This window comes from Triticum urartu, chromosome 4A, assembly GCF_056163025.1.
Source record: "Triticum urartu cultivar PI428250 chromosome 4A, HENAU_Tu73, whole genome shotgun sequence".
Lineage (NCBI taxonomy): Eukaryota > Viridiplantae > Streptophyta > Magnoliopsida > Poales > Poaceae > Triticum > Triticum urartu.
Genome location: NC_141876.1, coordinates 155,958,354 through 156,030,442, shown reverse-complemented (window position 1 = coordinate 156,030,442; position 72,089 = coordinate 155,958,354). Strand labels below are relative to the sequence as shown.

At 45.6% G+C, this 72,089-nt stretch overlaps 1 protein-coding gene across 12 annotated transcripts; it reads right to left on the bottom strand.

Moving 5' to 3' along the window:
• Positions 1-45,192: 45,192 nt before the first annotated feature.
• On the bottom strand, positions 45,193-55,691 carry LOC125529803 (uncharacterized). 12 transcript variants are annotated; one of them, XM_087518046.1, is made up of 20 exons: positions 55,547-55,691; positions 54,609-54,760; positions 54,428-54,505; positions 53,298-53,462; positions 53,150-53,190; positions 52,626-52,686; positions 52,353-52,529; positions 52,018-52,176; positions 51,765-51,917; positions 50,732-50,968; positions 50,495-50,641; positions 48,608-48,859; positions 48,385-48,513; positions 47,642-47,803; positions 47,395-47,547; positions 47,145-47,300; positions 46,897-47,052; positions 46,618-46,773; positions 46,380-46,526; positions 45,193-45,811 (listed from the first exon to the last, which is right to left on the bottom strand). In XM_087518046.1, exons 2-20 carry the CDS (start codon positions 54,746-54,748, stop codon positions 45,745-45,747), a joined length of 2,736 nt encoding a protein of 911 aa, XP_087374172.1. In that variant the 5' UTR covers positions 54,749-54,760; positions 55,547-55,691; the 3' UTR covers positions 45,193-45,744. The 12 variants fall into 12 exon arrangements, with proteins under 12 accessions (XP_087374172.1, XP_087374173.1, XP_087374178.1 ...); XM_087518047.1 differs by having other exon boundaries at positions 46,380-46,523; XM_087518052.1 differs by having other exon boundaries at positions 46,618-46,770.
• Between the last annotated feature and the right edge of the window lie 16,398 nt (positions 55,692-72,089).

Below are 72,089 nucleotides of genomic sequence, written 5' to 3'. Positions count from 1 at the left end.
ACCATGTCAGGATGTTTTGGATCTTCAAAGCCAGGCGGTTGTGCAACATACACTTCTTCTTCAATCTTGCCATTGAGAAAAGCGCTCTTCACATCATTTGATATAGAAGTATGTTATGATGATTTGCATAGGCCAGCAGTATGCGTATGGCTTCAAGTCTAGCCACAGGAGCAAATGTTTTGTCGAAGTCAATCCCTTCAACTTGAGTGTATCCTTGAGCAACGAGACGAGCTTTGTTTCTGACAACTTGACCATGCTCATCTTGCTTGTTGCGATATATCCATTTGGTGCCTGTTATATTGTGCTTTCGAGGATCAGGATGCTTAACCAGTTCCCATACATTATTCAGCTCAAACTGTTGAAGCTCTTCTTGCATAGCTTGAATCCATTCAGGTTCCATGAAGGCTTCTTCAACTTTCTTGGGTTCTGTTATTGAGACGAATGCAAAGTGCCCACAGAAATTTGCTAGCTGTGTTGCCCTTGAACGAGTGAGTGGACCTGGTGCATTGATGCTATCGATTATTCTCTCAATCTGCACTTCATTTGCAACACGAGGATGTACAGGACGAAGATTTTGCTCTTGCTGATCATTGTCATTGTTAGAGGGATTGTCTTCAGGCTGAGCATTGTCTTCAGGTTGATCAGGTGCGTAGATGATAAGTTCCTCTTCAGTTTGAGCTTCAGAAGGTATGATTTCTCCAGTTCCCATAAGTTTGATTGATTCACTGGATGGAACTTCATCTAGCACATTTGGCAGGTGCTCTCTTTGTGAGCCGTTAGTTTCATCGAACCACACATCCACTGTTTCAACCACTTTGTAATGAAAGAGATTGATGACTCTGTAGGAGTGCGAATCCTTTCCATATCCAAGCATAAAACCCTCATGTGCTTTTGGTGCAAATTTTGAAGTGTGATGTGGATCCTTGATCCAGCACTTGGCGCCAAATACTCTGAAGTAACTGACATTTGGCTTCTTGCCAGTAAGGAGCTCATAGGATGTCTTGTTCAGAAGCTTGTGAAGATAAACACGGTTGATGATATGGCATGCAGTGTCAATGGCTTCAGGCCAGAATTTTCTTGGAGTCTTGTATTCATCAAGCATCGTCCGAGCCATCTCAATAAGTGTTCTGTTCTTGCGTTCGACGACGCCATTCTGTTGTGGCGTGTACGGAGCTGAGAATTCGTGTGTGATGCCCAAAGTATCAAGATATGTATCTAGACCAGTGTTCTTGAATTCAGTGCCATTGTCACTTCTGATGTGCTTTATCTTGGCGCCATAGTTGTTCATTGCTCAATTGGCGAAGCGTCTGAAGACATCCTGCACTTCAGTCTTGTAAAGGATTATGTGCACCCAAGTATATCTTGAATAATCATCAACAATGACAAAGCCATAGAGACAAGCAGTAGTAGTAAGAGTTGAGTAATGAGTGGGACCGAAAAGATCCATGTGTAGCAGTTCGAAGGGTTGAGTCGTTGTCATGATTGTCTTCGAGGGATGCTTGGCCCTCGTCATCTTTCCTGCTTCACAGGCACCGCATAAGTGATCCTTCTTGAACTTGACGCCCTCGATGCCTATGACATGCTTCTTCCTTGCAAGGGTGTGGAGGTTCCTCATGCCAGCATGCCCTACCCTTCAATGTCAGAGCCAGCATTCAGAAGCTTTTGCTAGAAGACATACTGCAAGTTGTGGTCCTGCTGAGAAATCTACAACATACAGATCATCTTTTCGATACCCTTCAAACACTAGAGACTTGTCAGATTCCATTAGTACAAGGCAACGATATTTTCCAAACATCACAATCATGTTTAAATCACAAAGCATTGAGACAGACATTAAGTTGAAACCAAGGGATTCAACAAGCATGACTTTATCCATGTGTTGATCCTTTGAGATTGCAACTCTACCTAGACCCAATACCTTGATTTTACCAGTGTCAGCAAATGTGATGTGACTTTTGTCTGATGGACGTAAAGTTGAGTCCATGAGAAGGCTTCGCTTGCCAGTCATGTGATTTGTACGCCCACTATCAATAATCCATTCTGAAGCAGCTGGTGTCGTACCCTACAGTGCAGTTAGGGGTATAGGCTTCACGAAGAGAATTGTGAAGCAAAAACATTTGACGAACCAGTGGATTATTAAAGCTTAGATCGAGATTAGGACTGATAGGGCAAGTTGCAAGCGATTCAGAAACAAAGTACATAGTAAGACCATTTGGGCATTTGATCTTGCGCCCTACAAGATGTTTAAGGTCCCCAACAATAGTGTCAGACGATTTTGGTTTTCGGCTGGAGACCTTTCCCTGCAAAAGAGAGTTAAGGTTTCTTAGCCACCCACATCTTCAGGGGTGGCTTCGAAGCAATAAGTCTAAGTGCAGCATCTGAGAACTTTGGCTTTGGAGCCCTAGCAAAAAGTCTTGCAGGTGGACAATAGTATTCATAAGAATAAGCAGAATAGTTCTTGGTCTTATGAACATGGCGGTTTGATGAACCGCGCTCATATTCATAGGCCTGAGTATGGCTTCCCTGCAAAACATTTGCGTTAGTGTGACTCAGGTGAGTCCTCTGTCTGTATGAAGCCTTTGGACCGTATGAAGCCTGTGGTCTGGGGTTTGTCTTCTTCACCTGTGGTGTCATGATGACATTCATAGGAAGATTCTCCAAACACCTTTTCGGCACCCAGATCTTCTTCATAGGCGGTCCATTCCTGCAGTTAGTACCAATGTACCTGGAAAACACTTCACCATTCTGATTCTTAAACAGTTTATAGTTTGCATCAAAGGATTCATCAATAACAATGGGGTTAGCACAAGTGAAGCCAGATAGAGTGGATGGATCTGCTGAAGGTTCCTTTGTAGCAACCCATGTGGTTTTGGGGTACTGCTCAGGTTTCCAGTAAGAGCCATCAGCATTCATTTTCCTTACGAACCCAACACCCTCTTTCCTAGGGTTTCGGTTCAGGATCTGCCTTTTGAGGACATCACATAGTGTCTGATGCCCTTTGAGACTTTTGTACATCCCTGTTTCAAGCAGTGTCTTCAACCTAGCATTCTCATCAGCAATAGCAGTGGTGTCCTCAGCAGAGGGGTTAGTTTCCACATCAACAGTTGAATATATTGCAACAGTAGCAGCAGTAGAACATTCAGCAACAGTAGTAGCGTTATCACGCTCAATGCATTTAAGACATGGTGGTTCAAATCCTTCCTGAGCTGAACTGATCTGTTCGGCGCGAAGTGACTCCTTTTCCTTTTGAAGATTTTCATGAGCCGCTCTCAATTTCTCGAGTTCTTCATGAGTTGTTGAGAGCGTTTCATGATGACTTTCAAGTTCCTCATACTTAATATGAAGATTTTTTATGTCTTCAATTAAGGACTGAGATCGAGTCATTTCAGCGTCCAACAGGTCATCACTTTTGTCTAACAGTTTTTGAATATGTTCCATAGCTTTCTGTTGTTTAGTGACAAGGGAAGCAAGTTTTGCATAGCTGGGTCCAAATTCATCACCAGATTCATCATCACTGGATTCAGATAGATAGCATTCAATTACCTTAGCATCATTTGCCATAAGGCATGATGCAGAAGATGATGATTCTGGTTCTAATGTCATCGCTTTGAGTGACTCCTTAAAGTCCTCGAACTGAGGATCATGATGAGTTCGATGACCCTCATAGACCTCAGAGAGACGGTCCCAGATAAGCTTCGCATGATCGAGATGCATGACATTCCTAAACTGATTTTGAGATAGACAGGAGAAGATGACGTCCTTCATCGTGAGGTTGAGAAGAGAGTACTTGCGAATGTCATCAGCTTCCGCCATCTTGCACAGATCGGTCAGACCAATCTCACTGACGGTCCACAGCTCGCTGTTTGTTGCCATGAGGTGCTTCTTCATCATGGCCTTCCACTTGGGATACTCATGACCGTCAAAGATGGGGCATGACACAGTCTTCATACCTGTGGTCGACATAACTAAAACTCCAGGCGGTTAAACCAAAATCACACAGAACAAGGGAGTACCTTGCTCTGATACCAATTAAAAGTGTGTTATATCGACTAGAGGGGGGGTGAAAAGGCGATTTTTATTGAAGTCTTCAAAACATGGAAGTTTCGAAGACAAGTGATAGAAATGAACCTATTCCCATGCAGCGGAAGGTAGACTACACTAGACAGACAATAGTCAAGCATTCAGTGAAGTGAAACCACAATGACTAATAGTAGCTAGGCAGTAAGGATCAGGTACACAGTGAAGACAAATAGATAAAGCAAATAGGCACTGACTTTACAAGAGCCAACTGTAAATAAAGAGATGAGAAGAATAGAACCAGTGTGCGTGACGAGGACAAAGGTTTGGTAGACCAGTTCCAACTGTTGTGACAGTTGTACGTCTGGTTTGGGCGGATAGGTATTTAAACCTGAGGACACTCAGTCCCAGACACTTAGTCCTGAGCACGCAGCTCAGAACACTTAGTCCTCACCGTATTCCCCTTGAGCTAAGGTCACACAGACCTCGCCCAATCACTCTGGTAAGTCTTCAAGGTAAACTTCCAAACCTTCACAGACTTCGTTCACCGGCGAGCCACAATGACTCTTGGATGCTCAGAACGCGACGCCTAACCGGCTGGAGGATTCACAGTCCTCAAGTGTAATAAGTCTTCAGATCACACAGACAAGAAGACTTAAGTGATGCCTAACACTCTTTGGCTCTGGGTGGTTAGGGCTTTATCCTCTCAAGGAATTCTCTCTCAAAGGCTTCGAGGTGGGTTGCTCTCAAACGACAAAAGCCGTACTTTAACTCTGAGCAGCCAACCAGTTATGGTTGTAGGGGGTGGGCTATTTATAGCCACTAGGCAACCCGACCTGATTTGTCCGAAATGACCCTGTGTTACTAAGGAACTGACACGTGTTCCAACGGTCAGATTTCAAACACACACGGAAACGTTACTTGGGCTACAAGCAAAGCTGACTTGTCCAACTCTGAACAAGATTCGCTCTCATAGTCTTCACTCAAAGACATAGGATTTTGGTTAAGCATCACTTCAGTCATTCTGACTGGTTTTCTTGGACCCCACTTAACAGTACGGTGGTTCCTATGACTCAACAAATAAGAAAAAGAACTATGAAAGATCTAAGTCTTCGCGCTCCATAGTCTTCATGCGATGTCTTCTCTTGTCATAGTCTTCAAGGCGAATGTCTTCACATACCACCTTTGACTTTAATGTCTTCATACATTTTTAGGGGTCATCTCTGGTAGGAAAACCGAATCAATGAGGGACTTCTACCTGTGTTATCCTGCAATTCTCACAAACACATTAGTCCCTCAACTAGGTTTGTCGTCAATACTCCAAAACCAACTAGGGGTGGCACTAGATGCACTTACACCACCCCTAACAGGTCTACAGGTTATACACCTTTCTTCATCGTTTATGGAGCGGAAGCAGTGTTGCCTAGTGACATCCGTCATGACTCGCCCTGTGTGGCAGCTTATGTTGAAGCTAACAATGAACAAGCCAGACAAGATGCACTTGACTTGTTAGATGAGGAAAGAGACTTAGCAGCGGCTCGATCAACAATTTATCAACAGGACCTGCGCCGTTATCACAGCCGCCGGGTTAAGTCCAGGACTTTTCAAGAAGGTGACCTGGTGCTCTGGCTCATCCAGGATCTATCAGATGCACACAAGCTATCCCCACCTTGGGAAGGACCCTTTGTGGTCAGCAAGAACTTAAACAACGTGTCATATTACCTCATTGACGTTCCAGAGCACAAAGACTCACGTAAGTCGGAAGAGGAGACCCGCTGACCGTGGAACATTGCTCAACTTCGGCCATACTACACCTGAGCCACCGGCTCTCATCATGTACATACGTTGACGTTATATATATAATAAAGCAGGACCATCGGTCTCTTTTCTTTTCAGAAAGATTACACATCTTTATTATTTTTACTACTATTTTCAAATGACTATTAAGGAGCTGATCATATTTGAATCAAGTCTAACATTTTTTGGTCCGGCTTATGATCGTATTCGAATCTAGCTGCAACTATCATGGTCACTTGGGGGCTTCCTGTTCAAACATAGGTCGTATTCGAACCAAAGAGAACATAGCTATCGTAACCCTTTTGATCGGCTCAAAGCCAAACTCACTAGGGGGCTTCTTGATCATATCCGAATCACAGCTTAACCCCTTTTGGGTCCGACTTGGATCGTATTCGAATCAGGGTTGTTAAAAACCTCTCAAGTTCATTTGGGGGCTTCCTGTTCAAACATAGGTCGTATTCGAACCAAAGAGAACATAGCTGTCGGTACCCTCTTGATCGGCGCAACGCAAAAGCCACTGGGGGCTATATGGTCGTATTCGAACCTTAGCTTAACCCCTTTGGTCTGGTTTACTGATTGTATTTGAATCATAAACCCTCAACCTTTAATTACAAGGTTAATTTTGTTTAACACCTGTTATTTTCCTTATTGGTTTTTTGTTGTCTCAATTTCACAAATAATCAGCATGGTCTTTTCACCGGCTAGACTATTTGACAACAAGCCGCCAGGGCATGATAATCATTAAGTATTCAGAAGCATTGACTTCTCAAAAAAGACTGGATGATCAACTTCATCACCTGGGTCATTTAAACTGGTGGTCCGGAGATGAAAGGTAGAGGTGTGGCTATTGTTTATGAACAGTTGCTTTCTGTATTACTCAAAGGTTATTTTAGCCTTGTTTTCTTTTTACATCTGGTTCTGTTTTTTTACTATGATAAAAATATTGGCTATAAACCGGGCGTTCTGACCCGTTTGGTACTAAGCCGCCAAGCCAGTTTTTTCCTTTTTATCTACTGGAACAAAGTTGAAGTATTGCAGGGACAACCATAAATATGATGCATAAATTAACATCAGAAAGCATAGAGTAACACACAGTGTCTTATGCGTGATGGCATAGGCAGAATATGCAGTGTTTTCAAAACTAATCTATTATAAGGCTTTTACAAGCCCATGAAGATGGTCATCACTCCTCCCTCACCGGTTCACCGCCCTCTGCTGATTGGAAGCTGGGTTTTGACCAATCAAAACCGTTTACGGCAATAAATTCTGCTTCTTCGTCAATCATGCCGGCCGGATCAACTTCCGGAGCAAATGTATGTTCACGAACAAGCGGGATTAAATCTGTCACCTTGTACGAGGGAGTTGCCATCTTCTTATTTTCCACAGCAAAACCAGGCTGATACTTGTCGATATTGGTTTCATCTCCAAGAATAGTCGCCTGAGGTTGAACTCCGCGCACACAAGCCATGAAGTCATCTTGTTCAAAGGGAGATCTGTCTTCCTTCACGGGAGGATACCCTCTAGCTACGTCCGCCGGGTCTAGATCTCGCACCCAAGCCTTGGAGCGGCTCAGGGCAGTCAAAGCTCCGGCTCTGGCATAGGAGCGCTTCACTTCTTGGAACCTGGCGGGTAAGATTGACAGCTTTTTTAAGACGTCACTGAGCCAGTTGGGTCCTTGATTGGCAGGAGAGATAGCGACAAGTGCCCGTTGTGCGCCAATATACAATTTCTCCACTAAGGTATACACCGCCTTTAGTTTAATCGCATTGTCTTGGCTCAGATTCTTGCTTCGTGGGCCTGCACATATTTTGTAAACAAAGAGTCAGCTGGCGGTTTATATTCCGGATCAACAGAAAGCACACTATCAAATACAGATGGCTTACCAAAGATGGTGGCCACCATTTGAGACACCCGATCCTTTAATCGGATCAGCTCTGTTGTAACCTCTTCAAGGGCCGCCTCAGCTTTCTCGGCGCATTGTGTCAACAACGTTTTTTCCTTGGCCCAAGTTTTCTTCTTGACAGTCAAGCTGGTTTTCAAATTTTCCGTCTCAGCAAGACTCAGTTGCAGTTTGGAGTCAGCAGACTTGATTTCTGCTTCCTGATCCGCCAGCCGGGTCTTCGCATCAGTTAATTGCGAGCTCAATTTAGATAAAGCATTCTACAAAATGTACACAGATGTATCAAGGTTTCAATTAAAGTCCAAGAGTCAAGATTCAAGTCTCAAGTACTTTTGCATTACAAAACCACTTGACACTTGGGGGCTAATGTATGCCAAAACAATTTCTTATGACTCTAAAAATACTTCAAGTCCCAAATACTTTACAAAGTAACATCACTTGGCACTTGGGGGCTAATGTATGATATTCAGCAAAGTATTTGTTGGATTCGGTACAAGACAGTTATGAAATTCAAAGTACCGGTTCATTTATGGTGGATTTTAGGAAAATCTAAAGGTACAGTCTTAGCCTATATCATAAAGTCTACAGATTATTCCGGTTTTTTCATACTCTGAAGACTTGGGGGCTGGTAGAATATAAGTAAGCCGGAAGAATATACCTCATACTTTAGCTGCAACTGCTTGACCATTTCGATCTCTGAGTCGCGGCTGGAGTGCACATGGCTGAGATAGCCGGATAATATATCGTTGGCATTCAGATGGCCATAATGCGAAATATCAAAACACACCTTTTGTCTCTCCAACGCCTCTTGTTTCGCCGTGTGATGAGCCAGCACGGTGGGATTCCCTGGCTCAACGAAGCGGCTCCCAGTGATCAGAACGTCTTGAGCAGACGGTGATGGCGGGTTAGCCGAGCTGGATGGTCCAGTGACAGAAGGGTTAACGGTGGCATTATCGGCTGACAGCTCAGGAGGATTTAATTCAGCATTGGCGGCTGGGTCCTCTGGAGTTTCAGTAGGAGGGGGAGAAGCTGGCATGGCCGGTTCAGGTGCCAGGACTTGCGGGTCTTCCACTGGTTTAGCCACCTTGGCCTTCTTGGACTTAGCTTGACCACTAAAAGAAATGTTATGACACTATCAGTATAAAGATACAATTTGAGAAAACACGGAGGAAAAAGGGTTTTTTCTTACCCAGGGGCAGTCTTGAAAGCCGGAAATTGGGTCTGAGATGAGTCGCCAGAAGAGCGAGACACCTCCTGCAAAGATAAAACAAAGTAAGTAATGCAAAGGAGAAGATCCATTAACAGAAAGTCAAAGACAAAGAAATAAACCTCATTCTGGCATTTTTGAGGAGTCTGTTGAAGAACAGCAGGCGGTTCATCATCATTCCGGGTCTGACGGCGGCTCTCATGTTGCTGCTTTTTCAAAATAAAATGAGGATCCAGATAAGCCAAAGGGTGTGAAAACCTTACTTTCCGGGTTATGATTCGAAGTTTCTGTCTTGGCAAATGGGCTGAGTCGGAGGAAATAGTTACCTCTTCTTCCACGGCCTGACTGGCCCCTGTGTCGTCCTGGCAATGATCAGTGTTAATAAGATTATTAAAAAGTTGGCCAAGGGAGTCAAGGGCTACCTCCGACTCAGAAGTATCATCAAGCTTCATCATATCCTCAGCGGGACTTTTCTTCTTCTTGGACCGCCGGGTCGTTTTCTTGGTGTTGATAGCAGCGGCTCTAGCCTTCTTGGCGGCTTCGTGGTCGTACTTGGCTTTCTAGAAATCAGATCTGGCCTGCAGGTGAATAAACAAATATGAAAGATCAGGCAGGTACTTAACACGGCTGGGAAAAATACAAAGAAGGAGATCAGAGGTTCTTTACCTCTGGCGCCGGGTTAAGTTTGCAGAAGGGGTTTAACCCGACTTTACTGCAATCTTCATATTTGTCGTTTACCAGAAGGGTTGACATTGCAACAATATCTTCTTTGGGTAATTGGACGGAGCTGTGACGAAGAGAATCATTTGGGCCTCCACCATATTCACACATCAGTTTTGATCAGCGGCTTAGAGGGATAACCCGCCATGAGATCCAGCAGCGGGTCAAGTCAACTCCAGTTAAACCGTTCCCTAATAAGGCGTTAATCCTTTTGATTGATGGGATCAGCTTCTTGCGTTCGGCAGTAGTAAGCTTGTCAGGGAGCACAAATTTTGAGTCAAGACGCTCGGCGCGATAACCCGGCAGTGGCTTCTCGTTTGCTGGTGAAGTGTCTTGACAATAGAACCAAGTCTGGTTCCAGTCTTTTGGATGACTCAGCAAGACTATGAGGGGGAAGACAGCGCCCTGCCGACGCTGAATTGAGATGCCTCCAAGCTCCAAGCTAAGGCCGTTGGTGCACTCGTTCTGCTGGTTCAGATAAAAATACTCTCTAAACAGTTCCACGGTCGGCTCTTCCTGAAGGTACACCTCACAGAGCACTTGGAAGTTGCAGATATTGGATATGGAATTGGGCCCGATATCTTGAGGGTGGAGTTTGAAAAAATGGAGGACATCTCTGAAGAACTTTGAGCTGGGCGGTGAAAAACCACGGTTCATGTGGTCAGTAAAGACAATGACTTCACCATCTCTTGGATTGGGTCGTTCTTCGTCCGGTTCAGGTGCACGGTAAGACATGACATTTTTTCCTGGCAAAAATCCTATGGAGAAGAACTCATTCAAACGTTCCTCAGTTACGGTTGAGGGAACCCGGTTGTAGACAGTCGGCGTTTTGGACGGCATGGTGTTCAAAAACGTACTAAAAGGAAGGTAACATGCCGCTTCAATTCAATAAATATGAGGAAAGTAAAAGATGATACATGGGAGTAATGGCGGCTTAATTAAGGACTAATGTCATATAAGGAAAAGTAAGCCGGCACAGTAAGCCGCCATGACTACAGACATTTGAGAAATACCAGCGGCAGAATTGGTTAAGTATGGAGACAAACAGGTTTCTTAACTTCTGGATATTAATATGGATCAAATGGCCGTTCAAAATGAAAAACTTCCTAGACCTAAAAATATAGCTCAGATGAGTTCATCAGTTCTAAATGCGGCCCTTGTACCAGAAAAAGGGATCTACTAATGTCAAAAGTAGGCACCAAACAACTACCGCTTAAGCATACATCTCTTTTGGATCAAGAGGAGGAGGCAGTGGAAGGACTACGAAGAAACCGCGAAGAACTATGAAGAACATGCGGAAAACCTAGAAGCTTTGAATGCAGATCTGAGGAACAAGAGAACGAGAACTTACCGCTACGGATCCTCCAAGGAAGATCGCCGCCGTTCTCTAAACCAGGTCTGGTTGATGCAGCGGCCAAGGTCGGAGACGAGGTGCTCTGCGACGGCGGCGGGGCTCGAGCTGCAGTGGATTTGCAAGAGGAAGAAGATGAAGAAGAGAGAGGAATGAGAAAATACCAGGGCGTGCCTATTTATAAGGAAATAAGTGAACAGGCGGGCGCAAAAATCGAGGAAGAGCCGAATAATGGTTATCTAACTAGATGGATGCCTCGATTCTCGGAAGGAATTAAAGATGAAGATCCGTTGGGAGATGGCGTCATAAAAGTTTTTCGTGTTTTCCAGAGATGACGTCATGGCAGGTTCCAAAAACCTCTGCGAGGATAAGAAGATGGATTTTGTCTAAGTATTAAAGATTGACAAAGAACAAAGTTCGAAGTCAACCTGGGGCCTAATGTTGGGGATATAACTATCAATTATGACCCGTCCAGGAGGGGCCGGGTCAACCCCAATGGCGGGTCATGAATCATGACCAGTAAACACTCAAGACGATAGTTTATTAAACCTTATAGAAGGCCTAAAGGCCCGGAGGCGGCTTAAGGCCCAATATTGTAAACCGCCATATATAAGAGAAGACTTGTAAGGAAAGGCATGTAAAAGAAGTCACCGAGCCGGACACATTTTATGAGCCGGCCGGGACTCTGTAGGCCACCAGGCGTCAACCCGTGTATATAAGGGGACGACCCGGTGGCGGATTAGGGCAAGAAACAAGAGATTGATAACCAAGCCGACGAACTAGCCTCTTGGCAATCGAAACCCCAGCAATATCAACACAACTAGACGTAGGCTTTTACCTTCATCGTAAGAGGCCGAACTAGTATAAAATCTCTCGTGTCCTTTGTCCCTATTAACCCCTTTAAGCTTCCTAGTTGCGATGGCCCTACGACTAAGTCCTTTTGCTAGGACATCTGCCGTGAAAATTCCACGAGATATACTCTTGTCATGCTTGCTTGATATGTATTGTGAATGTTTAAACTTGTGCCAAAACTCCACTTCAACTTAAACAATTTAAAAACTACAACTTTTCTTACTTAGAGTCTATTCACCCCCCCTCTAGACACCTCTTCTCGATCCTTTCAACTTTCCCAGGCTGTTTAGGATTGAGGGAGTCCTGGATTAGGGGGTATCCGGACAGCCGGACTATATCCTTTGGCCGGACTGTTGGACTATGAAGATACAAGATTGAAGACTTCGTCCCGTGTCTGGATGGGACTCTCCTTGGCATGGAAGGCACGCTTGGAAATACGGATATGTAGATCTCCTTCCTTGTAACCGACTCTGTGTAACCCTAGCCCCCTCCGGTGTCTATATAAACCGAAGGGTTTAGTCCGCAGGACGAAGAATATACAATCATACCATAGGCTGGCTTCTAGGGTTTAGCCTCTCTAATCTCGTGGTAGATCAACTCTTGTACTACTCATATTATCAAGAACAATCAAGCAGGACGTAGGGTTTTACCTCCATCAAGAAGGCCCGAACCTGGGTAAACATCGTGTCCCCTGCCTCCTGTTACCATCCGCCTAGACGCACAGTTCGGGACCCCCTACCCGAGATCCGCCGGTTTTGACATCGACATTGGTGCTTTCATTGAGAGTTCCTTTGTGTTCTCATCGTTAGGCTTGATGGCTCCTTCAATCATCGATAGGGATGCAGTCTAGGGTGAGACTTTTCTCCCCGGACGGATCTTTGTATTCGGCGGCTTCGCACTGCGGGCCTCGCTTGGCCATCTGGAGCAGATCGAGAGCTATGCCCCTGGCCATCAGGTCAGATTTGGAAACTTGAACTACACAGCCGACGTCCATGGAGACTTGATCTTCGACGGATTAGAGCCCTTGCCGAGTGCGCTGCACGGTCACGATGAGCATGATTTAGCTCTACCATCGGACAGTGTTCGGGAGATCACACCGGCGACTACTCCGGCCCTCAATTCGGAGCCAACTGCGCCCTCCGGGGATGGGTGGATAGACCCCGCCACGGAGGCCGCATTCTCATCGGCAATCGAGCCGAGTATCAACCTTACCCTTCACAAGAGCCGTGACGCCAAACTGCCGGATTCTTCCCCGGCCACAGACTCCGAACTACCTGCGCACGTGCCTATCGAATCCGACTGGGCACCGATCATGGAGTTCACCTCTGCGGATATCTTTCAGCACTCGCTCTTCGGCGACATACTGAACTCATTAAGGTCTCTCTCCCTATCAGGAGAGCCCTGGCCGAACTATGTCCGGTAGGATTGGGATGCGGATGACGATGAAATTCGCCGCCCACCCACCACCCACTTAGTAGACACTCTCGACGATTTGACCGACATGCTCGACTTCGACTCCGAAGACATCGACGGTATGGACGATGATGCAGGAGACGAACAGGAACCATTGCCCACAGGGCACTGTAGGCCCACTTCATCATATGATGTATACATGGTGGACACACCCAAAGAAAATGACGACGAGGAACGGAAGGACGCAGCGAAGGGTTGTTCCCTCGAGAAGCAGTCAAAGCGGCGGCGTAAGCGCCCCTCCAAATCCCGCCTCGGCAGAAACAACAATCATATAGACCCAGCGATAGAGCAAGGTGAGCCAGCGGACGACAAACACGGCATTGAACCATCGTCCGACCACGGCAACACGGAGAATCAAACCAAACAACCCGACTCCGTCGAAGATAACAGTCCAGACGACATCACACCGGACAGGAACCCGGAGCAACAGAATAAACATCAAAGGCTTGTTGCCACTGCAAGGAGTCTGAAAAGCAGAAGCAAAGGCTCAGGGTTGCACAGGACACATTCAGAATTAGATGGAGTGAAGTACTCAACACTGCAGCAAAGTACGGTGGTAGTCGCCACACAAAGAGCTACCCGAAGCGAAAGCTGCTACCTGAATTCGATGAGGAGTCCTTAGATCCCCCTCAATCAAAAAACAAAACAGCCATCCGGTCGGATAGACGACCCCGTGGCCAACACAGAGCAGCAAACGACGCCGCACACAAGCCAGTACGCGATCCACGTGAGGGCTCGCCTCAAAAGGACGGCGCAACCAGATCCATCTACGGGCCAAGCAAGCGCGCTCCAGCACGCAATGCAACACAACAAACATCTAAACACCACGGTACACCCAAATACAGGGGTGCCGCACACCCCCTATGTTTCACCGATGAGGTGCTGGACCATGAATTTCCAGAGGGATTCAAACCCGTAAACATAGAGGCGTACGACGGAACGACAGACCCTGGGGTTTGGATTGAGGACTACATCCTCCATATCCACATGGCTCGAGGAGACGATCTCCATGCCATCAAGTACTTACCCCTCAAGCTCAAAGGGCCAGCTCGGCACTGGCTTAAAATCCTCCCCGAAAACTCCATTGGAAGCTGGGAGGAACTCGAAGACGCTTTTCGGGCAAATTTTCAAGGGACCTATGTCCGACCACCGGATGCAGACGATTTAAGTCATATAACTCAACAGCCCGGAGAGTCAGCCCGAAAGCTTTGGAACAGGTTTCTCACTAAAAAGAACCAAATAGTCGATTGTCCGGACGCCGAAGCCTTAGCAGCTTTCAAGCACATCGTTCGAGATGAATGGCTCGCCAGACACCTCGGCCAAGAAAAGCCGAGAACAATGGCAGCATTAACAAGCCTCATGACCCGCTTTTGCACGGGCGAGGACAGCTGGTTAGCCCGATGTAGCACCAGCGACCCAAGTACATCCGAAGTCAGGGACGGAAACGGGCAGCCATGATGCAGCAAAAACAAGTGCCGGAATAAAGAAGACAACCCGAAGAGCACGGCGGTAAACGCCGGATTCAGAAGCTCTCGGCCAGGTCAGCAAAAGTTTCCCTCCAAAGGCAACAGAGACGAACTGCCCAGCCTAAACAAGATTTTGGACAAAATATGTCAGATCCACAGCATCCCCGATAAACCTGCAAATCATACCCATAGAGAATGTTGGGTCTTCAAGTAGTCCGGCCCGCTCAACACCGAACACAAGGGGCAGGATACACCAAGCGAAGACGAGGATGAGCCTCGCAAGCAAAGCACTGGGGAACAGAAGAAATTCCCACCAGAAGTCAAAACAGTAAACGTGTTACACGTGACAAAGGGGAGAAACAAAGCAGCACTCCTAGAGACACATGCCCCAGGGCCTATCACCGCGGAGTTCTGCCACTGGTCGTCCCAACCGATCACCTTTGACCATTGGGATTACTCGGCAAGTATCTGGCATGCAGGATGGGTTGCCTTGGTGTTACACCCGATAATTGACGGATACCACTTCACACGAGTCCTGATGGACGACGGCAGTAGTTTAAACCTGATATATCAGGACACAGTCCGCAAAATGGGGATAGACCCAACAAAAATCTGCCATAGCAATACTACCTTTAAAGGAGTAACACCAGGCCCAGAAGCCCATTGCACGGGCTCCCTGCTACTAGAGGTTATATTCGGCTTTCTCGATAACTTCCGCAGCGAAAATTTAACCTTCCACACCGCTCCGTTCCAAAGTGGCTATCAAGCACTACTCGGACGCGAAGCTTTCGCTCGCTTTAACGCAATACCGCATTACGCTTCTCTCATGCTCAAGATGCCCGGTCCACGTGGCATCATTACAGTAAATGGAAATATTGAGCGCTACTTGCGCGCGGAAGACCGTGCGGCCGCCTTGGCAGCCGCACACTAGACGACCTCACCAACTAGAGCATCTGACATGTCGTTAAGACCACGGACACGGTTAGACGAGTCTGGTGCAGCTATATATAATTAATACAGGTTTGATGGCTATACCCCTATAACAATACAAGGGGCTCAAAGCATGTAAACAAGTGACAATTAGGCTCAACTTTACTCATCTTGAACTGTACATGGTTTATTTAGTATAACCTACCTTTTTGCACGACAACTTTTCAACTAAGTTCCTCTCTTTTATAGATGACCATCGTGCTAAACCCGTCCAGGATAAGGCACAACGGAGACACAGGTGCAGACGTGCAGCAGGGACCCGTTTCAAGGATTCTTTTTAGATTAAGACCCTGTGTAAACCTTTTTTACTTTCTCTTGTTGATACACATCCCCCGGATTCTCGGTACAATTGAGAAGGATGCTGACGTATTGGCATGTGGCCACGTCAGAATATTGCACGTACCTGGACGCCAGGGGCTTATTACAAAGGGCACTATTTAAGCCCGGTTTACATCATAAAGACCGAATACCTTAGGGAGTGTTCGGCGTCGCGAGTTTGGCCTTATATGCATCAGCTCCGAATCATGTCTTTGGTCAAATGTTGGGTTTGTCCGGCTCCTGTGTGTTGCTTCCTTACGTTCCGCTCTATCGGCTAAGGCGGCACCAGGAGAACTACTGCGATTGTGCCCTGGTTCATCGGGCCGAGCACCTCAGTAGAGAAAGCCGAAAACTGACTGTCATGATATAGCGTGAGACTGGTCAACCACTCGATGACCTAGCGGAATCTTCGGGATTCCTCCGCCTTAACGAAGGGCCGTTTCCCGGCCAGGCATGTACACGCCCCGAATTTGGATGAGCGCGGAGCCACCAGGGGCTATATAGTAGCCCCACTGTCAAACTCCTCTGGCTAAGTGAAAGTGTTAAAGCATTATAGTCCGATTGCCTAGTTCGCTGTGCTATCACCTCCTTAATGGACCAAGACGTTGGATCAAGTGTGAACATGCGTCTTCTGCGAACACCCCCGCATTATATGCATGGGGGCTGAAGCCGACGACTGCCATCTTTCAGGTTATATACATATATACATAAACAGCCGCACAGGAGGCATCATAGTACTTTCGGGCAAAAGTATAAATACAACCTTGATAAACTCAATAAAACATTGTTTTTACAATGGGAATGCATGTCACTCAAACATAATATTCTTCGAGCACTGAGCCTCTATCGAACGAGCGCCTTCAAGAACTTCTTCAAAGTAGTGCTCGGCAGCCACTAGGCCTATGGCCGAACCCTGTGCCGCAATAGTGGTGGCATCCATCTCCGCCCAGTATGTTTTGACACGGGCAAGGGCCATCCGCGAGCCTTCTATGCACGCTGACCTCTTTACAGCATCGATGTGTGGCACAGCACCAAGGAATTGTTGCACTAAGCTAAAGTAGCTATTCGGCCTTGGCCCTCTCGGCCACAGATGATCCACAACGGACCTCATGGCAAGTCCGGATAATCTATGGAGCTCGGCCCACTCAGCCATTTGCTCATTCAACGACAGCGAATGGGCTGGAGCATGAAACTGTGACCAAAATAGTTTTTCCACTTCATGATCTTTCCGATCCTTGAAGAACGCGGCCGCATCAGCAGCAGTTGCAGCCAAATCCACGTAGGCGTCTGCAGAACTCCATAGCCGGTCTAGAGGTGCATACTTCGGATCCCCGAACTTAGTCCGCAACAAGAAGGTCTTCCCAGATACAATATCCGCAGCTTGATGCAGCTCCTCCTTCGTCGCTCTAATTTTGGAGCGGGCTTCCTTGGCAGCCACCCGGGCCTTTTCCAGGTCCGTTGCCTTCGCCCGGTTTTCTTCTTCAAGAAGCTGGTAACGGTCAGGAGCATCTTTTAACTCTACAGCCATCTTGGCTATTTTTTATTTACTCTCGCAATGCGCGGCCTGTTTGGCCCTTAACTCTTTGGCCGCCTTTAAAGCGGCCACATTGCTACTCCTTACTTGCTTCTTGGCTCGGGCAAGCTCCGCCCGAAGGGTCTCCACGGTGGCAGCTCCATCTGCAGTCACAACATATTAAAGATACTGGCATTATGCTGCTCTTATTATGTGACAATCACCAGAAAAATCACTGACTGTGTGCCTCATCAAGTCGCTTGTTGACAAGCACGATGTTGGCATCTGCCGCATCCAGCTGCCGCTTTAGTTCGGCAAACCCATCAGTCCGGCTAGCCACCGGAGCTTCAACCACCTGCGCATAAAGGCGGTCTGATTATTACCTGGGACTATGATCCTCTGTTTGCCGCCGTTTTCGACGACAACCAGAGTCTCAGGGGCTACTATCTACACAGGGCACATCTAAAAATGTGCGGTACTGTCAAAAATGTACATCATTTCACGTACCTCAAAACCCGTCAGTAGACTCATAAAGGCTTCATGCAACCCGCTTTCGGCGGACGAAATCCTTTCAATCACCGTACCCATCAACGTGTGGTGCTCTTCTAAGATAGCCGCTTGCTCCAGCAGATCCCTCAGTACGTCCGACCGCACACCAGACAGTGACGGACTCTTTCGATTGCTCTCTTCGATAGCCGGATACTGAGGACTTCGGGTGGCCATAGGATTACCTTCTGGCCTTGCCGGATCAGGAGAAACCCTCCGCGACGACACCTCGGGGTCGCCCGCCTCGTGAGGCGGTGTGGCAGGGGGAGGCATTTCACTCTCCATCATCTTTGGAAGAAGATCCCCTGAAGACGAGCTCTGCTGAGAAGGTCTAAGATCCAAACTGCAAAATAAATGCCTTGGTTATTTTCCTCAGAGGTAAAGCGAGATATTTTCATTTACCCTTTTACTTACAGCTCGGTGGAGGGCTGATCCCCTTGAGGGCATAGTGCGGCCAGGGTATCCCCCAGGGCAGGACCCTCCGGCGGAGATTTCTTCCCCCGTTTGGAGACCGTTGTCTCTGGGTCCTCAGAGGCGGTTCTCTCCGTCCCTGGGGAGAGGAAGTTTCAGTTCCTCCCCCCCCCCCCGGCTAACCTACTTCGCGGAGGCGCTAGCCTCCTTGTTCCCCCCTTTATCTTATCCTGAGGGCGCTTGATAAGGCGCGACCTCTGTCATCCTGGTTAGCACGGGATTTGGTGAGGTCTCAGGGAGGGGTCCGAACACCTGATCAACTTTGCCTTCGCTATCCAATCATGGGTCAAAGAGCGGCTTTTTTGGGGCAATGTTGCGATAAATAAACAGACAGTGTGTTCAGATGCAGGGCTACTTACTTGGGTATCCGGGCGATTGCAGCTCAGACCTGCATCCTCAGTGATGTTCGGACACATTATTTGTGGTCCGAAGAACAATTTGTACATATCTTCGTGCATCATGCCGAGGAAATGTTGAATAGCTCGCGGTCCTTCCGAGTTGAATTCCCACATGCGAAGGGGCCGGCGTTTGCAAGGCTGGACTTGACGAACTAGCATGACTTGCACTACCATAACCAGACTGAAATCTCTCTCAAAGAGATCTCAGATACAGCTTTGCAGTATTGACACGTCCTTGGCTGACCCCAGCTCAGCCCCCTGCCGATCCATGACATCAGTTGTGGTGGGGGGCCTGAGCGAAAGGTGGGGGCAGCTACCCACTTGGCACTTCGGGGAGCTGTGATGTAGAACCACTCCCGCTGCCACAATCCGGACACCTCTGGGAAGTAACCCTCAGGCCATGGAGCGTCAGCAATTTTGCTTATTGAAGCACCTCTGCACGCTGCGTGCTGCCCCTCGATCATCTTCGGATTCACATTAAAGGTCTTGAGCCACAGGCCGAAGTGAGGGGTAATGCGGAGGAAGGCCTCACATACGACAATAAATGTCGAGATATGAAGAAGGGAATCCGGGGCCAGATCATGAAAATCTAGCCCGTAATAGAACATAAGACCACTAACAAAGGGATCCAGAGCGAGGCCTAGTCCTCGGAGGAAGTGGGAGATGAACACGACGCTCTCATTGGGTTCGGGAGTAGGGACGACTTGCCCTCGGGCAGGCAGCCGATGCGAAATTTCGGCGGTCAGATATCTGGCCTCTCTCAACTTCTTGATGTCCTCCTCTATGACTGAGGAACGCATCCACCGACCTTGAAGGTTGGATCCGGACATAGTTGAAGGTCCAAAGTGCCTAAACCTGAGCTTTGGGTGTTGGAACTCGAGGCGGGAGGCGGATTCGATTAAGATCGAGAGGAAAAGGCCTTGTCCCCTTTATAAAGAGGGTGAATATCAAGTGTCCTCCTCGTGGCCGTTTGGGACTTGCCTAAGATCTAGGAGTCCTACCAATAGGCACGGTTGGGTTACCCACGTCCATATTGATGAGAATCCCGTAATAAAGGGGACACGGTCTCTGCTTCGACAAGACGTGCCAAGGAAACCGCCTCGCGAAACATGCTGATATTGGTTATGAAAAATGATTCGAATAAATACCTGGCTGTGGTGTGATGTCACACTACGGGGTACGTCAGCAGATTAGATTTATGGAAATATTATTCTCTCTACGGTGGTATGTGGAACTTGTTTTGCAGAGCCGGACATGATCCTCGTGTTCAAAATCTTCTATGAAGTATTCGGAGGAGGAACCCGCCTTGCAATGCCGAAGACAATCTGCGCGCCGGACTCATCGTCATTGAAGCCTGGTTCAGGGGCTACTGAGGGAGTCCTGGATTAGGGGGTATCCGGACAGCCGGACAATATCCTATGGCCGGACTGTTGGACTATGAAGATACAAGATTGAAGACTTCGTCCCGTGTCTGGATGGGACTCTCCTTGGCGTGGAAGGCAAGCTTGGCAATACGGATATGTAGATCTCCTTCCTTGTAACCGACTCTGTGTAACCCTAGCCCCCTTCGGGGTCTAGATAAACAGGAGGGTTTAGTCCGTAGGACGAAGAACATACAATCATACCATAGGCTAGCTTCTAGGGTTTAGCCTCTCTGATCCCGTGGTAGACCAACTCTTGTACTACTCATATTATCAAGAACAATCAAGCACGAAGTAGGGTTTTACCTCCATCAAGAGGGCTCGAACCTGGGTAAACATCGTGTCCCCTGCCTCCTGTTACCATCCGCCTAGACGCACAGTTCGGGACCCCCTACCCGAGATCCGCCGGTTTTGATACCGACAAGGATCATCAACCTAGTGGATGTCGTCCGGCAATAGAGGAAGTGCATCCTATATAAGGCACCCAACAAAAAGCTAAGGGTGTCCAAACTTAACAAAAATGAAAGTGCACTAGCACTATAGAGTCTGGTATATCCAGTTGCTAGGGAAAGTACTAAGGTCTAAGAACGATATGCTACTAAATGATTGATTTTTCTACTGCTCATGGACATAGATAGGAGCAAGCTCATGGCAGGGCCATGAACCTATGCAAAGCATCAATTGTTTTCAGCTCCATGGCAACATGTCCAGTGGAAATCAAGATACTACCCACTTGCACAACTGAATCTACCATGCGTAGGCGGGAGGCTACAACTTCCTCAAAAAAACAAGTAAAGAAGAGCATCATGGTTTCCTCACCTGAATATAGTGACCCACTCGCCATCTGCCTTCCCTTCGCTGGCCGGAGCCACCGCCTCCGTCCCGGTAGCCTCCGTCGCCGGGATCACGGAGAATAGAATGGTCCATGGCTCTGCATGAACATCCGACATATCTCTGGTAGAATTACATATGAAGAAAGCATCACTCCTGACAATTTCATCAAGAAAAGGGAAGTTAGCTAACTTATAGGGGACACAAAACATCAAGATTCTAACTGAACAAAAAGAAACCAAGTCCAACTGCGCATTTTTTAGAAGAGGAGGATGACCCCCATCCAACGACGCATAGGCCTAGTGGAATTTTATTCAAGGACCAGACAAGAGCACCTTTCAGTTTACTACAATGTGTAACTTAAATAGCACGAAGCAAACAACTATAAAATGACGAGTGAACTATGTGTTGGGAAACGCAGTAATTTCAAAAAAAAATCCTACGCACGCGCAAGATCTATCATGGTGATGCATAGCAACGAGAAGGGAAGACTGTTGTCCATGTACCCTCGTAGACCGTAAGCGAAAGCGTTATGACAATGCGGTTGATGTAGTCGTACGTCTTCATGATCCGACCGATCCTAGTACCGAAAGTACGACACCTCCGCGATCTGCACACGTTTGGATCAGTGACGTCCCACGAACTATTGATCTAGCTGAGTGTCGAGGGAGAGCTTCGTCAGCACGACGGCGTGATGATGGCGATGATGAAGTTACCGGTGAAGGGCTTCGCCTAAGCACTACGACGATATGACCGAGGTGGATTATGGTGGAGGGGGGCACCGCACACGGCTAAGACAATTTTCTATTGTATGTTCCAGGGTGCCCCCTGCCCCCGTATATAAAGGAGCAAGGGGGAGGCCGGCCGGCCCTAGGGCGCGCCAAGGAGGGGAGCAATCCTCCTCCTAGTAGGAGTAGGATTCCTCCTTTCCTAGTCCTACTAGGAGGGGAAGGAAGGAGTGGGAGAGGGGAAGGAAAGGGGGGCGCCACCCCCCTCCTAGACCAATTTGGACTCAAGGGGGAGGCGGTGCGCGGCCTGCCCTGGCAGCCCCTCTCTCTCACCACTAAGGCCCATCTAGGCCCACTAGTTCCCCGGGCGGTTCGGGTAACCCTCCGACACTCCGGTTTTCTCCGAAATCACCCGGAACACTTCCGGTGTCCGAATATAGCCATCCAATATATCAATCTTTATGTCTTGACCATTTCGAGATTCCTCGTCATGTCTGTGATCCTATCCGGGACTCCGAACTATCTTCGGTACATCAAACAGATAAACTCATAATACTGATCGTCACCGAACGTTAAGCGTGCGGACCCTACGGGTTCGAGAACTATGTAGACATGACCGAGAAACGTCTCTGGTCAATAACCAATAGCGGAACCTGGATGTTCATATTGGGCCTACACATTCTACGACGATTGAGGGAGTCCTGGATTAGGGGGTGTTCGGGTAGCCGGACTATACCTTCAGCCGGACTCCGGGACTATGAAGATACAAGATTGAAGACTTCGTCCCGTGTCCGGATGGGACTTTCCTTGGCGTGGAAGGCAAGCTTGGCGATGCGGATATTCAAGATCTCCTACCATTGTAACCGACTTTGTGTAACCCTAACCCTCTCCGATGTCTATATAAACCGGAGGGTTTTAGTCCGTAGGACAACTTCATCATACAACAATCATACCATAGGCTAGCTTTTAGGGTTTAGCCTCCTTGATCTCATGGTAGATCTACTCTTGTACTACCCATATCATCAATACTAATCAAGCAGGACGTAGGGTTTTACCTCCATCAAGAGGGCCGGAACCTGGGTAAAACATCGTGTTCCTTGCCTCCTGTTACCATCCGGCCTAGACGCACAGTTTGGGACCCCCTACCCGAGATCCGCCGGTTTTGACACCAACATTGGTGCTTTCATTGAGAGTTCCTTTGTGTCGTCGCTTTTAGGACCGATGGCTCCTTCGATCATCAACAACGATGCAGTCCAGGGTGAGACTTTTCTCCCTGGACAGATCTTCGTCTTCGGCGGCTTCGCACTGCGGGCCAATTCGCTTGGCCACCTTGAGCAGATCGAAAGCTACGCCCCTGGCCATCAGGTCAGGTTTGGAAGCCTAAACTACACGGCTGACATCCGCGGGGACTTGGTCTTCGACAGATTCGAGCCACAGCCAAGCTCGCCGCACTGTCTCGATGGGCACGATATAGCTCTGCCGCCGAACAGCGCCTTGGAGGCCGCACACGCATCGGTTCCGACCATTGATTCGGAGCCTACTGCGCCGATCGAGGATCAGCGGTTGGACACTGCCTCGGGGGCTGCGATCTCAGAGGCGATCGAGCCGAACTCCAGCCCCGCACTCCGCATGGCCCGTGACTCCGAGGAGCCGGATTCCTCTCCGAACTCCGAGCCCCCCGCGCCCCTGCCGATCGAATCCGATTGGGCGCCGATAATGGAGTTCACCGCCGCGGACATCTTTCAGCACTCGCCCTTCGGCGACATCCTGAATTCTCTAAAGTCTCTCTCTTTATCAGGAGAGCCCTGGCCGGACTACGGTCAGCAAGGTTGGGATACGGACGATGAAGAAATTCAAAACCCACCCACCACCCACTTCGTAGCCACTGTCGACGACTTAACCGACATGCTTGACTTCGACTCCAAAGACATCGACGGCATGGACGACGATGCAGGAGACGAACAAGAACCAGCACCTGTAGGGCGCTGGAAGGCCACCTCGTCATATGAAATATATATGGTGGACACTCCAAAGGATGGAGATGGCGATGGAACAGTGGAGGACAATACCTCTAAGAAACAGCCCAAGCGCCGGCGTCAGCGGCGCCGCTCTAAATCCCGCCAAAGCAAAAACGGTGATTCCGGCACGGGAGATAATACTACTCTGGATAGCGCCGAAGAACACCCCCTCTAGCAAGATTCAGCACAGGAGGACAGAGAAGCCAGCCCTCACGAGAGGGCGGCGGACCAAGAGGTTGCGGACGATAATTATACGCCTCCCTCCGAAGACGAGGCAAGCCTCGACGACGACGAGTTCGTCGTGCCAGAGGATCTCGCCGAACAAGAGCGTTTTAACCGCAGGCTTATGGCCACGGCAAGCAGCCCCAAGAAAAAGCAGCAACAGCTTAGAGCTGATCAGGATTTGCTAGCTGACAGATGGACTGAAGTCCTTGCGGCCGAAGAGTATGAACTCGAATGCCCCTCCAAGAGTTACCCAAAGCGCAGGCTGCTACCCCGACTAGAGGAGGAAGCACCTACATCACCAGCGCATGACATGGCCGACCGGCCACCTCATGGCCGCGACAGAGAGGACTCTTGGCCCTCCACTCAAGCCATGCCCCGACGCCGCGTCAAGCATACTAAGGCACGGGAAAATGCGCCTGACCTGCGTGACATACTGGAGGACAAGGCAAGGCAAACAAGATCGATCTACGGATCGTGCAGGCGCCCCACGGCACGTGACAGTGATCGTCACTCCGGATGCAATAAATCCAGCCGGGCCGAACTCAACAGACAAAGTTCCTTCGAGCTGCGTCGTGATATAGCCCAATACAGAGGCGCCGCACATCCACTATGCTTCACAGATGAAGTAATGGATCATAAAATCCCTGACGGCTTCAAACCCGTAAACATCGAATCGTACGATGGCACAACAGATCCTGCGGTATGGATCGAGGATTATCTCCTTCATATCCACATGGCCCGCGGTGATGATCTACACACCATCAAATACCTCCCACTCAAACTTAAGGGACCGGCCCGGCATTGGCTTAACAGCTTGCCAGCAGACTCAATCGGTTCTTGGGAGGACCTGGAAGCCGCATTCCTTCACAACTTCCAGGGCACTTATGTGCGACCACCGGACGCCGATGACCTAAGCCACATAATTCAGCAGCTAGAGGAATCGGCCAGGCAATTCTGGACACGGTTCCTAACAAAGAAAAACCAGATAGTCGACTGTCCGGAAGCAGAGGCCTTAGCGGCCTTCAAGCATAATATCCGTGACGAGTGGCTTGCCCGGCACCTAGGACAGGAAAAGCCGAAATCTATGGCAGCCCTCACAACACTCATGACCCGCTTTTGCGCGGGAGAAGACAGCTGGCTAGCTCGCAGCAACAATTTAACCAAGAACCCTGGTAATTCGAATACCAAGGACAAAATCGACAGGGCGTTGGAACCAACAAAAGCGTCGCGTTAATAGTGACAGCAACGAGGATACGACAGTTAATGCTGGATTCCGAGGCTACAAATCCGGTCAACGGAAAAAGCCATTCAAAACAAATACTCAGGGCCCATCCAATTTGGACCGAATACTCGACCGCTTGTGCCAGATACATGGCACCCCCAAAAAGCCAGCCAATCACACCAACAGGGATTGTTGGGTGTTCAAGCAGGCAGGCAAGTTAAGAGCCGAAAACAAAGACAAGGGGCTGTATAGCGACAACAAGGAGGAGCCCAGGCCGCCGAACAACGGTAGACAGAAGGAATTTCCCCCGCAAGTGCGGACGGTGAACATGATATACGCAACCCACATCCCCAAGAGGGAGCCAAAGCGTGCGTTACGGGACATATATGCGATGGAGCCAATCGCCCCAAAGTTCAACCCATGGTCCTCCTGCCCGATCACCTTTGATCGAAGGGACCACCCCACTAGCATCCGTCACGGCGGCTTCACCGCATTGGTTCTAGACCCAATCATTGACGGATTTCATCTCACAAGAGTCCTCATGGACGGCGGCAGCAGCCTGAACCTGCTTTACCAGGATACAGTGCAAAAAATGGGCATAGATCCCTCGAGGATCAAGCCCACCAAAACGACCTTTAAAGGTGTCATACCAGGTGTAGAAGCCAACTGTATAGGCTCAGTCACACTGGAAGTGGTCTTCGGATCTCCGGATAACTTCCAAAGCGAGGAGTTAATCTTCGACATAGTCCCGTTCCGTAGTGGCTATCACGCACTGCTCGGGCGAACCGCATTCGCAAAATTCAATGCGGTACCGCACTATGCATACCTCAAGCTCAAGATGCCAGGCCCTAGAGGAGTAATCACGGTCAATGGGAACACTAAACGCTCCCTCCGAATGGAGGAGCACACGGCAGCGCTCGCAGCAGAAGTACAAAGCAGCCTCTCTAGGCAGTTCTCCAGTTCGGCCTTCAAAAAGCCGGACACTGTCAAGCGCGCCCGGAGTACCCTACAACAAGACCGCCTGGCACGTTCTGAGCTAGCGTAGCAATGCGGCCCCAACCCTAGCCCTCGCGATATAGCGAAACCAGTGCTTTGCGTACATAACTACGCTCTTGAAATACCATGGGCACAGGGGAAGGGGCACTATCACGGCACGCCCGAAATACGGCTTAAACCGTACCAGGGGCTGCCGGATTCCTTTTTTTTCTTACTCTCAGGACTCCATACTTCGGACGACCCGTTCGGCAATTCAACTGCCGCACAAACGATGCAAGATCCAGGAAAGCAGACAAGCCACGCCGCATTATGGAACTCCCAGGTGGTCTCTATTGCGAGCAGTATACCTGTTTTTAATACAATTCCGCGGCCTGCCCCTGGCCAGGACATGTTAAATAGTCCAATTTCTTTTGCTTATCGCACTATTTGTATCGTTCCGCTTTCATAGCAGCCTTTCTATAAACAATGCATAGCTTTTTGTCTATTTTTTGCATTATCCTCTTTTTATATATATGTTTATCAATAACATGTTGCATCCGTACACTGTGGTACGGCAAAAATACGCCAGGGGCTTCAGTACCCATCAATACGGCGTGAGAAGTCCGTACACTTTCACAAGTGCGGCACCCCGAACTTATAGCACTATATGCATCGGCTCCGAATCATGATTTGGGTCAATAGTTGGGTTTTCCCGGCTCCTATGTTTTGGTGCCTTACGTTCCGCTATATCGGCTAAGGTAGCACTAGGAGAACTATTGCGATTGTGCCCCAGTTGAGCTGGGCTGAGCACCTCAGTAGAGAAAGCTAAAACTGACTGTCATGATGAGGCGAGAGACCGGTCGCTGTTCGAGAGGTTTTTCGAGTCCTTAAAGACTTATGCCGCTTCGAGCGAGGAACCGGCTTTGTCCGGCCAAGGCGTGGATAGCGTCCCGAACTCGGTCTTCCGAATACTAGGGGCTTCGCCGAAATTTAAAATTATAGAGTTCTATGGCTAAGTGAGAGTGTTCAAGCATTATAGTCTGATTGCCTTCTTCGTTGTGCTGAGCGCCTCCCTCGACGGACCCAATCATGGGAAAAAGAGCGCTCAGGTTTATCCCGAACACCCCAACACTAGTGGCATGGGGGCAGAAGCCGACGACCGGCCATCTCTCAATTTTTTGATAAACGGCCGCACAGAAAGTAATATTTTAAATTCAAGCATTGCTTAGCGCATATGAACAAGTTTTCAGCGCACAGGATAACACGAGCGAGTTCATTCAAAAATTACATCCTTGGTGCATTCATCCGCCATAAGGCGGGCACCGGCCAGAACATCCTTGTAATAGTTCTCGGGCTTGCGATGCTCCTTCCCCGGCGGTGGCCCGTCCCTCACAAGCTTCTCACTGTCCAGCTTACCCCAGTGCACCTTTGCACGGGCAAGGGCCCTACGGGCACCTTCGATGCAGACGGAGCGCTTGATGACCTCGAGCCTTGGACAAGCCTCCACCAGCCACCGCACCAGTCCGAAGTAGCTCCCAGGCAGGGCCTCTCCAGGCCACAACCGAACTATGAAGCCCTTCAGGGCCTGTTCGGCCGCCTTGTGGAGCTCGACCAGCTGCTTCAGCTGGTCGCTCAAGGGCACTGGGTGTCCGGCCTCAGCGTACTGAGACCAGAACACCTTCTCCGTCGAGATGCCTTCCTCGGCTCGGTAGAATGCAGCGGCATCAGATACGCTGCGGGGAAGATCTGCGAATGCCCCTGGAGAGCTCCGGATTCGGGTAAGTAACAAGTAGTTTACTTTTATATGTCTGCTTTGCATAGAGAATGCCTTACCCGCTGCTATCTTTTTCATCGCATCCAATTCCTGGAGGGCCTTCTAGGCTTCGGCCTTGGCAGATTTAGCAGTTTTAAGGGTCGCAGCAAGCTCGGACTCTCGCGTCTTCGAGTCGAGCTCCAAACTCTCATGTTTTTTCATGAGAGCCTGAAGCTCTTGCTGCACCTCGCCGACCTGCGCCTCAAATTTCTCCTGCTCGGTGCGCTCTGTGGCCGCTCTCTTCTTGGTCTCGGACAGCGCCTGCTTGAGGGCCGCTCTCTTCTGTGGCCGCATCAGGGGCTACTGTCTATGCGGTAATATTTTTACATATTTCTACTTACCTCGAAGCCTGTTAGAAGGCTAGCACAAGCTTCACTAAGTCCGCTTTTGGCGGACCGAACCTTCTGGACCACTGTACTCATGATGGTACGGTGCTCCTCGTCGATGGAGGCGCCCTTAAGCACCTCCAGCAGATTGTCCGACGCCTCCGGTTGGATGGAGGACGCCGGCTCAATAGGCTTGCTCCTCTTGGCAGGAGTTTGCCTGCCGCGGTCCGGAACCGTTGATGATTCCGGTGCGGTGTCTGGCTTAAAGCCGGACTTGGAGCCCTGGGGGGGTCTTGTCCCCTTTACTCCTGGAATCCGGGAGGTCGCCTCGCGGCTCCTCCTGGACCACCTCCTCTTGCCCCGTAGCTTGTCGCGACGCCACTTCGGCGTCATCCGCAGCACAGGGGGAGGCAGCGGGCGGAACTGAATTCACGTCTGATGAATCCAGGGAGCCGCTCGACGACTCGTCGAGCCCGTCCTTGGCGGGCTGCATGATTATATTCGACATTAAGGAAAGCTGCGGAACAAAAGGAATATCATGAGTTACTCTGGTATTCGAACACTTACGATTTCGCCGGACGCTTGGCCCTGTCCGGCCACTCCTCTTCATCCTCATCGGCATCGGGGGCGTAGTCCGGCGGAGGGGTTTTCCTCTTCTTGGACCCTTCGGCCTCCCCTACTAGGGCGGCCTTCCTCTTCTTCCTCCCCCCGCTAGAGGGGGAGAGGTCTCTTCTTCCTCCTCCTCGTCTTCACGGGAGTAGTGCGTCTCGGACTCATCGGACGACGAGTCCGACACCACCATATGCCGAGAACTCTTTCGAGTCCCCGTGGCCTTCTTTTTCTTGGCCTTCTTCTCCGGCACCACATAAGGTGCCGGAACCAGCAGCTTCACTAGGAGAGCAGGGGCTGGGTCTTCGGGCAAGGGAGCCGGACAGTTAATCAGTCCAGACTTCACCTGCCAATCCTGTCAAAGGTGAGGGAGTTTAGATCCCGCATAGAGTCAAACTATGAAGAAAACTTAACATCCTGTAAAGATGAAAATATTTTACCTCGCCAGCAGGACGCTGCGAGCTGAATCCGCGGTCTTCGGAGGCGGATGTGGGAGCCTCGGCGCCTTTGGTTAGCCCCTTCCAGACATCTTCGTACGTCGTGTCGAAGAGCCTGCTCAGAGTTCGGTGCTGCGCCGGGTTGAACTCCCACAAATTGAAGTCCCATTCTTGACACGGAAGGATCCGGCGGACGAGCATGACCTGGACTACGTTGACAAGCTTGAGCTGCTTGTTCACCAGGGACTGGATGCATTTTTGCAGTCCGGTCACCTCTTCTTCGTCGCCCCACGACAAGCCCGTCTCCTTCCAGGACGTGAGCCGCGTAGGGGGTCCGGATCGGAATTCAGGGGCTGCGATCCACTTCGGATCGCGTGGCTCGGTGATGTAAAACCACCCTGACTGCCACCCCTTCAAGGTCTCCACAAAGGAGCCCTCGAGCCATAAGATGTTGGCTATTTTGCCCGCCATGGCACCTCCGCACTCCGCCTGGTTGCCGTGCACCACCTTTGGCTTGACGTTGAAGGTCTTGAGCCAGAGGCCGAAATGGGGGCGGATGCAGAGGAAAGCCTCACACACGACAATAAACACCAAGATATTGAGGATGAAGTTCGAGGCCAGATCGTGGAAATCTAGGCCATAGTAGAACATGAGCCCGCGGACAAATGGGTGGAGAGGAAAACCCAGTCCGCGGAGGAAGTGGGGAAGAAATACTACCCTCTCATGGGGCCTTGGGCTGGGGAGAAGCTGCCCCTCCTCAGGAAGCCGGTGCGCGATGTCTTTGGACAGGTATCCGGCCTTCCTTAGCCTTTTGACATGGCCCTTCGTGACGGAGGAGACCATCCACTTGCCTCCCGCTCCGGACATTGTTGGAGAAGGTTGAGGTAGGAAGTGCGGGCTTGGGCGCTGGAGCTCGGGTGCGCAGAAGATGGATAGGCAAAGGAGGAAGAAGGCATAGGTAAAAAGGTGGATCCTTATCCCCTTATATGAGCGGATGCGACTATGCGTCCCCACCAGCCTAGTAAAACTCGCTTGCCTCCCAAGTGCCGTGATAAATGGCGCGGTTGGGTTACCCACGTCCGTATTGATGAGAATCCCGTAAATGGGGGACACGATCTCTGCTTTGACAAGACGTGCCAAGGAAACCGCCTCGCAAAACACGCTGAGGTGGAAAAGTGAAAACGATTCGGATAAAGGCTTGGCCGTAGTGTGATGTCACGCTGCGAAATACGTCAGCAGATTAGATTTGTGTTAATATTATTCTCTCTGTGGCAATACGTGGAAACTTATTTTGCAGAGCCGGACACTACTCTTGGTGTTTACAAACTTTTATGAAGAATTTGGAGGAGGAACCCGCCTTGCAATGCCGAAGACAATCTACGCACCAGACTTGTCGTCATTGAAGCCTGGTTCAGGGGCTACTGAGGGAGTCCTGGATTAGGGGGTGTTCGGGTAGCCGGACTATACCTTCAGCCGGACTCCAGGACTATGAAGATACAAGATTGAAGACTTCGTCCCGTGTCCGGATGGGACTTTCCTTGGCGTGGAAGGCAAGCTTGGCGATGCAGATATTCAAGATCTCCTACCATTGTAACCGACTTTGTGTAACCCTAATCCTCTCCGGTGTCTATATAAACCGGAGGGTTTTAGTCCGTAGGACAACTTCATCATACAACAATCATACCATAGGCTAGCTTTTAGGGTTTAGCCTCCTTGATCTCGTGGTAGATCTACTCTTGTACTACCCATATCATCAATATTAATCAAGCAGGACGTAGGGTTTTACCTCCATCAAGAGGGCCCGAACCTGGGTAAAACATCGTGTTTCTTGCCTCCTGTTACCATCCGGCCTAGACGCACAATTAGGGACCCCCTACCCGAGATCCGTCGGTTTTGACACCGACAACGATCTTTATCGGTCAAACCGCATAACAACATACGTTGTTCCATTTTTCATCGGTATGTTACTTGCCCGAGATTCGATCGTCAGTATCTCAATACCTAGTTCAATCTCGTTACCGGTAAGTCTCTTTACTCGTTCCGTAATGCTACATCCCGTAACTAACTCATTAGTCACATTGCTTGCAAGGCTTATAGTGATGTGCATTACCGAGAGGGCCCAGAGATACCTCTCTGATACATGGAGTGACAAATGTTGGAAATATGCCCTAGAGGCAATAATAAAAGCATTATTATTATATTTCCTTGTTCATGATAATTGTCTTTATTCATGCTATAATTGTGTTATCCGGAAATCGTAATACATGTGTGAATAACAGACACCAACATGTCCCTAGTAAGCCTCTAGTTGACTAGCTCGTTGATCAACAGATAGTCATGGTTTCCTCACTATGGACATTGGATGTCATTGATAACGAGATCACATCATTAGGAGAATGATGTGATGGACAAGACCCAATCCTAAACATAGCTTAAAGATCGTATAGTTCGTTTGCTAGAGTTTTTCCAATGTCAAAGTATCTTTTCCTTAGACCATGAGATCGTGTAACTCCCGGATACCGTAGGAGTGCTTTGGGTATACCAAACGTCACAACATAACTGGGTGACTATAAAGGTATACTACGGGTATCTCCGAAAGTGTCTGTTGGGTTGACACGGATCAAGACTGGGATTTGTCACTCCGTATGACGGAGAGGTATCACTGGGCCCACTCGGTAATGCATCATCATTATGAGCTCAAAGTGACCAAGTGTCTGGTCACGGGATCATGCAGGTATGAGTAAAGTGACTTGCCGGTAACGAGATTGAACGAGGTATTGGGATACCGACGATCGAATCTCGGGCAAGTAACATACCGATTGACAAAGGGAATTGTATACGGGGTTGCTTGAATCCTCGACATCGTGGTTCATCCGATGAGATCATCGAGGAGCATGTGGGAGCCAACATGGGTATCCAGATCCCGCTGTTGGTTATTGACCGGAGAGTCGTCTCGGTCATGTCTACATGTCTCCCGAACCCGTAGGGTCTACACACTTAAGGTTCGGTGACGCTAGGGTTGTAGGGATATGTATATGCAGTAACCCGAATGTTGTTGGGAGTCCCGGATGAGATCCCGGACGTCACGAGGAGTTCCAGAATGGTCCGGAGGTAAAGAATTATATATAGGAAGTGCTATTTCGGCCATCGGGACAAGTTTCGGGGTTATCGGTATTGTACCGGGACCACCGGAAGGGTCCCGGGGGTCCACCTGCCCCCGGGGGCCACATGGGCTGTAGGGGGTGCGCCTTGGCCTACATGGGCCAAGGGCACCAGCCCCAAAAGGCCCATGCGCCTAGGGTTCACAAAAGGGAAGAGTCCCACTAGTGGAAGGCACCTCCTAGGTGCCTTGGGGGGGAGGGAAACCTCCCTTGGCCGCCGCCCCCCTAGGAGATTGGATCTCCTAGGGCCGGCGCCCCCCCCCCTTGGCCCTCCTATATATAGTGGGGGAAGGAGGGCTTTTCATCCATGCCTTTGGTTGCCTCCTTCTCCCTCTCCAACACCTCCTCCTCCTCCATAGCGCTTGGCGAAGCCCTGACGGAGTACTGCAGCTCCATCACCACCACGCCGTCGTGCTGCTGCTGGAGCCATCTTCCTCAACCTCTCCTTCCCTCTTGCTGGATCAAGAAGAAGGAGACGTTACGCTGATCGTACGTGTGTTGAACGCGGAGGTGCCGTCCGTTCGGTGCTAGGATCTCCGGTGATTTGGATCACGTCGTGTTCGACTACTTCATCCCCGTTCTTTGAACGCTTCCGCACGCGATCTACAAAGGTATGTAGATGCATCCGATCACTCGTTGCTAGATGAACTCATGGATGGATCTTGGTGAAACCGTAGGAAATTTTTTGTTTTCTGCAACGTTCCCCAACAGTGGCATCATGAGCTAGGTCTATGCGTAGTTCTCTTGCACGAGTAGAACACAATTTGTTGTGGGCGTTGATGTTGTCAACTTTCTTGCCGCTACTAGTCTTATCTTGCTTCAACGGTATTGTGGGATGAAGCAGCCCGGACCAACCTTACACGTACGCTTACGTGAGACCGGTTCCACCGACTAATATGCACAAGTTGCATAAAGGTGGCTGGCGGGTGTCTGTCTCTCCCACTTTAGTTGGAGCGGATTCGATGAAAAGGGTCCTTATGAAGGGTAAATAGAAGTTGACAAATCACGTTGTGGCTTTCACGTAGGTAAGAAAACGTTCTTGCTAGAACCCTACTTCAGCCACGTAAAACTTGCAACAACAATTAGAGGACGTCTAACTTGTTTTTGCAGCAAGTGTTTGTGATATGATATGGCCAAAGTTGTGATGAATGATGAATGATCTATATGTGATGTATGAGATGTTCATGCTATTGTAATAGGAATCACGACTTGCATGTCGATGAGTATGACAACCGGCAGGAGCCATAGGAGTTGTCTTTAATTTTTGTATGACCTGCGTGTCATTGAGAAACGCCATGTAAATTACTTTACTTTATTGCTAAACGCGTTAGCCATAGTAGTAGAAGTAATAGTTGGCGAGCAACTTCATGGAGACATGATGATGGAGATCATGATGATGGAGATCATGGTGTCATGCCGGTGACAAGATGATCATGGAGCGCCAAGATGGAGATCAAAGGAGCTATGTGATATTGGCCATATCATGTCACTATTATTATTTGATTGCATGTGATGTTTATCATGTTTTTGCATCTTGTTTACTTAGAACGACGGTAGTAAATAAGATGATCCCTCATAATAATTTCAAGAAAGTGTTCCCCCTAACTGTGCACCGTTGCGACAGTTCGTTGTTTCAATGCACCACGTGATGATCGGGTGTTTGATTCAAACGTTCACATACAACGGGTGTAAGACAGATTTACACATGCAAACACTTAGGTTGACTTGATGAGCCTAGCATGTGTATAGACATGGCCTCGGAACACAGAAGACCGAAAGGTCGAGCATGAGTCGTATAGAAGATACGATCAACATGAAGATGTTCACCGACGTTGACTAGTCCGTCTCACGTGATGATCGGACACGGCCTAGTTGACTTGGATCATGTTATACTTAGATGACTAGCAGAGGGATGTCTATCTAAGTGGGAGTTCATTGAATAATTTGATTAGATGAACTTCATTATCATGAACTTAGTCTAAAAATCTTTGCAATATGTCTTGTAGATCAAATGGCCAACGTAGTCCTCAACTTCAACGCGTTCCTAGAAAAAACCAAGCCGAAAGACGATGGCAGCAACTATACGGACTGGGTCCGGAACCTGAGGATCATCCTCATAGCTGCCAAGAAAGAATATGTCCTACAAGCACCGCTAGGTGACGCACCCGTCCCACAGAACCAAGACGTTATGAACGCTTGGCAGACACGTGTCGATGACTACTCCCTCGTTCAGTGCGGCATGCTTTACAGCCTAGAGCCGGGGCTCCAAAAGCGTTTTGAGAGACATGGAGCATATGAGATGTTCGAAGAGCTGAAAATGGTTTTCCAAGCTCATGCCCGGGTCGAGAGATATGAAGTCTCCGACAAATTCTTCAGCTGTAAGATGGAGGAAAATAGTTCTGTCAGTGAGCACATACTCACTATGTCTGGGTTACATAACCGCTTGACTCAGCTGGGAGTTAATCTCCCGGATGATGCGGTCATTGACAGAATCCTCCAGTCGCTTCCACCAAGCTACAAGAGCTTTGTGATGAACTTCAATATGCAGGGGATGGAAAAGACCATTCCTGAGGTATTTTCAATGCTGAAATCAGCAGAGGTAGAAGTCAAGAAGGAACATCAAGTGTTGATGGTGAATAAAACCACTAAGTTCAAGAAGGGCAAGGGTAAAAAGAACTTCAAGAAGGGCGGCAAAGGAGTTGCCGCGCCCGGCAAGCAAGCTGCTGGGAAGAAGCCAAAGAATGGACCCAAGCCCGAGACTGAGTGCTTTTATTGCAAGGGAAGTGGTCACTGGAAGCGGAACTGCCCCAAATACTTAGCAGACAAGAAGGCCGGCAAAACAAAAGGGGCTACGGAATAAGCGGAGACTGGCAAAGGACGAGGTGACGATGCGCGTTGGGAATGGTTCCAAGGTCAATGTGATCGCCGTCGGCACGCTACCTCTACATTTACCTTCGGGATTAGTTTTAAACCTTAATAATTGTTATTTAGTGCCAGCTTTGAGCATGAACATTGTATCGGGATCTCGTTTAATTCGAGATGGCTACTCATTTAAATCCGAGAATAATGGTTGTTCTATTTATATGAGAGATATGTTTTATGGTCATGCTCCTATGGTGAATGGTTTATTCTTAATGAATCTCGAGCGTAATGCTACACATATTCATAATGTGAGTACCAAAAGATGTAAAGTTGATAATGATAGTCCCACATACTTGTGGTACTGCCGCCTTGGTCACATAGGTGTCAAACGCATGAAGAAGCTCCATACAGATGGACTTTTAGAGTCTCTTGATTACGAATCATTTGACACGTGCGAACCATGCCTCATGGGTAAGATGACCAAGACTCCGTTCTCAGGAACAATGGAGCGAGCAACCAACTTATTGGAAATCATACATACTGATGTGTGCGGTCCAATGAGTGTTGAGGCTCGCGGTGGCTATCGTTATGTTCTCACCCTCACTGATGATTTGAGTAGATATGGGTATATCTACTTAATGAAACACAAGTCTGAAACCTTTGAAAAGTTCAAGGAATTTCAGAGTGAGGTTGAGAATCAACGTGACAGGAAAATCAAGTTTCTATGATTAGATCGTGGAGGAGAATACTTGGGTCACGAATTTGGCACACACTTAAGAAAATGTGGAATAGTTTCACAACTCACACCGCCTGGAACACCTCAGCGTAATGGTGTGTCCGAACATCGTAATCGCACTCTATTAGATATGGTGCGATCTATGATGTCTCTTACCGATTTACCGCTATCTTTTTGGGGCTATGCTTTAGAGACTGCCGCATTCACTTTAAATAGGGCTCCGTCGAAATCCGTTGAGACGACACCGTTTGAATTATGGTTTGGTAAGAAACCTAAGTTGTCGTTTCTAAAAGTTTGGGGATGCGATGCTTATGTCAAGAAACTTCAACCTGAAAAGCTCGAACCCAAGTCGGAAAAATGCGTCTTCATAGGATACCCTAAAGAAACTGTTGGGTATACCTTCTACCTCAGATCCGAAGGCAAGATCTTTGTTGCCAAGAATGGATTCTTTCTAGAGAAAGAGTTTCTCTCGAAAGAAGTAAGTGGGAGGAAAGTAGAACTTGATGAAGTGTTACCTCTTGAACCGGAAAATGGCACAACTCAAGAAAATGTTCCTGCGGTGCCTGCACCAACTAGAGAGGAAGTTATTGATGATGATCAAGATACTTCTGATCAAGCTCCTACTGAAATTCGAAGGTCCACAAGGACACATTCCGCACCAGAGTGGTACGGCAACCCTGTCTTTGAAATCATGTTGTTGGACAATGGTGAACCTTCGAACTATGAAGAAGCGATGGCGGGCCCGGATTCCGACAAATGGCTAGAAGCCATGAAATCCGAGATAGGATCCATGTATGAAAACGAAGTATGGACTTTGACTGACTTGCCCGTTGAACTGCGAGCCATAGAAAATAAATGGATCTTTAAGAAGAAGACAGACGCGGATGGTAATGTGACCATCTATAAAGCTAGGCTTGTCACTAAGGGTTATCGACAAGTTCAAGGGGTTGACTACGATGAGACTTTCTCACCGGTAGCGAAGCTAAAGTCCGTCCGAATCATGTTAGCAATTGCCGCATTCTACGATTATGAAATATGGCAAATGGACGTCAAAACGGCATTCCTTAATGGTTTCCTTAAGGAAGAATTGTATATGATGCAGCCGGAAGGTTTTGTCGATCCTAAATATGCTAACAAGGTGTGCAAGCTCCAACGCTCGATTTATGGGCTGGTGCAAGCATCTCGGAGTTGGAACATTCGCTTTGATGAGATGATCAAAGCGTTTGGGTTTACGCAGACTTATGGAGAAGCCTGCGTTTACAAGAAAGTGAGTGGGAGCTCTGTAGCATTTCTCATATTATATGTAGATGACATACTTTTGATGGGAAATGATATAGAACTCTTGGACAGCATCAAGGCCTACTTGAATAAGAGTTTTTCAATGAAGGACCTTGGTGAAGCTGCTTATATATTAGGCATCAAGATCTATAGAGATAGATCAAGACGCCTCATAGGTCTTTCACAAAGCACATACCTTGATAAGATATTGAAGAAGTTCAATATGGATCAATCTAAGAAGGGGTTCTTGCCTGTGTTACAAGGTATGAAATTGAGCTCAGCTCAATGTCCGACCACAGCAGAAGATATAGAAGAGATGAATGTCATCCCCTATGCCTCAGCCATAGGTTCTATTATGTATGCCATGCTGTGTACCAGACCTGATGTAAACCTTGCCGTAAGTTTGGTAGGAAGGTACCAAAGTAATCCCGGCAAGGAACACTGGACTGCGGTCAAGAATATCCTGAAGTACCTGAAAAGGACTAAGGAAATGTTTCTCGTTTATGGAGGTGACGAAGAGCTCGTCGTAAAGGGTTACGTCGACGCTAGCTTCGACACAGATCTGGATGACTCTAAGTCACAGACCGGATACGTGTATATTTTGAATGGTGGGGCAGTAAGCTGGTGCAGTTGCAAGCAGAGCGTCGTGACGGGATCTACATGTGAAGCGGAGTACATGGCAGCCTCGGAGGCAGCACATGAAGCAATATGGGTGAAGGAGTTCATCACCGACCTAGGAGTCATACCCAATGCGTCGGGGCCGATCAAGCTCTTCTGTGACAACACTGGAGCTATTGCACTTGCCAAGGAGCCCAGGTTTCACAAGAAGACAAGGCACATCAAGCGTCGCTTCAACTCCATTCGTAAAAATGTTCAAGATGGAGACATAGATATTTGTAAAGTACACACGGACCTGAATGTAGCAGATCCGTTGACTAAACCTCTCCCTAGAGCAAAACATGATCAACACCAGAATTCCATGGGTGTTCGATTCATCACAATGTAACTAGATTATTGACTCTAGTGCAAGTGGGAGACTGTTGGAAATATGCCCTAGAGGCAATAATAAAAGCATTATTATTATATTTCCTTGTTCATGATAATTGTCTTTATTCATGCTATAATTGTGTTATCCGGAAATCGTAATACATGTGTGAATAACAGACACCAACATGTCCCTAGTAAGCCTCTAGTTGACTAGCTCGTTGATCAACAGATAGTCATGGTTTCCTCACTATGGACATTGGATGTCATTGATAACGAGATCACATCATTAGGAGAATGATGTGATGGACAAGACCCAATCCTAAACATAGCTTAAAGATCGTATAGTTCGTTTGCTAGAGTTTTTCCAATGTCAAAGTATCTTTTCCTTAGACCATGAGATCGTGTAACTCCCGGATACCGTAGGAGTGCTTTGGGTATACCAAACGTCACAACGTAACTGGGTGACTATAAAGGTATACTACGGGTATCTCCGAAAGTGTCTGTTGGGTTGACACGGATCAAGACTGGGATTTTTCACTCCGTATGACGGAGAGGTATCACTGGGCCCACTCGGTAATGCATCATCATTATGAGCTCAAAGTGACCAAGTGTCTGGTCAAGGGATCATGCATTACGGTACGAGTAAAGTGACTTGCCGGTAACGAGATTGAACGAGGTATTGGGATACCGACGATCGAATCTCGGGCAAGTAACATACCGATTGACAAAGGGAATTGTATACGGGGTTGCTTGAATCCTCGACATCGTGGTTCATCCGATGAGATCATCGAGAAGCATGTGGGAGCCAACATGGGTATCCAGATCCCGCTGTTGGTTATTGACCGGAGAGTCGTCTCGGTCATGTCTACATGTCTCCCGAACCCGTAGGGTCTACACACTTAAGGTTCGGTGACGCTAGGGTTGTAGGGATATGTATATGCAGTAACCCGAATGTTGTTCGGAGTCCCGGATGAGATCCCGGACGTCACGAGGAGTTCCGGAATGGTCCGGAGGTAAAGAATTATATATAGGAAGTGCTATTTCGGCCATCGGGACAAGTTTCGGGGTTATCGGTATTGTACCGGGACCACTGGAAGGGTCCCGGGGGTCCACCGGGTGGGTCCACCTGCCCCCGGGGGCCACATGGGCTGTAGGGGGTGCGCCTTGGCCTACATGGGCCAAGGGCACCAGCCCCAAAAGGCCCATGCGCCTAGGGTTCACAAAAGGGAAGAGTCCCACTAGTGGAAGGCACCTCCTAGGTGCCTTGGGAGGGAGGGAAACCTCCCTTGGCCGCTGCCCCCCTAGGAGATTGGATCTCCTAGGGCCGGCGCCCCCCCCCCCTTGGCCCTCCTATATATAGTGGGGGAAGGAGGGCTTTTCATCCATGCCTTTGGTTGCCTCCTTCTCCCTCTCCAACACCTCCTCCTCCTCCATAGCGCTTGACGAAGCCCTGACGGAGTACTGCAACTCCATCACCACCACGCCGTCGTGCTGCTGCTGGAGCCATCTTCCTCAACCTCTCCTTCCCTCTTGCTGGATCAAGAAGAAGGATACGTTACGCTGATCGTACGTGTGTTGAACGCGGAGGTGCCGTCCGTTCGGTGCTAGGATCTCCGGTGATTTGGATCACGTCGTGTTCGACTACCTCATCCCCGTTCTTTGAACGCTTCCGCACGCGATCTACAAAGGTATGTAGATGCATCCGATCACTCGTTGCTAGATGAACTCATAGATGGATCTTGGTGAAACCGTAGGAAAATTTTTGTTTTCTGCAACGTTCCCCAACAACAAATTCTAACCTCGATCTATGCCAACTCAACAAACACCATCGGAGACACCTGTAGAGCATATTTATAGTCACCCAGTTACGTTGTGACGTTTGATAGCACACTAAGTGTTCCTCCAGTATTCGGGAGTTGCATAATCTCATAGTCATAGGAACATGTATAAGTTATGGAGAAAGCAATAGCAATAAACTAAACGATCATAGTGCTAAGCTAACGGATGGGTCAAGTCAATCACATCATTCTCTAATGATGTGATCCCGTTTATCAAATGAAAACTCTTTGTCCATGGCTAGGAAACTTAACCATCTTTGATTAACGAGCTAGTTAAGTAGAGGCAAACTAGTGACACTCTGTTTGTCTATGTATTCACACATGTACTAAGTTTCCGGTTAATACAATTCTAGCATGAATAATAAACATTTATCATGATATAAGGAAATATAAATAACAACTTTATTATTGCCTCTAGGGAATATTTCCTTCAGTCTCCCACTTGCACTAGAGTCAATAATCTAGATTACATTGTAATGATTCTAACACCCATGGAGTCGTGGTGCTGATCTTGTTTTGCTCGTGATAGAGGCTTAGTTAACGGGTCTGCAACATTTAGATCCGTATGTATCTTGCAAATCTCTATGTCTCCCTCCTTGACTTGATCGCGGATGGAATTGAAGCGTCTCTTGATGTGCTTGGTTTTCTTGTGAAATCTGGATTCCTTTTCCAAGGCAATTGCACCAGTATTGTCACAAAAGATTTTCATTGGACCCGATGCACTAGGTACGACACCTAGATCGGATATGAACTCCTTCATCCAGACTCCTTCATTTGCTGCTTCCGAAGTAGCTATGTACTTTGCTTCACTCGTAGATCCTGCCACGACGCTTTGCTTGGAACTGCACCAACTGACAGCTCCACCATTCAATAAAAATACGTATCCAGTTTGTGACTTAGAGTCATCCAGATCAGTGTCAAAGCTTGCATCGACGTAACCGTTTACGACGAGCTCTTTGTCACCTCCATAAACGAGAAACATGTCCTTAGTCCTTTTCAGGTATTTCAGGATGTTCTTGACCACTGTCCAGTGATCCACTCCTGGATTACTTTGGTACCTCCCTGCTAAACTAATAGCAAGGCACACATCAGGTCTGGTACACAGCATTGCATACATGATAGAACCTATGGGTGAAGCATAGGGAATGACTTTCATTTTCTCTCTATCTTCTGTAGTGGTCGGGCATTGAGTCTGACTCAACTTCACACCTTGTAACACAGGCAAGACCCTTTCTTTGCTTGATCCATTTTTAACTTCTTCAAAACTTTATCAAGGTATGTGCTTTGTGAAATTCCAATTAAGCGTCTTGATCTATCTCTATAGATCTTGATGCCCAATATATAAGCAGCTTCACCAAGGTCTTTCATTGAAAAACTCTTATTCAAGTATCCTGTTATGCTATCTAGAAATTCAATATCATTTCCAATCATCAATATGTCATCCACATATAATACTAGAAACACTATAGAGCTCCCACTCACTTTCTTGTAAATACAGGCTTCTCCAAAAGTCTGTATAAAACCATATGCTTTGATCACACTATCGAAGCGTATATTCCAACTCCGAGATGCTTGCACCAGTCCATAAATGGATCGCTGGAGCTTACACACTTTGTTAGCACCTTTTGGATCGACAAAACCTTCTGGTTGCATCATATACAACTCTTCTTTAAGATATCTATTAAGGAATGCAGTTTTGACATCCATTTGCCAAATTTCATAATCATAAAATATGGCAATTGCTAACATGATTCGGACGGACTTAAGCATCGCTACGGGTGAGAAGGTCTCATCGTAGTCAACTCCTTGAACTTGTCGAAAACCTTTCGCAACAAGTCGAGCTTTGTAGACAATAACATTACCGTCAGCGTCAGTCTTCTTCTTGAAGATCCATTTATTCTCTATGGCTTGTCGATCATTGGGCAAGTCAACGAAAGTCCACACTTTGTTATCATACATGGGTTCCATCTCAAATTTCATGGCCTCAAGCCATTTGGCGGAATCTGGGCTCATCATCGCTTCCTTATAGTTCGTAGGTTCGTCATGGTCAAGTAACGTGACCTCCAGAACTGGATTACCGTACCACTCTAGTGCGGATCTTACTCTGCTTGACCTACAGGTTCGGTAGTAACTTGATCAGAAGTTTCATGATCATCATCATTAGATTCCTCACTAATTGGTGTAGGAATCACTGGAACTGATTTCTGTGATGAACTACTTTCCAATAAGGGAGCAGGTACAATTACCTCATCAAGTTCTACTTTCCTCCCACTCACTTATTTCGAGAGAAACTCTTTCTCTAGAAAGGATCCATTCTTAGCAACGAATATCTTGCCTTCGGATCTATGATAGAAGGTGTACCCAACAGTCTCCTCTGGGTATCCTATGAAGACACATTTCTCCGACTTGGGTTCGAGCTTATCAGGTTGAAGCTTTTTCACATAAGCATCGCGGCCCCAAACTTTAAGAAACGACAACTTGGGTTTCTTGCCAAACCACAGTTCATATGGTGTCGTCTCAACGGATTTCGATGGTGCCCTATTTAACGTGAATGCATTCGTCTCTAAAGCATAACCCCAAAACGATAGCGGTGAATCAGTAAGAGACATCATAGATCGTACCATATCTAATAAAGTGTGGTACGATTATGCTGTGGTGTTTCAGGTGGCGTGAGTTGTGAAACTATTCCGCATTGTTTCAAATGAAGACCAAAATTATAACTCAAATATTCACCTCCACGAAATCGTAGAAACTTAATTTTCTTGTTACAATGATTTTCCACTTCACTCTGAAATTTTTTGAACTTTTCAAATGTTTCAGACTTATGTTTCATCAAGTAGATATACCCATATCTGCTCAAATCATCTATGAAGGTCAGAAAATAACGATACCCGCCATGAGCATCAACACTCATCGGACCGCATACATCAGTATGTATTATTTCTAATAAGTCTCTTGCTCGTTCCATTGTTCTGGAGAACGGAGTCTTAGTCATCTTGCCCATGAGGCATGGTTCGCAAGCATCAAGTGATTCCAAAATCCCATCAGCATGGAGTTTCTTCATGCGCTTTACACATATATGACCTAAACGGCAGTGCCACAAATAAGTTGCACTATCATTATTAAAACTTATATCTTTTGGCTTCAATACTATGAATATGTGTATCACTACTATCAAGATTTAGAAAAATAGACCACTCATTAAGGGTGCATGACCATAAAAGATATTACTCATATAAATAGAACAATCATTATTCTCTGATTTAAATGAATAACCGCCTCGCATCAAACAAGATCTAGATATAATGTTCTATGCATCTCCTAGATAGATCTTGTGTGATCGTAGGAAATTTTTCGAAATTGCATGCTACGTTCCCCAACAAGGGGTACCTAAGGTTACACACGGTTGGTTGAATCTAGAGATAAACATGCCGAATATTTGAATATGCCTTGAAGTGTGTGCCAAGTCTTCAAAAAATTCCGTCTTAGAGTACGCCGAAGGTCATGGCAAACATCACACATGACCCATTCTTCAGTTATAGGTGGGTCCTCGACCCGGCCCATGATGAGTGGTAGGCCGACGAGATGAGTACCCCCTAATCCGGGACAACACCAGGTTGTGTGCGATGTGGGCCAGGGGCATGAGTGCGCAAGCGAGGAGACCGTCGGATGTTCTTCCGGTCAACCAAAACGAAAAGTTTACCTTTTTGGTTATCGAGAGCAATACTTCTTTTTGGGGAGCACCTATTCGTCACGTAACTGAAAAAATGTTTCAATAATAACTTTCTTTTCTGACCATCAAATTGACATTCAACAGCTGACTCATCCTCTTCAAACCCACTCAGCCATGTTCATCTTCATCCTCATGAAGTTGACAACCGACCTAGCCCTAACCACTTGCCCTAGGATGTTGCTGCGACCTCTTTCATTTGTGGATGTTGTTTTACATTTTTATTATGTTATAGTACCTTTGACAATGGGTAGCCTTCTCTTCCCTCCTCCACAAGAAAAGATTCCATGCTTTCCTCCTCCCGTCAACGCCACCACCGGTCCGCCTCATCTTCGATGGCCTTTGGGCCATGGAGGTGCTAAGAACCTCGGCCCCCATCGGCGGGAGGGGCCCCATTCCCGTTCTTGTTAAGTTTAGCGTCTTGCCTGGGGTTGTGTGGCGGCGGCGATGTCCCTCGGTTGGAATAATGTATCCCACATTCTATCCCCATCCAGATAGTGCGTCTAGTTTCGTTGAAGGGTGTGTGGAGATGTGTCTCCGTCAGATCTCGTGAGATTCAGTCGGTGCTGGTCTTTAGTGGATTTGTTTGGATCCGGTATTTGTTCGTCTTTATTTGGGTGTTTTACAAGTCTGGTCCTTCCGATCTGCGACTTCCTTCATCAACAATGGTTGCTGCTTTAGTGCGGGTCATATAAGGCCTTAGCACGACAACTTCCCGATTGTCTACTAGAAGGTTTGTCCGGCTCCGACAAGGCCTGTAGTCGTCGCTAGTTGATCAATGGATCTGGTTGCAATTTTTATTACCTCTGTTGTTTGATGTTCCTATAGACCCAAAGCGGTTAGACCCTTCCCTAGACCCTGTGCAAGCGAGAACTATGTGCATCAGGTTGTTCTTTTCTTTTAGTGTTCCTTACACTGTCATGATTGAAGATGAATATATTTTTAGTTTCTCGGAAAAAAATAGTACCTTTGACAGTGGAACCCGATCCTTCTTTTGGATTGCATGGAAAAGAAAGAGAGAAAAGACAGTCGACCCACAAAATACCCAGGCCCACAGGCCAGAAGCGGAGCAAGCTAGAAACTAAACAGCATCGTGCATTTGTGATTTCCCTACACTCTTCACGTCCGATGCATGCCCAGGCTTCTCTCAAACATTTGCTGCCCCGACAGCAACAGATCCAACATTAGAATGTACGCCCCATGTCCCATAATATAAGAACGTTTTTGATACCAGAACGTTTTTGATACTAGACTAGTTTCAAAAACGTTCTTATATTATGGAACGGAAGGAGTAGTTGAGTACATCTAATGTGCAGTTCGGGCTTGCTACCACCACCACATGACACAAGCAGGTGGCAGCAAATGGTTTGCTTCTCATCTTACTTCTTAAAATACTACCGCCACATGAGCACCAGTCAGCTAGCTCAACCCATGAGCACCAGTCAGCCTTACACACACAAGGAACTGCATCCCTGCACTTCCATGATCCCATCAGTCGTTGGGGCAGGCACGAGTCTTGTCCTCTGAACTAAGATGGTCGCGGCGACCTCCGGCCAGGGCAGGGGCTACGGCTACCGTCATGTGTTGCCAGCTTCCTGCAAATACACGAGATTGTCATCACAGCTGTAGTGAAACAGCGACCTCATTGAAGATTGTACACGCTGATGTGTACACATAAGCCCTAGACTAATTACTCAACTCTTAACAAACGGTTCCGGTGCATTATACCATTGTCACTATGCGGAACACTCAAGAACCAACATCTATAGTATGATATGTAGATTGTAGCATTACCAATCAGAGGTCTTTTGATGTAAGGGTGCTCGGAAAAGGCAAAATAGAAAACCATTTTTCTAACATTTTGGCAGATAATGCAGGGTATAGGTTATACAAATTAAGTTGCAAATTCTCAATACGTACATAATATAGGTCCGGTAGACCATAAAAATCTGTAGGCTGAGAAAATACCAAGTTGGTGTATGCCCAAACACATAATCTGTTTGTAGCCAATACAAGTGATCAGGATGTTTCTCAAAAAGAAACAAGATAGATGAGATCTACCAACCAAAACATCAACCTGCTGCGAGTTGCAACCTACATACTGCAATATCATAACTACGTTATACCACTCACATTAAGCAGTACTCAAGGGGCATAACTTACTCATTGCAACCATTATCAAGGTCATTTCTATCAGCAGGCGTATATGACCCCCTCTTCTTATTGTCACCATGTTCCTTTAACTGTCTTGGTGATTTTCCCCGGTACTCTTCCTTTCTCTGTCCGGAAGCTGAGAAGTCACCTTGTCTTCTTGACACGATGGAGTATGAATAACATTAGTACTGGAATAGCGTAGCAAGATTACACTCACATTGAGCAGCGGTGAAGGAACATGGCTTACTCTCTCAAACCATTATCAGCATCGGAGCGGTGGCTTCTATCATCAGGAGTACACGATCCCCTTTTCTTATCATCACCATGTTCTTTTGATTGTCTTGATGATTTTGCCCTGTAGTCCTCCATTCTCTTTCGGGAAGCTGAGTAATCATTTCGCCTTCTTAGGAAGGTGAGGTATAGAAAACATTAGTTCGGGTATTACCATAGATTACACCTGTCACATGCTAAAAGAAGTAAGATTACACTAATCAGATTTCAGCAGCAGTGAAGCAACAGAACTTACTCTTTGGAACCATTATCAGCATCGCGGGGGTCATCTCTATCATCAGGAGTATATGATCCCCTCTTCTTATGCTCATCATGTTCCTTTGATTGTCTTGGTAAACTTGCCTGGCGCTCTTCCTTTTTCTTTCCAGCAGCTGAGTAGTCCTTTCGCCTTCTTGGGACAGTAGGGTATAAAAATTATTAGTTCTGGATAGCATAACAAGTTTACACCCGCCACATTTAGCAGCATGAAGGAATAGAGCTTACTCTTTGGAACCATTATCAGCATCGCAGAGGTCATTTCTATCATCACGAGTATAGCATCCCCTCTTCGTATGCTCGTCATGTTCCTTTGATTGTCTTGGTAAACTTGCCTGGCGCTCTTCCTTTCTCTTTCCAGCAGCTGAGTAGTCCTTTCGCCTTCTTGGGACAGTATAGAGTATAAAAACTAATAGTTCTGGATAGCATAACAAGATTACACCCATAACATTTAGCAGCATGAAGGAACAGAGCTTACTCTTTGGAACCATTATCAGCATCACGGAGGTCATTTCTATCATCACGAGTATAGGATCCCCTCTTCTTATGTTCATCATGTTCCTTTGATTGTCTTGGTAAACTTGCCTGGCGCTCTTCCTTTCTCTTTCCAGCAGCTGAGTAGTCCTTTCGCCTTTTTGAGATAGTAGAGTATAAAACCTATTAGTTCTGGATAGCATAACAAGATTATACCGCCACATTTAGCAGCATGAAGGAACAGAGCTTACACTTTGGAACCATTATCAGCATTGCGGCACTCCTTTCCATCATCATGGGTATAGGATCTGTTCTCCTTACCGTTATCATATTCTTTTGACTGGCTTTGTGATTTTGCTTGGGGAGGCTTTTCCATTCTCTTCTGTGAAGCAGAGTCAGGTCCTGCACGCCTCCTGTGAACAACATACACCGTTATTACAGAGGTGTAAATGACCAAAAAGAACTAACATTAACATATGATCAACATGGAAATAAATCAAAGCTATGCAAACAATGCATGCAATAAAATATGTCTACCAATACTAAACAGAACACAGTTTAGCAAAACAAACAGCGAGCGGTATGATGACATTAGAATGAAAATCATATATGCAACAACCTTTACTCTAGTTAAAACAGCAAGTTTCTCCCCAACAGATTATATACTCTGATGCCAGTAAATTACTCAACTCCCTAAGAAGGTTCTGGTGCATCATAACAATGTCAGAATAGCATATATGTACTTCCCAATACTCAGAATGAAGCTGAGTTTAGTAGGATATCTTCAATCTACTGTGAACTGTGACTGTTATACAGGATATGCACTGTAGAAAACATCTACATAAGTAATATTGTGACATGTGAGCTGTGTCTGGTAGATACCACTAAGGATTAAGAAGATGAAGTTTGACATCCCAATAAGTATAACAACAAAAGTTCTGGGAATAGCAGATTACCCCAGTCAAATTTAGCAGCAGCGAGAAACTGAACTTACTCATTGTAGCCATTGTCAGCATCAGTACGGTCAATGCCACCATTATCCTCACGTTCTTTTGTCGGTCGTGGTGATTCTGCCCTGCACTCCTCCTTTATCTTTGGGGAAGCAGAGTAGCCATCTCGCCTTCTTGGGGCAGCAGAGTATGAAGATTGAAAAACATCAATTCTTAAAGCATAACTAGATTACGTCAATAACATTTAGCAGCAGGAATACAACTTACTTCTTGTAACCATTAACAGCATTATGTCGGCCATTCATATCATCAGCAGTACATGACCTCCTCTTTTCATCCTTGTATTCAATGGATTGTTTTGGTGATTTTGCCCAGCGCTCTTCCTTTTTATTTGGGGAAGCAGAACAGTCATCTCGCTTTCTTGAGCATGATCCAGAAGATGGTCTGGGTGACCTCCAGCAGGCATGGGATCCCTCATCGTCAGGTGTTACCGGCTTCCTGTCGACATGCAAATTGCTACTACAAAGATGCAAACATAAAGAAAAGGAATGTAAACCATTTACTCGTATATGACCACATAGAAATAATTCTGAACTATGCACACACCTCATGTAAATAATCCTAAACAGTGAGCAGTACGATGGTGCAAAAAACCAAAGGTGCAACCACAATCCTGTCAGAAGTCAGAATTAAGGTGAAATCAGGACTTTTCTAGCCAAAAGATTATACTGTATTGTATAAGCTGATGCCAAGGGGCTCTCATTCTCTTCCTTCTCTTCTCTCTCCTCCTCGTCTCCTTGAGAGTCGCCTGCCCTAGCCCGGCTCCTCTCCCCTTCTCCTCCGGCGGCTCCACCGTCCGGAGTGGGCATGGGAAGGGAGCCGTGTCGCTGCTCTGTATTGTCGGGGTAGATCTAGGTCATCGTGGTTTGCCTAGATAGCGTTTGGCTATATGCCATTGAGAAGCTTGGCATCGGCGCCCCTGAGCGGCGACCAGTGGAGGCCTCTACATCTAGTTTCCATCCATGGTGGACGGCAGCTGAAAGGGGTGGATCCAGCGACGGCTTTGAAAATAAACTCATGTGGACGACGGATCTAGAGATTTTTCGAGCTGCTCTGGCATGCTCTCTTAGCCGCTGCTGTGGCGCTAGGGGAGAGGATGGCGGATCTGGCTCGGGACATTGCAGAGCCGGCATGCCGAGGGGTTATCGGCTGGCATCAGAGCTTTCTCATCTTCCTCTACGCCGACCTCTGCCGCCGGAGCTTCAGATCAAACAAAGATTTGTCACCGACGAGCGATTTGGGCGACTTGGGTGCAACGCTGGCTTCATGTGGATTTGCCGGCAAACTCCGACCTCCCCTTCTTCAACCTGCAGAAGAGAGGCCCTACTTTCCTTGCCCTCCGCTGACAAGGCTGTGGCCACAGGTGGTGGCCAAGGCATCTCCGGCGAGGTCACCGGACAATTCAGGAACCGATTGTGTTTTTGTGTTCTCTCTTGGGGTCCGAATGTAAAACGGTAGGACTTGCTTGTAATTTCTGTGTTCTTTGTGGTCCTCTGCGCAGTGTTATAATACTTTTGTTAACTTAATGCCAGCTCTGGGAAAGCTGATGCCAGTGAACTGTACACAACTACACATGTTCTGGAAAAAAGTACTGAAAGAATTAACATGCATCTAGAAGGATATGTAGCCCTAGCAGGAAAGGAAGAACTTTCAACATGATAATGCTTGTGAAAGGAAGAGTAGACCATTTTCATATATTTTGGCAGACAATATAGTGGTACAGGTTATGGCTGCGCGAGAAGGCTAAATAGATCACCCATAATTAATATAGGTCCAGTAGACCATAATACACTCCTGGGCGAGAAAAAAACTAAGTCTGTACACCCAGGGTTGATCACAAACTGTATGTTATCCAACACAGAGCATCAGCTATTGCACACACATGATTGGTGCTGTAAAGGTAAAAAATAATCCAAAAAGGATAACTAACAACTATCAATTTATTGCAGGCTGTAACCGATATACTGAAGCAAGGGGTTAAAGGGATGAAGTTCGAGACACCAATAAGTGTAACACCATTAGTCCATTAGTCCTGGATTATCGCAACTAGACCATGCCGGTAACATTTAGCAGCAATCAAGGAAGAGAACTTACTCTCTGGAACCATTAACTGCATCATGGCGGTCATTTCTATCATGAGGGGCACCCTTTGTATCCTTGTTATATTCTTCTGACTCTCTTGATGATTTTGCCTGGCGCTCTTCCTTAATCCTTGGTGAAGTAGAGCAGTCACCTTGCATTCTTAGGTCAGGGGAGTATGAACATAAGTTCTGTATAGCATAACTAGATCATGCCAGTAACTTTTAGTAGCAGTTTAGAAACAAAACTTACTCGTTGTGACTATGATCAGCACCATGGCAGTCATTTCTATCATCAGGAGTATTGGATCTCCGCTTCCTATGTTTATCATGTTCTTTTGACTGTCTTGGTGATTGTTCCCGATGCTCTTCTTTTCCCTTTGGGGAAGCAGAGTAGGCATCTCGCCTTCTTGAGTGTGATCCAGAGGATGGTCTGGGTGACCTCTGGCGGGGACAGGATCTCTTACCACCATCAGTTGTTGCCCGCCTCCTGTCAACACATACATTGTTACTACAATGGTGGATATGCACAAAAGGAATGCAGTTAACCATTTATTCATATGACAACCATACAAATAAATCTGAACTGTGCACGCAGATTATGTAACCAATCCTAAATAGAACACTGTTCAGTAATACAAACAGCGAGCAGCACAATGGTAATAAAAAAGCATGGATGCAACCACAACCATGTCAAACAATAGCTAAATGCGATAATTTTTCTCACCAATAGATTATATATGCTGATGGCAATGAACTGTGCAACTATGTCCTGGAGATAATTACTAAACTCTAAAAAGAAGGTTCTGGGGCATGATATCAGTGTCACTATAGCGAATAATGTATAATCACACGGTAGTAACATATTTCTAGTAGGATATGTAGCCCTATCAAGATATAAGTACTTCCGATGTAACGGATCTCAAGAAAGACACAGTAAAAACTTCATGTATTTTGACAGATGTAGTGGTATATGTCATGGCCTATGGGTACGACAAGGCCAAAATATCACAACACACGAAATGCAAGTAGTATAGACTCAATAGACCGCAATACACTATTGGTCGAGAATAAATTAAGTTTGCGTATGCCGAGGCTTACATCACAAACAATCTATTGTCGTACACAGATGATTAGCTGTACACACAAGATTGATGCTGTACTCAAATTGTGCAGTAAAATAACCTTTAAATAAGATGACGTAACTACATCCATGTATTAGTTCCATATTAGCTAACTAGATATTTCGCAGTCACATTTAGTAGCAGTGAAAGAAGAGAACTTACTCTTTGAAACTATTATCAGCATCACGGCAGTCACTTCGATCATCAGGACTATAGGATCTCCGCTTCTTATCCTTATCATGTTCTTTGGACAATCTTAGTGATTTTGACAGGCGTTCTCCCTTTCTCTTTGATGAAGTAAAGTAGTCATCTCGCCTTGGAAGGAGAGCATGGACTACATTAGTTCTAGAATAGTATAACTGGATTACACAAGCTGCATTTAGCAGCACAGTAGAAACAGGATGTCAGAACCTACTCATTGTGGCCATTGTCAGCATCACGGCAGTTGTTTCTATCAGGACTAAAAGATATACGGTTCTTATCCTCATCATGTTCATTTGCCTGCCTTGGTGATTTTGTCTGGCACGCTTCTTTTCTCTTTGGTGCAGCAGAATAGTCAGGTGTTGCCCGCCTCCTGGCCATATACAGTACTGTTACAGAGGTACAAACGCCGAGAAACAAGCAGCACTCGGTTGGCTAAAGGTGTGCGTCCAGTCCACACGCTCTCAAGGACTAGCCTCCTCAGGGTGTCCTCATGGTTGTCTACTTGTCTTGATTAAAATTTAGCAGCAATGAAGGGACAGAACTTACTCATTGGAATAATTATCAGTGTCATGACGTTCACTTCTACCACCAGGAGTACAGGATCCCAGCTTCTTATCGTTGTCATGTTCTTTTGATTGTCCTGACAATTTTGCCTGGCACTCTTCCTTTCTCTTTGGTGAAGCAGAGTAGTCACCACGCCTTCTTGGTGCAGGAGAATGTGACCTACAGTGTAGGTGAGATCACTTATTAAAAATAAATCAAATATTTCGCACACTTCTTCATGGTGAGGCACTCATTTGGCGAGATTCACTGAAATACCGTGATCTATCACGACCACCTTGGCGAGGAGAACGGGAGTGTGAACGAGAACGAGACCGTCCTTCAAGAAAGATAGCAATTTATCAATATTGCAATTTGTAGCACATGGTATAGACTCATACTAATACGATATTAATTTTGAAAAGGAGATTTTTTCTGCCAGATACCAGCAGGCGTGGCCCTGGCAGGAAAACTAGTGTCCACCTGTCCGGTGAAGATAGAACCAATGACAAGGAATTGCAATATATATATCAGGGCAGCCTTGTGTGCGTAGCTCCCGCTTGCGCAGGTTCCGGGGAAGGGTCAGACCACTTTGGGTCTTTTGTAGGCATAAAACTAAATGAACCATGACTCTACCTTTTTGTGTTCATATTTACTTTAGAGTTTATCTAACATCAAATGATAAAGTGGGCAGCTTACAGTTTCTATCAGTAAAAGAAGATCACCTAAACTCCCCAGAATTCGGCAAAGCATCATGATGAAAAGGACACACAAGTATAGCAGATGAAAATAAAACAGATTACCATGGCTAGAAAGATCGCGCCCTTTAGAACCAGAATGAACTCTGCAGAGCAGGAATACAAGTTAACAAAAATAAAACATACAAATTTTCTCAAAAAAGAAAACAATGAAACAGAAGAAACTTCTAACATAGTGATGGGTATGGCCTACCTTACTCCAGTTCGTCTACGCATGTCTTCAGGCCTTTTCCGTTTATCCGTGGCAGGCTCAACTTTAATTTCACGTCCACAAAACAGCTTACGGTTCATGTGATATTGCGCCTCCGAAGCATCATGGGAGTCAAAAAACTCAATAAAAGCAAACCCTTTTGGCTCCCTGCACAGCACATATGTTAATATAATAATTATAAAATGTTAGATAAATAATATTCAGACCATGCTATACAAATTTAAAACACATATTGATAAAAAGTAGTATGTACCCGACGAGTTACCACCACAGTTTCGTATAAGCTAACCCTGTACGATTCTTCACAAAACACAGCCAATAACTTACTAGCATTTTCACCAAAATAGTAGCGAGCTTCCCAAAAACCAGTTGAGAGCCCATGCTATTCTAGTAGCCAAATTTGTTGTAGAATCACATCTTCATAAAACGATTCACTTCAAATTCCTCAAATGTTTGAAAACTCATCAAAGTACTTGAAACCAACTTCTCACTGCTATAACTTTCACATGGAAGGTCCAGTAAAACCATCATCTCTTCAGAAAACCGATTTTGCCAACAAACCAAATCTTGTCTTCCTAGAAGAACTTCTCACACAAGACTATCTAATCACATGTACTTCAAGACATCCTGGAAATCATTCCAAAGAATGATTCATACCAGACGAGAACACATAAATAGCAGAAGATAAAGTAACTATATCCTCCATAGTCTATAGGTTGTTAAAATTATTAAGTTTGAGACTTCAATGAGTTATTCGGCTTATACATTTATCATAAATCTATTCTGCAATATTTATGGATTTTGCAACAAATACAAACAAAAGGAGGAAATAGGGTACACGTGGGGCTTTTATGCAAAATTGATATGTCACTGGTCAGCTTCTCCATGCAGTATCTAAGGACTCTGAGTTTGGGGCCATGCAGACATTAACAATCATTTTTCCATATGAGCAGAAGAAAAGCACCACAAAAGGTTGCTCTTCTAACTCTTGAAGCACATCAGTAAGAGAAGACATGAAGCAATGAAGCTTCAAAAGCTGCTGGATCTTCAGTGGTCGAACATGCCTAAATGTCTAACGAGAGAAAATCAGTTGGCGCTTCGGTAACACTTACCCACTGTAGTAATCTTTTGGCATGTAAATATCGCGAACAGGACCAAACTTTGCAAAAGGAACTCGAAGATCTTCATATCTGCAGGAAATTGTGAAAATCATGAGGACGAGCAAGTTAGAAACCACAAACATGAAACATGGCCAAGCATAAATAGCAGGCGGAGGGGTTCAAAATTCTGTACCTGCAGTTATGAGGGATGTTACGCACCAAGAGGCTTATAGGACCTTTTTCCTTCCTTCCTCCTTGCTCATCAGAACTTCTCCTAGGAGTGCTTCGTCGCCTGCCGTCATCTCCGCCCTTGGGAGAGCGGCTCCTCACCATTGCTCGTGGCACCTGAACACATGTCACCACTAATCATAACTATGCACCCACATATCATTCACCTTGTCCATGCAGGCGACTCATGGTATTGATAACAAGCAATTCAAAATTGCACCCACATTTCATCATAAAATTGTAAGAGAACCAGATCAACAGCATCAGCTTTCATGATGAGTCATCTGAATCACTAATAATTACCGGCACTACTGACAGCATGAATATACAGATAACTTTATCCATGGGAAGATGAGGACTGGCTGATTATGGCATAAAAGGTATACAATGACATTAGGATAGGCTCTCAAGTGCAGTTATATCCCTGCATTGCACAAAACTAACTAGTCAATCCAAGATGTGCAGAAGGCGCCCCTGATCAAGGAAGGATGGACTTCCACACAATGACACAAGGCAGTGAGAAATCAAGAATTTTGTAATTTTGTAAAAGAGGAGGTAATATTGTAAGGAAAAGGGAACCCACACTACCGAAACAAACTAGTCCATCTAGGTTTCATTCAGACACCCGTACTAATCAGATGAACTGACGCGGCGGCTTAAAAAAAAGAGAAATTTCGCAACAGAAGGGAAATCAAACGCTAGCACGCGCCAAGATGAGATGAGGCGCGACGGTTCCGAGCCCTGTGCCTCCCGCAAAGAAGCCTAATGTGGGGTGGGTGCTGGAATTCAACACGACACTGACCCTATCTACAGTAGTTAGTTGTAGGGCATTCTGCCCCCCAGAACCCAAATACTTCATCGCCGGGAAGAGAGGGAGAGAGATAGAGGAAGGGGTGGGGTTACCAGGATAGTGCAACGCCACCGCCGCCGCCGGCGCGACCTGTGCTGGAGTGGTGGAGGTGGCTAGGGCAGGACGTACAGGGACCGGGGACCGCACGCACGCGAGGAAGGAGGCAGACGGTGAGAGAGAAATGGTGGCAGTGGCAGCCGACTCGGGCGAGGTTGGGTGGGGTTTTTCTTTTATTGGGCCTCTAGGAGGCTGAGTTATTTTGATTATGGGCTTCCTTTCATGCCTGGGCTTTAGGCCACGTTTGTTTTCGTTTTGTAACTAAACCTTACCTTCCCTCAAAAAAAAAACTAAACCTTACCTTCCCTTCCCTCAAAAATAATAAAAACTAAACCTTACCTTGTGCTAAAATCTTCTCAAAAAGAAAAAACCTTGTGCTAAAAAAACTTACCTCTCCCCCCTAAAAAAAACCTTACCTCTACCTGAACAAGCATTTGTTATTTTAAAAAGCTGAAAAGCATTTGACTACTTTTCTCAGCAACAACATGTAAAATGTGTACACGACAGCAATCGTACTCTTCCAGGGAAAAGGAAGCACAACCGCCACTGAATCTATCAGGTTTCCCTCGCCTCCATCCGTAGCTTTAGCATTGCGTGGTGAGGAAAACATCGGGTGCTTGTACATGTGTTTTTTAGTTTTTAGGAAGAAAAAAATGTGTTCTTCAATGGCAACATTAATGTAGTGTCTTTGAAAATAAATGTCATTTGATTCTTTTCCTGTTGCGACGAGGCTTTTCCAGGTGACACAACATAACGAGGTTCTGTTTCCATCACAGGTTTGGTGCAACTATTTGTGGAGTTTAAGTTTATGTCCTCACATGACCGATCTTTCATATTTGTTGAGTATTTATTGATGAGCCTTGGTGCTTTTGTTGGTTTAAATTATTTGGGGCTGGATTATTTCCTCGATATTATGATGCACATCTTGCGGTTCGACAACCTACACTTTTAGGGGGTCATCCTAGCCTCAAGTTCATTCACCGTTCATGGCAGTCTCACTACTCATGTCTAATTGCAGTGCCCTTTTTGAAGGTTTGGGACGATTTCGTCTTCCAAAATTTATTACCACAATGGCATGTCTGAGAAATATCATTATAATTCTTAGTTTTTTCGCGAATACGCAAAGATTGAGTATCATTGCATTGATAGGAGGGGTGAAAAAATACAGAGGGTAATTGCTACAGCGGCCACGCGTACACAAGTTGGCGCGGGCACAAGTAGCAGGAGCGGTGAGGGTAGGGGTTGCTCATCCCCGATACATCAAGCTAGAGCCTATCTCTCAGAGATCATCATCGCCAAGCCGTTGGCGCCGGCGCTAGCCCATAGGTGAGCATCTTCCTGAATAGACCGAAGCAAGCTAGCGATGGAGGGGTGCAGCTGGTCGAAGACACACCCATTCTGGTGTTTCCAGATTGCCCAGGCGGTGAGGGCAGTGATGGAGTTTAACCCCTTCCGTAGAGCAGCGGGCGATGTGGAGCATGCATCGATCCACCAATCCGCAAAAGGCGTGTCCGGGTCTGGGATCGTAGCGGTCGATCTGCACTAAGAGAGAACCTCGTGCCAAATTTGGCGGGAGAAAGGGCAAGTAGCGAACAGATGGTGCATGTCCTCGGTGTCCTGGTCACAAAGCATGCACCGGTCGTTGTGAGGTAAACCATGGCGGGCGAGGCGATCGGCCGTCCAGCACCGATCCTGCAGGGCCAGCCAGATGAAGGCTTTGATGCGAAGGGGGGCCATGTCTTCCAGGTAAGCTTCCAAGATGCATCCGAGGTAGAGCCGTGGAAGAGCGCAAGATAGCAGGACTTGGCCGAGTAGATGTCGGACTCCGTACACCTCCAGTGCAGCACATCATGCCCAACCGCGAGGCTTGTGGCCTGCAAAGCGTGCCAGAGGTCGATGTACTGGACAAGGGCGGCGGGGCCGAGCGCGTCGGCGATGTCCCGCACCCACGCGCGCCCGGGAAGGCCCTCAGCCACCGTCCGGACGCGACGATGACGTCAAGAGACCATAGAGAAAACCAGGGGCTCGATCTCAGAGATGAACTTGCCCTTGATCCAGGGATCCGTCCAGAACTTGCAAGAATGCCCATCTCGCACCTCCTAGGTGGTGGAGGCTCTAAAAATCTGCGCGGCTACCGGGTCGTGGGGGAGGTGAAGCTGACTCCAGGGACGCAAAGTGTCGGTGCGCTGGAGCCATAGCCATCTGGCGCGCAGGGCAACACTACTGCGCTACAGGTCGCAGATTCCCATGCCGCCGAGGGAGGTGGGGCGGCACACTCGGTCCCAATTGAAGCGACACTGCCCGCCTCGCTCATCCTTGCGGCCAACCCACAGGAAGCCTCGGAAGACCCGATTAACCCACGCGAGCATAGCCTTGTTGACGGCGATGGTGTTGGGGAACGTAGTAAGTTCAAAAAATTCCCTACGCACACACAGGATCATGGTGATGCATAACAACGAGAGGGAGAGTGTGTCCACGTACCCTCGTAGACCGAAAGCGGAAGCGTTAGCACAACGCGGTTGATATAGTCGTACGTCTTCACGATCCGACCAATCCAAGTACCGAACGCACGGCACCTCCGAGTTCAACACACGTTCAGCTCGATGACGTCCCACGAACTCCGATCCAGCAGAGCTTTACGGGAGAGTTTCGTCAGCACGACGGCGTGATGACGGTGATGATGATGCTACCGACGCAGGGCTTCGCCTAAGCACCACTACGATATGATCGAGGTGGATTATGGTGGAGGGGGGAACCGCACACGGCTGGGAGAGATCAACAGATCAACTTGTGTGTTCTAGGGTGCCCCCTGCCCCCGTATATAAAGGAGCAAGGGGAGGGGGCCGGCGGCCTCATAGGATGCGCCCAAAGGGGGGAATCCTACTCCTACTAGGAGTAGGTTCCCTCTTTCCTAGTCCAACTAGGAGGGGAAGGAAAGAGGAGTAGGTGAGAAGGAAAGAGGGGGCCGGCCCCAAAGCCCTAAACCAATTCGGTTTGGGCCTAGGGGGGCGCACCCCACACTTCCTTGCTGCCCTCTCTTTCCACTAAGGCCCATGAAGGCCCATTGACCCCTCCGGTGAATTCCCGTAACTCTCCGGTACTCCGAAAAATACCTGAATCACTCGGAACCTTTCCGATGTCCAAATATAGTCGTCTAATATATTGATCTTTACATCTCGACCATTTCGAGACTCCTCGTCATGTCCCCGATCTCATCCGGGACTCCGAACTACCTTCGGTACATCAAAACACATAAACTCATAATACCGATCGTCACCGAACATTAAGCGTATGGACCCTACGGGTTCGAGAACTATGTAGACATGACCGAGACTCATCTCTGGTCAATAACCAATAGCGGAACCTGGATGCTCATATTGGTTCCTACATATTCTACGAAGATCTTTATCGGTCAAACCGCATAACAACATACGTTGTTCCCTTTGTCATCGGTATGTTACTTGCCCGAGATTCGATCGTCGGTATCCTCATACCTAGTTCAATCTCGTTACCGGCAAGTCTCTTTACTCGTTCTGTAATACATCGTCTCGCAACTAACTCATTAGTTACATTACTTGCAAGGCTTATAGTGATGTGCATTACCGAGAGGGCCCAGAGATACCTCTCCGACAATCGGAGTGACAAATCCTAATCTTGATCTATGCCAACTCAACAAGTACCATCGGAGACACCTGTAGAGCACCTTTATAATCATGCAGTTACGTTTTGACGTTTGGTAGCACACAAAGTGTTCCTCTAGTATTCGGGGGTTGCATAATCTCATAGTCATAGGAATATGTATAAGTCATGAAGAAAGCAATAGTAACAAACTAAACGATCATCGTGCTAACCTAACGGATGGGTCAAGTCAATCACATCATTCTCTAATGATGTGATCTCGTTAATCAGATGACAACTCATGTCTATGGTTACGAAACATAACCATCATTGATTCAACGAGCTAGTCAAGTAGAGGCAAACTAGTGACACTCTGTTTGTCTATGTATTCACACATGTACTAAGTTTCCGGTTAATACAATTCTAGCATGAATAATAAACATTTATCATGATATAAGGAAATATAAATAACAACTTTATTATTGCCTCTAGGGCATATTTCCTTCAGTCTCCCACTTGCACTAGAGTCAATAATTTAGTTCACATCGTCATGTGATTTAACACCAATAGTTCACATCTTTATGTGATTAGTTCACATTTCTATGTGACTAACACCCAAAGGGTTTACTAGAGTCAATAATCTAGTTCACATCGCTATGTGATTAGCACCCAAAGAGTGATCATGTTTTGCTTGTGAGAGAAATTTAGTCAACGGGTCTGCAACATTTAGATCCGTATGTATTTCGCAAATTTCTATGTCTACAATGCTTTGCACGGTGCTATTCTAGCTAATTGCTCCCACTTCCAATATGTATCCAGATCGAGACTTAGAGTCATCTAGATCGATGTAAAAGCTTGCATCGATGTAACTCTTTACGACGAACTCTTTTATCACCTCCATAATCGAGAAATATTTCCTTAGTCCTCTAAGGATAATTTTGACCGCTGTCCACTGATCTACTCCTAGATCACCATTGTACTCCCTTGCTAGAAAAATGCTAAGGTATACAATAGGACTGGTAAACAGCATAGCATACTTTATAGAACCTATGACTGAGTGATGTCTACTACACAACCTTCTTCTTGTAAACATTGTTGGGCCTCCAAGTGCAGAGGTTTGTAGGACAGTAGCAAATTTCCCTCAAGTGGATGACCTAAGGTTTATCAATCCGTGGGAGGTGTAGGATGAAGATGGTCTCTCTCAAACAACCCTGCAACCAAATAAGAAAGAGTCTCTTGTGTCCCCAACACACCCGATACAATGGTAAATTGTATAGGTGCACTAGTTCGGCGAAGAGATGGTGATACAAGTGCAATATGGATGATAGATATAGGTTTTTGTAATCTGAAAATATAAAAACAGCAAGGTAACTAATGGTAGAAGTGAGCATAAACGGTATTGCAATGCTAGGAAACAAGGCCTAGGGTTCATATTTTCACTAGTACAAGTTCTCTCAACAATAATAACATAATTGGATCATATAACTATCCCTCAACATGCAACAAAGAGTCACTCCAAAGTCACTAATAGCGGAGAACAAACAAAGAGATTATGGTAGGGTACGAAACCACCTCAAAGTTATCATTTCTGATCGATTTATTCAAGAGTCCGTAGTAAAATAACATGAAGCTATTCTTTCCGTTCAATCTATCATAGAGTTCGTACTAGAATAACACCTTAAGACACAAATCAACCAAAACCCTAATGTCACCTAGATACTCCAATGTCACCTCAAGTATCCGTGGGTATGATTATACGATATGCATCACACAATCTCAGATTCATCTATTCAACCAACACATAGAACCTCAAAGAGTGCCTCAAAGTTTCTACCGGAGAGTCAAGACGAAAACGTGTGCCAACCCCTATGCATAGGTTCATGGGCTGAACCCGCAAGTTGATCACCAAAACACACATCAAGTGGATCAATAGAATACCCCATTGTCACCACGGGTATCCCACGCAAGACATACATCAAGTGTTCTCAAATCCTTAAAGACACAATCTGATAAGATAACTTCAAAGGGAAAACTCAATCCATTACAAGAGAGTAGAGAGGGAGAAACATCATAAGATCCAAATATAATAGCAAAGCTCGTGATACATCAAGATTGTATCACCTCAAGAACACGAGAGAGAGAGAGAGAGATCAAACACATAGCTACTGGTATATACCCTCAGCCCCGAGGGAGAACTACTCCCTCCTCGTCATGGAGAGCGCCGGGATGATGAAGATGGCCACCGGTGAGGGATTCCCCCCTCCGGCAGGGTGCCGGAACGGGTCTAGATTGGTTTTCAGTGGCTATGGAGGCTTCTGGCGGCGGAACTCCCGATATATTCTGCTCCCCGAAGTTTTTAGGGTATATGGATATATATAGGAGGCAGAAGTACGTCGGTGGATCTCCGGGCTGTCCACGAGGCAGGGGGCGCGCCCCCCACCCTCGTGGGCAGCCCGACACTCTTCTGGTCCATCTCCGATACTCCATGGGCTTCTTCTGTTCCAAAAATAGGTTCTGTGAAGTTTCAGGTCAATTGGACTCCGTTTGATTTTCCTTTTCTGCGATACTCTAAAACAAGGAAAAAACATAAACTGGCACTAGGCTCTAGGTTGATAGGTTAGTCCCAAAAATCATATAAAATAGCATATAAAACATCCAAGGTTGATAATATAATAGCATGGAACAATCAAAAATTATAGATACGTTGGAGACGTATCAGCATCCCCAAGCTTAATTCCTGCTCGTCCTCGAGTAGGTAAATGATAAAAACAAAAATTTTGATGTGGAATGCTACCTAACATATTTCTCTAAGTAATTCTCTTCATTTTGGCATGAATGTTCAGATCCATAAGATTCAAGACAAAAGTTTAATATTGACATAAAAATAATAATACTTCAAGCATACTAACTAAGCAATCATGTCTTCTCAAAATAACATGGCCAAAGAAAGTTATCCCTACAAAATCATATAGTCTGGCTATGCTCTATCTTCACCACACAAAATATTTAAATCATGCACAACCCCGATGACAAGCCAAGCAATTGTTTAATACTTTTGATGTTCTCAAACCTTTTCAATCTTCACGCAATACATGAGCGTGAGCCATGGACATAGCACTATAGGTGGAATAGAATGGTGGTTGTGGAGAAGACAAAAAGGGGGTAGATAGTCTCACATCAACTAGGCGTATCAACGGGCTATGGAGATGCCCATCAATAGATATCAATGTGAGTGAGTACAGATTGCCATGCAACGGATGCACTAGAGCTATAAGTGTATGAAAGCTTAAAAGAAACTAAGTGGGTGTGCATCCAACTCGCTTGCTCACGAAGACCTAGGGCATTTTAAGGAAGCCCATCATTGGAATATACAAGCCAAGTTCTATAATGAAAAATTCCCACTAGTATATGAAAGTGATAACATAGGAGACTCTCTATGGAGATCTTGGTGCTACTTTGAAGCACAAGTGTGGTAAAAGGATAGTAGCATTGTCCCTTCTCTCTTTTTCTCTCATTTTTTTATTTGGGCCTTTTCTCTTTTTTATGGCATCTTTTTTTTATCTTTTTTTCGTCTAGAGTCTCATCCCGACTTTTGGGGGAATCATAGTCTCCATCATCCTTTCCTCACTGGGATAATGCTTTAATAATGATGATCATCACACTTTTATTTACTTACAACTCAAGAATTACAACTGAATACTTAGAACAAGATATGACTCTATATGAATGCCTCCGGCGGTGTACCGGGATGTGCAATGACTCATGAGTGACGTGTATGAAAGAATTATGAATGGTGGCTTTGCCACAAATACGATGTCAACTACATGATCATGCAAAGCAATATGACAATGATGAAGCGTGTCATAATAACGGAACGGTGGAAAGTTGCATGGCAATATATCTCGGAATGGCTATGGAAATGCCATAATAGGTAGGTATGGTGGCTATTTTGAGGAAGATATATGGTGGGTGTAAGATACCGGTGAAAGTTGTGTGGTACTAGAGAGGCTAGCAATGGTGGAAGGGTGAGAGTGTGTATAATCCATGGACTCAACATTAGTCATAAAGAACTCACATACTTATTGCAAAAATATATTAGTTATCGAAATAAAGTACTATGCGGATGCTACTAGGGGGATAGAATGGTAGGAAAAGACCACCGCTCGTCCCCAACCGCCACTCATAAGAAAGACAATCAATAAATAAATCATGCTCCGACTTCATCACATAACGGTTCACCATACGTGCATGCTATGAGAATCACAAACTTCAACACAAGTATTTCTCAAATTCACAACTACTCAACTAGTATGACTCTAATATCACCATATTTATATCTCAAAACAATCATAAAGAATCAAACTTCTCATAGTATTCAATGCACTTTATATGAAAGTTTTTATTATATCCATCTTGGATGCCCATCATATTAGGACTAAATTCATAACCAAAGCAAACTACCATGCTGTTCTAAAAGACTCTCAAAATAATATAAGTGAAGCATGAGAGTTCATCTATTTCTTCAAAATAAAACCACCGCCGTTCTCTAAAACAATATAAGTGAAGCACTAGAGCAACGACAAACTACTCCGAAAGATATAAGTGAAGATCAATGAGTAGTCGAATAGTTATGCAACTATGTGAAGACTCTCTAACATTTAAGAATTTCATATCTTGGGATATTATCCAAACAGAAAGCAAAAAAAAAAGAAAATAAAATGACGCCCCAAGCAAAACACATATCATGTGGTGAATAAAAATATAGCTCCAAGTAAAGTTACCGATGAACAAAGACAAAAGAGGGGATGCCTTCCGGGGCATCCCCAAGCTTAGGCTCTTGGTTGTCCTTGAATATTACCTTGGGGTGCCTTGGGCATCCCCAAGCTTAGGCTCTTGCCACTCCTTATTCCATAGTCCATCGAATCTTTACCCAAAACTTGAAAACTTCACAGCACAAAACTTAACAGAAAACTCCTAAGCTCCGTTAGTATAAGAAAATAAATCACCACTTAGGTACTGTTGTGAACTCATTCTAAATTCATATTGGTGTAATATCTACTGTATTCCAACTTATATATGGTTCATACCCTCCGATACTACTCATAGATTCATCAAAAAAAGCAAACAACACATAGAAAACAGAATCTGTCAAAAACAGAACAGTCTGTAGTAATCTGTAGGATTCGAATACTTCTCTAACTCCAAAAATCCTGAGAGATTAGGAAGTCCTAGGAAATTTGCTTATTAATATACTGCAAGTGGAATTGGTATTTTATCGCTCTCTGTTAAAAAAATGAAAATTATTCTCGTGAGCGCATACTTTCTGTTTTTTTACAACAAGATCAAATAACAATCACCCAAGGAGATCCTAAAGGCTTTACTTGGCACAAACACTAATTAAAACATAAAAACACAATCATAACAGAGGATATATGATTAATTTATTACTAAACAGGAACAAAAGCAAGGAGCAAAAATAAAATTGGGTTGCCTCCCAACAAGCGCTAACGTTTAAAGCCCCTAGCTAGGCATGATGATTTCAATGATGCTCACATAAAAGATAAGAATTGAAACATAAAGAGAGCATCAAGAAGAATATGACTAGCACATAAGTCTAACCCACTTCCTATGCATAGGGATTTTGTGAGCAAACAACTTGTGGGAACAAGAATCAACTTGCATAGGAAGGTAAAACAAGCATAACTTCAAAATTTTAAGCACATAGAGAGGAAACTTGATATTATTGCAATTCCTACAAGCATATATTCCTCCCTCATAATAATTTTCAGTAGCATCATGAATGAATTCAACAATATAAACATCACATAAAGCATTGCTTTTATGATCTACAAGCATAGAAAATTTACTACTCTCCACATAAGCAAAATTCTTCTCATTCGGAATAGTGGGAGTATCATAAGAAACTCGAATACTACAAATTGTTTCCACATTAAAAGAGTAGTATTCAGGAAAAGGGTAATCATAATCATGACAAGTTTTATAAATATAATCATCACTATTCTTTATAGCATAAGTATCATCACAATAATCATCATAGGTAGCAACTTTGTTCTCATAATCAATTGGAACCTCTTCCGAAATAGTGGAATCGTTACTAAATAAAGTCATGACCTCTCCAAATCCACTTTCATAATTATCACAATAAGATTCAACATCCTCCAAAATAGTGGGATTACTACTTCCTAAATTTGACACTCTTCCAAACCCACTTTCATCAATATAATCATCATAAGTAGGAGGCATGCTATCATCATTATAAATTTGCATATCAAAACTTGGGAGACCAAAAATATCATATTCATTAAACGTAGCATCCCCAAGCTTGGGACAAACATTAATTGCAGCAAATATATTCTCAAAAACATCATCTTCATCGAACATAGCATCCCCAAGCTTGGGCCTTTTCATATCATAAGCATAATCACTCTCATCATTAATAGTATGGACAACACCAATAGTATAGCAATTATCATCATCACAAGGAGTAATAGGAGCAACATCATTTGGGAGGGATACCTTTTTACCTTTGCTTCTCCGTCTTTTCTTTTTCTTCTTCACATCATGTGTGGGTTCAACCCTCTTTTTGGAGCTCCTTATTAATGAGATTGGTTGAATAGATGGCTCCTCCTCGTTACCTGATTCATCATAAGAAATAATAGGAGGATATTGGGAAGTCTCTTCCCTTTCATTAGTATTCTCTTCATCTTCTATTTGTTTTCTTTTCTTTATGTAATTGGCAATATAAGGATTTTCAATACAATTCACCGCACAATACATATAAATTTCCTCTAGATCAAAATCAAGAAGTTTATCACGGGCAAATACTGGAAGATAGTTAGTTATACGTTTCATTTCTTCATAACCCATAAGCAAACTAAGTTCATTATGATGTGCAAGGGAAATCAAGTCATCACAATTTTTGGAAACGATTAGATCATGAAACAATTTGCATCGGATGGTTGAATGACCACGTTCATTGCAAAGTTCACAAGTACGGCTAAGAAAATTTAAATTTTTAGCACAAACATCTAGCCTTTCTTGCAACCATTTAGCTTCTAAGTACTTATGCCTCTTGCAAAATCTATCTTCACTAATTGGTGTGTACTTGCAAACTCTATGCACTCCACAAAAATCGACATGCTTATAGGAGACATTCTCATCATGACTAGTGCAATCATCATTAGTGCTATGACTATTCAAAGAGTTCATACTAATAACATTGCAATCATGCTCATCATTCAAAGATTCAGTGCCAAACATTTTATAGACTTCTTCTCCTAGCACTTGAGCACAATTTTCCTTTCCATCATTCTCACGAAAGATATTAAAAAGATGAAGCGTATGAGACAAACTCAATTCCATTTTTTGTAGTTTTCTTTTATAAACTAAAGTAGTGATAAAACAAGAAACAAAAAGATTCGATTGCAGGATCTAAAGATATACCTTCAAGCGCTAATCTTCCCAGTAACGGCGCCAGAAAAGAGCTTGATGTCTACTACACAACCTTCTTCTTGTAGACGTTATTGGGCCTCCAAGTGCAGAGGTTTGTAGGAGAGTAGCCAATTTCCCTCAAGTGGATGACCTAAGGTTTATCAATCCGTGGGAGGCGTAGGATGAAGATGATCTCTCTCAAACAACCTTGCAACCAAATAACAAAGAGTCTCTTGTGTCCCCAACACACCCAATACAATGGTAAATTGTATAGGTGCACTAGTTCGGTGAAGAGATGGTGATACAAGTGCAATATGGATGATAGATGTAGGTTTTTGTAATCTGAAAATATAAAAACAGCAAGGTAACTAATGGTAAAAGTGAGCACAAATGGTATTACAATGCTAGGAAACAAGGACTAGGGTTCATACTTTCACTAGTGCAAGTTCTGTCAACAATAATAACATAATTGGATCATATAACTATCCCTCAACATGCAACAAAGAGTCACTCCAAAGTCACTAATAGCGGAGAACAAACGAAGAGATTATGGTAGGATACGAAACCACCTCAAAGTTATCCTTTCTGATCGATCTATTCAAGAGTCCGTAGTAAAATTACATGAAGCTATTCTTTCCGTTCAATCTATCATAGAGTTCGTACTAGAATAACACCTTAAGACACAAATCAACCAAAACCCTAATGTCACCTAGATACTCCAATGTCACCTCAAGTATCCGTGGGTATGATTATACGATATGCATCACACAATCTCAGATTCATCTATTCAACCAACACATAGAATCTCAAAGAGTGCCCCAAAGTTTCTACCGGAGAGTCAAGACGAAAACGCGTGCCAACCCCTATGCATAGGTTCATGGGCGGAACCCGCAAGTTGATCACCAAAACACACATCAAGTGGATCAATAGAATACCCCATTGTCACCATGGGTATCCCACGCAAGACATACATCAAGTGTTCTCAAATCCTTAAAGACTCAATCTGATAAGATAACTTCAAAGGGAAAACTCAATCCATTACAAGAGAGTAGAGGGGGAGAAACATCATAAGATCCAAATATAATAGCAAAGCTCGCGATACATCAAGATCGTATCACCTCAAGAACACGAGAGGGAGAGATCAAACACATAGCTACTGGTACATACCCTCAGCCCCGAGGGAGAACTACTCCCTCCTCGTCATGGAGAGCATCGAGATGATGAAGATGGCCACCGGTGAGGGATTCCCCCCTCCGGCAGGGTGCCAGAATGGGTCTAGATTGGTTTTCGGTGGCTACGGAGGCTTCTGGCGGCGGAATCCCGATCTATTCTGCTCCCCGAAGTTTTTAGGGTATATGGATATATATAGGAGATAGAAGTACGTCGGTGGATCTCCGGGCTGTCCATGAGGCAGGGGGCGCGCCCAGGGGGTGGGCATGCCCCCACCCTTGTGGGCAGCCCTGCACTCTTTTGGTCCATCTTTGATACTCTGTGGGCTTCTTCTGGTCCAAAAATAAGTTCCATGAAGTTTCAGGTCAATTGGACTCTGTTTGATTTTCCTTTTCTGCGATACTCTAAAACAAGGAAAAAACAGAAACTGGCACTGGGCTCTAGGTTAATAGGTTAGTCCCAAAAATCATATAAAATAGCATATAAATGCATATAAAACATCCAAGGTTGATAATATAATGGCATGGAACAATCAAAATTATAGATACGTTGGAGACGTATCACTGAGGCATAGGGAATGACTTTTCATTCTCTTTCTATTTTCTGCCGTGGTCGGGTTTTGAGTCTTTACTCAACTTCAAACCTTGCAACACAGGCAAGAACTCCTTTGACTATTTCATTTTGAACTACTTCGAAATCTTGTCAAGATATGTACTTATTGAAAAAACTTATCAAGCATCTTGATCTATCTCTATAGATCTTGATGCTCAATGTGTAAGCAGCTTCATCGAGGTCTTTCTTTGAAAAACTTTTTTCAAACACTCCTTTATGCTTTCCATAAAATTCTACATTATTTCTGATCAACAATATGTCATTCATATATACTTATCAGAAATGTTGTAGTGCTCCCACTCACTTTCTTGTAAATACAGGCTTCACCGCAAGTCTGTATAAAACCATTGCTTTGATCACTTTATCAAAGCATATATTCCAACTCCAAGATGCTTGCACCAGTCCATAGATGGATCGCTGGAGCTTGCTCACTTTGTTAGCACCTTTAGGATCGACAAAGCCTTCTGGTTGCATCATATACAACTCTTCTTTAACAAATCCATTAAGGAATGTAGTTTTGATATCCATTTGCCAGATTTCATAAAATGCGGCAACTGCTAACATGATTCAGACAGACTTTTAAGCATCGATACGAGTGAGAAATTCTCATCGTAGTCAAGACCTTGAACTTGTCGAAAACATTTTTGCGACAATTCGAGCTTTGTAGATAGTAACACTACTATCAGCGTCTGTCTTCCTCTTGAAGATCCATTTATTCTTAATGACTCACCGATCATTGGGCAAGTCAATCAAAGTCCATACTTTGTTCTCATACATGGATTCCATCTCAAATTTCATGGCCTTAAGCCATTTCGCGGAATCTGGGCTCATCATCGCTTCCTCATAGTTCATAGGTTCGTCATGGTCTAGTAACATGACTTCCACAAAGGATTACCGTACCACTATGGTGCGGACCATACTCTGGTTGTCCTACGAGGTTCGGTAGTAACTTGATCTGAAGTTTCATGATCATCATCATTAGCTTCCTTACTAATTGGTGTAGAGATCATTGGAACTGATTTCTGTGATGAACTACTTTCCAATTCAGGAGAAGGTACAATTACCTCATCAAGTTCTACATTCCTCCCACTCACTTCTTTCGAGAGAAACTCCTTCTCTAGAAAGGATCAATTTTTAGCAACAAAGATCTTGCCTTTGGATCTATGATAGAAGGTGTACCCAACAGTTTCCTTTGGGTATTCTATGAAGACACATTTCTCCGATTTGGGTTCAAGCTTATCAGGTTGAAACTTTTTCACATAAGCATCGCAACCCCAAACTTTAAGAAACGACAGCCTAGGTTTCTAGCTAAACCACAGTTCATATGGTGTCGTCTCAACGGATTAGATGGTGCCCTATTTAACGTGAATGTAGTTGTCTCTAATGCATAACCCCAACATGATAGTGATAAATCGGTAAGAGACATCATAGATCGCACCATATCTAATAAAGTACGGTTATGACGTTCGGACACACCATTAAGCCGTGGTGTTCCAGGTGGCGTGAGTTGTGAAACTATTCCGCATTGTTTCAAATGAAGACCAAACTCGTAACTCAAATATTCTCCTCCACGATCAGAATGCAGAAACTTTATTTTCTTGTTACGATGATTTTCCACTTCACTCTGAAATTCTTTGAACTTTTCAAATGTTTTAGACTTATGTTTCATTAAGTAGATATACCCATATCTGCTCAAATCATCTGTGAAGGTCAGAAAATAACGATACCCGACGCGAGCCTCAACACTCATCGGAGCGCATACATCAGTATGTATTATTTCCAATAAGTCAGTTGCTCGCTCCATTGTTCCGGAGAACGGAGTCTTTGTCATCTTGCCCATGAGGCATGGTTCACAAGCATCAACTGATTCATAATCTAGTGATTCCAAAAACCCATCAGCATGGATTTTCTTCACGAGCTTTACACCAATATGACCTAAACGGCAGTGCCACAAATAAGTTGCACTATCATTATTAACTTTGCATCTTTTGGCTTCAATATTATGAATATTTGTATCACTACAATCGAGATTCAATAAACCATTCACCTTGGGTGTATGACCCTTGAAGGTTTTATTCATGCAAACAGAATAACAATTATTCTCTGACTTTAAATGAATAACTGTATTGCAATAAACATGATCAAATCATATTCATGCTTAACGCAAACACCAAATAACATTTATTTAGGTTCAACACTAATCCCTAAAGTATAGGGAGTGTGCAATGATGGTCATATCAATCTTGGAACCACTTCCAACACACATCGTCACTTCACCCTTAACTAGTCTCTGTTCATTCTGCAACTCCTGTTTCGGGTTACTAATCTTTAGCAACTGAACTAGTATCAAATACTGAGGGGTTGCTATAAACACTAGTAAAGTACACATCAATAACATGTATATCAAATATACCTTTGTTCACTTTGCCATCCTTCTTATCCGCCAAACACTTGGGGCAGTTCTGCTTCCAGTGACCAGTCCCTTTGCAGTAGAAGCACTTAGTCTCAGGCTTAGGTCTAGACTTGGGCTTCTTCACTTGAGCAGCAACTTGCTTGCCGTTCTTCTTGAAGTTCCCCTTCTTCCCTTTGCCCTTTTCTTGAAACTAGTGGTCTTGTCAACCATCAACACTTGATGCTTTTCTTGATTTCTACCTTCGTCGATTTCAGTATCATGAAGAGCTTGGGAATCGTTTCCATTATCCCTTGTATATTATAGTTCATCACGAAGTTATAGTAACTCGGTGATAGTGACTAGAGAACTCTGTCAATCACTATCTTATCTGGAAGATTAACTCCCACTTTATTCAAGTGATTGTAGTACTCAGACATTCTGAGCACATGCTCACTAGCTGAGCTATTCTCCTCCATCTTGTAGGCAAAGTGCTTGTCAAAGGTCTCATACCTTTTGGCATGGGCATGAGTCTGAAATACTAATTTCAACTCTTGGAACATCTCATATGCTCCGTGGCATTCAAAACGTCTTTGAAGTCCTGGTTCTAAGCCATAAAGTATGGCGCACTAAACTATCAAGTAGTCATCATACCGAGCTTTGCCAAACGTTCATAACGTCTGCATCTGCTCCTGCAATCGGTCTGTCACCTAGCGGTGCATCAAGGGCATAATTCTTCTGTGCAGCAATGAGGATAATCCTCAGATCATGGATCCAATCCGCTTCATTGCTACTATATCTTTCAACTTAGTTTTCTCTAGGAACATGTCAAAAATAAACAGGGAGCAACATCGCGAGCTATTGATCTACAACATAGTTATGCAAATACTATCAGGACTAAGTTCATGATAAATTAAAGTTCAGTTTAATCATATTACTTAAGAACTCCCACTTAGATAGACATCCCTCTAGTCATCTAAATGATCACGTGATCCATATCAACTAAACCATGTCCGATCATCACGTGAGATGGAGTAGTTTTCAATGGTGAACATCACTATGTTGATCATATCTACTATATGATTCATGCTCGACCTTTCGGTCTCCAGTGTTCCGAGGCCATATCTGCATATGCTAGGCTCGTCAAGTTTAACCCGAGTATTCCGCATGTGCAAAACTGGTTTGCACCCGTTGTATGTGAACGTAGAGCTTATCACACCCGATCATCATGTGGTGTCTTGGCACGACGAACTTTCGCAATGGTGCATACTCAGGGAGAACACTTATACTTTGAAATT

Bases quoted from the DNA above. Each gene is read 5' to 3' on its own strand.
- LOC125529803 (XM_087518046.1), bottom strand. From the start codon at position 54,748: ATGGTGAGGAGCCGCTCTCCCAAGGGCGGAGATGACGGCAGGCGACGA. The intron at 52,687-53,149 runs GTAATCTGTTTT...TCTTTCTTGAAG, and splicing joins GCGCGATCTTTCTAGCCATG to GACGGTCTCGTTCTCGTTCA. The intron at 52,530-52,625 runs GTATTTCAGTGA...CCTACACTGTAG, and splicing joins GGTGGTCGTGATAGATCACG to GTCACATTCTCCTGCACCAA.